The sequence below is a fragment of the Pimephales promelas genome, chromosome 4 (genome assembly GCF_988280905.1).
Source record: "Pimephales promelas chromosome 4, fPimPro1.hap1.1, whole genome shotgun sequence".
In the NCBI taxonomy this organism is placed as follows: Eukaryota; Metazoa; Chordata; class Actinopteri; order Cypriniformes; family Leuciscidae; genus Pimephales; species Pimephales promelas.
In genome coordinates this window covers 17,136,277-17,208,365 of record NC_142772.1, presented here as the reverse complement: position 1 = coordinate 17,208,365, position 72,089 = coordinate 17,136,277, and the positions used below count along the sequence as shown (strand labels likewise).

Genomic DNA, 72,089 nt, shown 5'->3' with positions numbered 1-72,089 from the left:
CGTTTACTCTCTGGAGAAGTCTTTCCGCTTGCAAATTCCCCCATGCAAATAGCGAATCCGCCATGGCGCGAGTGCAACTGGCTTTTAAAGGGAATGGGAAATTACACTCTGATTGGCTTTTTGCACATTATGCCCAAAACACACTCATTACTCATAAAAAAAATAGAGATAACCCTTTAAGACCATGGTCGCCCATTTGTGAAATGGATTTAAAATTTGTGTAATGTCTGTGATTTCTTTGTTTTGTTCCCATAAAGATGATGATTGCACAGATTCCTTCACGCTGAACCAAGTTGCTCGGATGCACTGTTACCTAGATCTGATCTACCAGTCTTGGAGACCTGGCAGTAAACCAGCTCCTGTTCCTCTACCTCCTCGAGTAACAGCGCAGGACCAAGACTCTCTTACCCTGGAATGGTTCCCTGCCCTCACTGGCCATTACTTTGACAGGTGAAAAGAACTATTAAACAAGTATTAAAATGTCAATACATAATTTTCCCCATAATGAAAAAAATAATAATAATTTCTTAAAATGAAACCCAAGAAGTAACTTTTTTTCTTTTTTTTTTTGGTGTAGGAACATATTGAGAAGTTATTATGAATGTATTGAAAAAAAAAAAATCCTACAAAAAATTTAGGAAAAGATTTGTTTTTACAACATTTAGTTCAAAAGAAGCTAACTACTACTGATTTATCTACTTCTAATATGTAGATTTATTAATTTGAAAAACATGTTACCCAGTCTGGTGTTTAAAAAAAAATTATTACTATTTAATTATGTTTTGTATTTAATTTTTTTTTTATTAGCCTAATTTTTAATATGAATGTGTATTTCTATAAAATCACAAAAAAGTTTTAAACTGTATATATAAAATGTCCCAACAAAAACATTCTCATATAAATCTCAAAGAAAATAAAAATCTATAACATTTAGTTATATTGACCACCTTAAAAATCAGCACTGTATGAAGGTTAAGCACCTCCTTCTGTGTACATTCAAGGGTAAAAAAAATAAATAAAAAATCCACGCCCTGTACAATAAAAAGTGCCTAATATTAAACAAATGATAATCACTGTAGAGAGGAGAAACCTGATAGAAAATAATGTACACTGAAATGAGATGTTTTGAATGTCCCCAAGACTTGTTTCAGTAGTTCATTTTAAGTTTCATTAGGTTTTATTAGTTCTTTTCAGAAATTAATATATTGTGTAAGTTCCCCAATAAAAATTGTTGGAGAGATGCTAAACATGTCAAGGTCAATCATGTCAATAACGGTTAAAGTTTATGTAGTGCAGTAATGTACTGTATGTGCCATCAATAGATTGAATTTTTAGTGGGCTGCTGGAGAGTCATGTAACAATTTCTCTCCCATGACCATAGCATTTCTTTCAACAGTTTTATTGATTTTTAGGGTGTGGTTACACTTGCTATGTTTGGTTCAATTAAAACTAACTTTGGTGTGATTGCTCTGTTAGTCTGGCTCATTTGAATAAGTGTGAATGCAGCCATCCGAACCCTGGTGCGCACCAAAGAAGTGGACCGAGACCACTGAAAAGATGGGTTTCGATTGAAATATGAATGCAAAGACATGTAAACAAACCAAAAACATGACATGGTGTCACAAGAAGTGACCCGAAAATGACACAATGCTAATGAATACATCACAGTTCGGTACAGGCATCAGAACCGCATCTCCTTGCAGCAGATCTTTATTTGTGTGTGTGACAGAGAGAATCCTGCCACTGTTTTGGCTCCTGAACACATTTTATGAGCTCTTCAGGAGTTGTCAGTTCCATCATACACAGTTGTGGTTAGAATTATTGGAACCCCTGGTAAATTCTAGGGGTGCCAATAATTGTGGCCAAGTCAAGGTGTTTTGGAGAAGAAAAAAAAATCATTTAATTTTTCATAATGTGATTTCACCCCCACTTTCAATTATTTCACTACAATGATGTTTTTGCGAATATCCTTTTATCTTTTTTTTTTTTTTTTTTTGCGAAGGGATAAAAATCTAGGGCTACATGTGTTATTTTCTTTTTTGGTCAAGAACAGAAGAACAAAGAGAACCAAACAACAAGTGTGAACACACCATTAAAGGCATCAAGAGGTTATAAAAAAGTTGTGGTGTTGCTGTGTCTAAGTTGCTACTTTGGCTCTCTGTTGATTTCCTAGAGAAGTGGGATCAGTTTGTGACAGATGTACTGAAGTTGGGGTGCTCCTTCAATATGCGTCGAACTCATCCTCTCCCAGACCCTGCGCCCCCTCTGGCCACTGGAGCCCCCGTGAAGCCGAAGGTAAGACTCAGTAACTCTACTGAATCTTTAGACTCAGGGCTCTGACTACAGTCCGACCATTTTGCTCGCATACACCCCTAAAAATCGATACGTACGAAAAAATGTGCTTACAATGTGCAAGTAACTACAACCTACCATAATCAAAAACGAGACGATAATTAAATAAAAACTAGTTTTGAATGACAAAAGCTATGACGAAAATCTATTGAACATTTTCGTCAACGAATAAAAACTAGACAAAAATGTTAGATACTTACTGACGATTTGGGAAGCGATCCAGTCAGAACTTGTGTCCTACGTTAGATGCGCACATTTGTACTGTAACGTGCTGATCTACCCAGCGGCATACGGGTTGACATGCACTGCATCTCATAAAACGTTAAAAAAATTTAAACGTCTGGGAGACCCAAACCGTGCAGCCGAGCACGGAGCTGAACTGAGCTCTCTTTCATGTCTGAATGGACTAAATACACTATTAAATACAACATTATGTCGAAATGTGCGTTTTGGAGAGTTTTCAGGTAAACTATGTTGGTTATGTCTTAAACAGTTTAGTGTATTGGATGTGCATCAGTGCAATTTGATCCGCATGTCATTGGACATGATCAGATGTCTTAAAGTACAGTAACCGTGGGTAATAAACTTAATGCAGTCTGTCATCAAGCAACAAAAGAAAAAGATAATAACATTCACTGCTCGTTAATAGCTATAATAAGGATTCATTATATTTAATTCATACAAATAAATATGTCTACTGCTTAAAAGAATAAAGAATGATTTATGCAAGTTGTTGTATCATTCATACATACAAGAATGCATGCATCATTCATTTAAAATAAAGCTACTTTAGTAAAAGTGGTTTTATTTAATACATTTAAAGACATTAATCACAGTATAGTTAAATCTGTATCTACATGTATATTGCTTGTTCAAACTTTAAAATCGTTCATATTAACTGTTTAATAGATGTTTTCTCCAGGAGTATTAATGGGTTTGGAAATTTTAGAGAAATTCTAAATTAATGCATTACAGTTGAACTAAACCCATTATATTTTAGTCATCTGAAATGTTTTAGTTTTAGTTGACAACAATACAATAAGAGTTTAGTAGACTAAATCTATAGTAGATACTAATACTATACTAATACATTCATTTAAACTAGTTTCTCCTTCATGTTGTGGAAAGAGCATCCACTGCAGATGTCCACTGCACAGGTGTGTCAATGTGCTCCTAGCCTCCTCCTGAGAGCAACACGTTCCCCTTGTTCTGTTTTATGAAGTGATTGTAAAGTGTGATTTATACTTCTGCATCAAATCGACGGCTTCACACCATAGTTGAACAAAGAGAAGGAGCACACACGTAGTGTATATATGTAATGCATTGTTTGTTAAACTTTCACTGCGCTCCAAAATGTATTTGTGTGCTCCTACATTTTTTTTTCATTTAGGAGCACATGTGCTCCTTGGGAAAAACCTTAGCGTAGAACCCTGAGACTAAAATATTGTCCAAAAGCCTTACAACAGATGCCTTCTTGGTTTGACTGATATGCATTTTAAAATAAGACTTTTTAAAAGCAGAAACCTTACAAAAAACTTCTTGAAGATAAAAGGTAATAATAGGATTTTAGTGGTTAAATTTAATATGACATTAAGCCATTCACATTGCATATGTTGAGACTTACAGACAATTTAATGGATTTGTTAGTGGCCTACTTGAATTATTTTAGGATGATTCCTGTTTGGATTTCAGCTGACTACTTTGGCAAAATGAAAGGAACCTGTTTCTATTGACACTTGGAAATTGTGTTTAATTGGTGAGTGCCGTTCAGAGCCATTAATGCTGCAGTTTTATTGAGTGGCATAAATGATTAAAGCATTGCACCCAATGCATAATGCCAAGTGAGGCCAATATTGGATGGAACAGCAAAGTAATCTATGAGGAGAAGAACTAAAAAGTGTGGAAAAAATTAGTCATAGGGGTTGTCATAAATTTTGATTTTCTCATGTGTTTATTTTAAGGCTAGAAAAATGTGGACATATGGAAGAATTGGTCCATAGAGCTTTGTGCACATAAATGAATGTTTTTTTACCACAGGGAATGAGTCATGTTTTCCTGTGCTGTATCAATGATCTTGCCCTCGTAGTTCAACCTTTGATCCGGTATCACATAACGAAGCCAAACTGCCATATTCAGTCTATTATTATCGGAATTCTGAGGATTCTTTTTTTCTTTGGTTGTTATTTTATTATAAGTATGAAATATCTGTATAACTTACCTAAGCAATCAGGAAAAGCTCTGGGGCCTAACAGCCATGACATATGCCCACTATTTTAGTGGAAACCGCAAAAGCTCTTGAAAAAGTGAATTGGTCTTGACATTGAAATGTTGAAAACAACTTCAGAGACCTACATTCCAGAGGGTGGCTGTTTTTCTGTTTAATTACTTAATCACTTTATTTAGGTTGCTTTTAAAAATGGGTGAGTCAGACTTGTGGCGTGTACGGCCATAAGTGCATGCTTGTATACCTCAAAGCCAAGTTGGCCTAGTAGTGGCTACACGCAGTCAGCTGAGAAGGCATGCCCAGGCTTGCCATGGCCACATCGCTTTAACTATGCTTTGCACTTGGATGGATTCCCTGATGTACTCTATTGCCCTTGCCATCCTTCCACTGTTTACAATCGGATAAAAAACCTGACTTTGACGTCCTGCAGCTGGCTCGAACCTCTGCCCATATACCACCCTCAGAAAATCGCTTGCCTGCATTACACACCTCATCTAATCCATGCCCCCTGTCCTCAATCATCTAGGTTAAAAAAGCCATTTTCCTCTGTTCAAGTGTCCTTAGTTGACTTTCTGGAAACAACCATTATGGCAGGGTTGCCCTTATTGTGTTGCTTGAATTCAAGAAAAGAACAACATTGGCACAATAAATAGATGGATGAGTGCTGTGCTAAGTCAGCTCGATTTGCTACATAAATTACTCTGTGGTTTCTAGTGCTCATGAGAAGGCTCATGAGTTGACTGAAAACATGAAGAAGACGAGAATGAAAGTGAGGCACAAAACCAAGGAATGCTAGGAATTACTTGTTTCTCTTTCCCACTCTTCCCTCAATGCTTCATTTGTCTCCATTGCTAAGATACTGATTATGTCAGTAAGCTTTAATGATCGGCAAATTTTTCCAGTATGTCTCATATCAATAATCTTCAAGTGGATTTTTTTTTTTTTTTCAGATGATGCAAATGTTTGGTTTGCTTGATGTGAGTTAATGCAAGGCTTGTGCTTATAACTTATTGGTTTGTTTTGGAAAGTCTAGTTCTGCTTGATGGCTTGCACTATTTCTAGCTTTGTCCTTTATCCCATTTCCATCTAATATTTCTTCTAATATTCCCTTGATCAGCAGCTGAGGTACATGGGGGACCTATGTGGGAGACATTTTGCAAAAATGTGTGCATTTGATACCATGAAAATGCATCTAGTTTCAGAACATTCCAGTTTGTTTTGGCCATCTAACTGAGCAACAAATATTCACCTTAGAAAAATGGGGATATCAGAGTCAGACGTGTGAGGGAGGTTACTTAGATGCTTGGCCGAGGTCAACCAAATAAACATTTACAAAACTTTTGCCCAACTATTTTTCCATTTGTCATGTAACTTGTAGTCAGACTACAAATGTTGCTTGACTGATGTCAACCAAAATAAACACTAAGGAAGCTTTTTCCTCTCCTTTTTTCCCATTCATCATGCAACCAGTAAAAATTCTAAAAGCAACATTGGCCCCAAAATGGGGCACATAATCCACATAATCCACAATCTATAATTGTCATGAAATTAAATACAATTATTAAAATATCAACGTGAAATCAAAAAACAAGTAAAAAAAAATGTTTGTAGTTTTGTAATTTAATTGTGTTTTTATAAATTTTTCTAATCACAAGATGCACAATGATAAAGATTACACAGAAACAGGCAATGGTTAAGCTGATTAACTTGTTATTTACTTAGTTATTTAGGTTTAGTTAATTAAACAATAAAAGTAAACAAATACAAATAAATAAATAATAAAAACTAGATGTGCTATTCAAATTTTGGGTAAAAAAGCATTTGGAAACTTTCTGGATGTGGTTATGTTATAGCCTAATATGCTTTATATAACATGTGAACTTCAGAAGAACTAACTTCACTAAACTCCACTAAAATCAATGTAACACCAGTTGGTCAAAAAGGATCCGGAAAGTCTAACATAATTTTTGGTTTAGTATTTTCATTTCCAATGCAACAAAATACTTTTTGAGTTTATTGCTGTTCGGATATTACACACCGCATAAAAGTTATTGAAAGTTACTAAAAGTTATTTTTTGCATCTTTTTAGTGGTGTTTAAAAAATCCATGGCTACATCTGAAAGCTTAAAAATGCTCCATTCAGATAATGCATAAAGGCACATCTGAATCCAATGTTAGCTAAATCCAATCTGAATCCAATGTTAACTTCCCGATATCTTCATTTGATACATTTTTGAAAACAGCATGTATCCTCTGCCTTTGATATCCCACAATCCTGTGCGTTTCCATTCTGTGACAGTTGAACTAGAAAAATAAAGCTGTGTTCTTTTTTTTTACCAATGTTTTCCACTTTTGATGTCATTTCTAGCGAGTAAGTGCTATTGTAGTAATTAAAGCTGCAGTACCTAGCTTTTTGGGGGGTTAAAAATGATCCAAAATACATATTTGAGAAAATACATAACTAGCTAGTGTTCAAAACTATCTGCTTGCCCTAACGCGATTCAGACACGGCACCAGACACAAATTCATGGATGGGCGATACATTTTTTCAGTAGGGGGGGGGGGGGGGGGGGGCATGTTCTGAGATAAACCTAATTCCCTAATTGCATAATAACATTAAATGATATGACCGATTATGAATTGAATATGTATGATATACAATGATAATGACCGTAGTAGTCTGTTACATAATGTACTGACACTATTTAAATTCATAACTTACGTTGGATTTGTGCCGTATAAGGCTCGCGCAACCTCTTGATGAAACAAATAGTAACTGCAGCAGCAGAGTCATAGAAAGAAACAGTTGCGACTCACTTTCGTGTCACCACGACGGCTGTCACAAGGTTTATGGAAGCCCCAATAGTTCCAAAACATACACAGGCTGTCATGTTCTTCCATGGACAGACAGCAGCGATTGCATTATTAAACGGTAAATATAAAATAAAAACCAAGTACTTTTTAAGCTTTTTAAGAAAGAGGAATAATTAATAAATATAATCATATATTTAACCACTTAACTGTCACCGTCCCACAGGTGGGACGTTTGCCACTATATTTTTAAAACAATAATATCTTAGTAAATACCTTAAATAATATTGACAAACTATATATCATTTGAAAGCTTACAATCTCTAGTTTCCAAATTTGGTGACTGATTTTCAAAATATATTACAGAGGAGCCATAATTTATCAATATAAAACAAGAATATTTTCATACTCATAAGGCGTGTTCAGACCTTTATTTTAAAATACCATTAAACATGAAAAATCATGAAAAAATGGTAGAAACCTCAGTTTGTTTTCATGCCAAAAGTTCAAAAGATAGAATCCATTCAATTATTTTGGAAAAAAAAGGTCTGAAAAATTTGAAATATCAAGAAAAAAATAATAAAATTCACCATTTGTGACGTGGCAGCTAGCTATGACTTACATGCGTGTTCTTTGTATGTGTTTCTTAGAGGTTCAATTCATATCAAAATCTGCCAAACTTCCCATGCTACTTCTGAATAGGATCTCTACTTCAGAAATTGTATGAAAATTGTGAAAATAATGGTTCATATCACTCAAAACACGAATGGAAATGCAGGCGCCCTTATATGGGCAGTAATGGAGTCTGATTGTGCCCTAGTGAAAAAGTTTGGTACTGCGCTCAAACAAAATCTTACTGAAAGCTCATTTTTTGAGATATCAACCTAAAATTTGAAACACAACTTGTTCAGATTTTTGGCTTTGATCTTTCTGACATTTTAGAGTAGCCCAGGTTTTGAAAATATATATTTTATGTAAAATATGAATAATTAATATTTTTACATTATACATTTCCATAAACTCAAACTTCTATAACTTTTTTTCTGTTTCACTTTCTTAATTTATTTCACTTCTACAAAAATCTGCCAAATGTCTTCTTTAAAACAAGACCAATCATATGTCTATATTCCAAAGCATTCTTGAATTACAACCATTTAAGTTCGAAATGTGCATTTTCATGTCTATTCAAAAAAGGGGGGGTGACAGTTAACAGGTTAATAAGATTGGGGGAAATGTCCTTTATAAAGGGGGTAAAAATATCACAAATATCCAGATTTAAATTTCAAAGCTGATTGAACTCTGATGTCTATACTAAATCATAATAAGTTATATACAACACAATTGTCACAATGTAACAGCTATCGTTATTAAGCGCTACTATGCTTAGGACACAAACAAACATTCCCGCGCTCAGTATCGACAAACCAATCAAGTCCATTTAAAAATAATATTTTTTAAATCAGACCAAACACATTTTTATTTTTATTCAGGAGTTTATTCATCATGTATATACAAAACGACAACTTACCAACTTTGCGGGAAAATAAAACGATTCGTGGGACTCCCAATCTAAATAAAACATCCCAAAACAAATACATTGTTATTAATCTATTGCACAAAAGCAGTAAGAACATCTAAACAAAATAACGATTTACAGTCGCAAGCATAAGTAGATGTTCTCATTTTAACGTGTTTTTGCAGCGTTGTGAAATGTAGCCAATCACAGATATACATGTTGATTTCTAAAACGCAATAGCCAATCAGATGCATTTCAGATAAAATCGACTCACATAACGTTGGAGATTTTGTTCCGTGCTGAATAGGGGATTATCACGCTGATACGTAGTACTTCTGGATTCTGTGATCTTTGTGCACTGCCACTTCCGTTGAATCACCGATCTCGCTGGCGAACTGATGACAGACTACACTAAGTTTATTTATACAGCATCCCTGGTAAATTAGTCTGATTCACTAAAGTTTGCAAACAAACGTGCTACCTTGTTTTATTTTAAAGTTTTAATCCACTTCTTCCTTATACTCAATTCAGTCGGGAATCCATGAAAACTTACGTAGGGTTGGCGTTGTTGGTTAGATTTACAAAGTGGAACAGAGCAGTGATATAAATAGCATTCGTCTCAGGCATTGTTGAACTGCGTCGGAAGTGGACATGCACAAAGTTGACAAATCCCACCCATGAAACCCGGAAGCGTGATAATCCCCTATTCTGCATGAGCTTGTGAGATCGCGATGAAATGAGATTAGACGTGACGTAGTGTTGATGAAGGGAGACAGGAATGTCCAGGGGTGCGTTTCCCGTACAACGACGTAGTTCACTGTTTCACTACCATAGTATGATGCATCGTTGGAAAAATCAACTAGCTAGTCACGACTGTTTCCCGAAACCCACTGTCGCAAAGTATCGTTCAACCACGTTGGTTTCACATGTGGTGGAGTAATAACTACTTTTAATGAAACTGTTTGAGATCCAATTAACGCTAGATTTGTTTTATATAAATTACAGACATGTCATCTGAGAACTATTTCTAATTGTTCTCAGTTGTTCTGCTTTATTCCCAGACTCAATATTTGGCTCGTTCTTACATAGTAGAGCACGTTCGCACATGCTTCAAATCTTTTGAAAAACTAAAAGATGTAAATTACATTTGTATGTATTCAAAATAAAAGGCACCGGTTGTACTGAATGTCAGCTTGCTTATTTTGCTCAAGATAAGGATTTATTACCTCCAAATGTTATGCAATATAGAAACGATGTCTTTAACCACACGCCGAGAGCTGTTTGCGATTGTTCTTTGGAACGATGGTTTTGGGAAACACTAACCTGTTAAACTATTCAGATAACGACGGAACTTGCGACCATAGTTGGCTAACGATGCTTTCGGGAAACGCACCCCAGGACGGGCACAAGTGACTTACAGGGCGGGCCAGACCCCCCAATACCCGTCCATGGTGCCGGGACTTGCTCGATTCAAAGCGGTAAGCTTGTAATAATGTTTTTAATTCCAGTGGCACTGGTGGATTTCCACGGGAGATTAGAGCATGCCTTTGCGTCATTACGTCACATCTGTACATATAAAGGAGTCTCGGCTAGTATATATTGCGTGTGAGGATGCTGGAGGTGGAGATTTATAGCCTTTTTTCACAGCACTTGATATAATTAAACCTATTAATTTGATGGTGGATCTTTGTAGCTAACGCTACCGGAAAAAAAAGAGATTGCAACTGGACCCATGCGGAAACAAGGATACATATTGGAAGAACATCACATGTAGTAACGCAATGCTGACATTGTTAAAGGGCACCTATTATGGCATTTAAAATGTAACTAATATTGTTCTGGGAGTCCCCAACAGCAGTTTTACATGAATGCAATGACAAAAAACACTTTTGTTGTCTTATAATATGCATTTATTTTTACCTGATTTGCTCACCGACTCCCAAATGACGACTCATTTTTCCAAACCACTCCTTTGTGTGACGCTAATCGGCGGTGATTGGTCAGATGACCCAGTCTGTTATTGTTTGTTAGTCCAACGCATAAACATATTGGTAAAACACTGCAGTACTACAAGACGCTTTATTCTTTATGACAACTCCAATAACAGCGACAAACTTTCGAATATATTTAAAAAAAATTGACATTGGAGACCTAGAAGCTGCGCTGAGCGTAACACACACACACACACACACACACACAGACACGCACACACATACACTTTCCCTCCTCGCGCCCGACGCTACAAAACCCATAAAAGCAACAATTATTAATAATACTTACAGGTTGTGATTCGGAAGAGGAAGCTGGTCCATATACACTGGGTACTGAGACCTCCTTCAGGAACAACCGGCTTGCGAATCCACATTTGAATTCATTTATGTTTTTGAATGATTCATCATTAAAATGATGAGAACACAATCGGGCTATACTGTTGTGGTATCGTTGCAAATATGAACTCTAACCATCGATTCTTCACATGCTCGTCCCTGGTAAATGAAAACAAAGTGGCTGAACTATCATTGCATTGTAGAACAGCGTCTTTTCGACATGATGCTATCATAGAAGATGCTATTTAGCTGAAGTATTTGTGTTCTATTATACTTCAAGTTTACACTTCCGTCTGCGCGCTCAGCAACTGGGCGCGGCCAATATGCATGTTTTGTATCTACATCACTACGAAACTGTCATGATTCTGCCATCATGTCCGTGGTTTCTCCTAGTATTGTGGCAGGATCATGACAGACCCATGTTTTGTGTGCAAGCGCATGGCCCGCTGTTTTGGCCATGTGCTTGTGTTGTCTCATTTCTTTACTCCGCCCCCTTGTTATCCTCGTCTCGTCATTATTGTCTAGTCAGTCTCACCTGTCCTTGTCATTAGTGTCTCCCTACATTATTCCCCTTGTGTTTGCTGTCCTTGGTCGGTTCATTGTTAATCCGTGTCAAGTTTGTGAGTACCTGTCAAGAGTATTTGTCCTGTTAATCTATTGCTCGTGTCAGTCGTTTATCTAGTTGTATTTTGTCAGTACCTTGTCTAGTAAGTCTTTATAGTCCTTGTCAGAGTCTTGTTTTGCCCCCTTGTGGGCTTTGTTTTCCCCTTTTTGTCTACAATAAACTATCTGTGATTGCATTCTGTCTGCGCCTGGGTTCATCCGTCATCCACATCATAACAGAATGAACCGACCAAAGCAGAACCCAGCAGACTGTTTGTCTTCACCTGGAGATCAGCAATTGGATCTTCTAGAAGATTGGTGGCTCAAGACCATTTCTGACTCGAGAGGGGGCAAGCTCCCAATTCCCCCTCAGGGTGAGCTGCTGTTGAAGGAGTACGCTGAAGTCGCTGAAAGGAGGAGGTTTTTCTTACCTGACATCCTCCTGAATCGCTACTTCATAGCTGGCCTCAACGTTTCCCCACCTCTGGCTGAACGTGAGAGACTGGTTCATCGCCCATTCCGGGACATGGTGGATTGTCTTTGTCTAGAGGAGCCGCAGGGTCCCTCCTTGTTGTCGCCACCAGCCAAGCTGCCTGTGATGCCTGAGGGTCGGGTCCTGGCTGTTGTTTCTCAAGGGGCACAGACCCACTCCACTTCTCCTGAGGTCGCATCTACTCCCGTTGATCTTCGTGGCAAACGAGGGAGATGTTCTTTGTGGGACTCTCCGTCGGAGTCATCCTCGACCGAATCGCCACTTCCTGACTGTCCTTCCGTCTCAGGTCACAGACCCCATTGAGCTTCTCCAACCAGTCAAAGGTCCGTCTATGATGTCCGTGCCACGGCCTAGGAAGAAGAGGAGGAGGAGGGGGGCCTCTCGTCTTTCATCTCCGCCGGTTCAGGACCCCGCTAATGACTCGTTTCAAAAACAATTCATTTCATAGACTCAGAGTTGACTCTCACTTTTGAAAGACAATAACTTTATATACGGTGCACTTTCAGATATAAATCTTTGCAGGATGTTTTCATTCCCTTAGAGCTTTATTCCACACTACATGAACAGTCATTTTCAAAAATCCATGATAGGGGCCCTTTAACATTAACAATTTGACAACTAAGTATAATTTGCATGGTTTTGCGTGATATGATAACATTGTTATCATATGTTAAGCGATTGTTAGATTTAATCAGCACAATTAACTGCAATGTCAGAGCCAGAACAAAGGTGAATGTTTCTTACTAGTTCAGAAAAAACAAAAAGTATAATCTGTGATTCTGATTGACAGTATCCACACCGGCGCGGTGACTGACAGCCGCACAGTCTCCTCAAACATTGTGTTCATCCACGCTGTGCCGTGTCGAGGGTGTTGAAGTACAACTCACGTAAAGATGATAATTTCACTAATGACTGCAATTGCAGATTTCGAACAGAGATGGCGACAAAGAGAAAAAAAACTGTATACTGCAGCTTTACTAAATATTCACATTTCTCACTGATACAGCAGTAAGACAACAAGCCAGCTGCCTAGGTTTTCTGACACAACCCATGTAGGATGAAGGACCATTCTCATGCCTGTTTGAGTATTTAACCTGTCCACAGTGACTGCATTGTTCTGCATGCCAACAAAGGTTGCTGGAATCAAATAAATAATGCTCCATAGAAACTCATCATTATAATATAAAATAATTATTATCTTTACTTAGTATAACAGCAAGCTGTAGTTCCTGTTTTAAGCACAATTTCCTTCAGAGCTTCAGTGGGGCCTCCCTGTTAAGCTCACCCCCTCTCTGGTCACCTCCCCCTTCAGATGCCTCACAATGACCTCTTGACAGTTTCTATAAAGGAAAAACTGGGCCCAGGGCCAGAATTCTCCCCATGACCTCCTGCCATCTCACCGAAGAACATCATTTGGCCGTCTAAGAAAATGTTTGTTTGTTTTGGGAATGCCATTCATTAATCCAAAAACCCAATAATCATATGTAATAACAGAATGCAATTGATATCATTCAGGATTGTTTCTACATTCTTTTATGTTCATCTGTAAATAATTAGTGGTGTTTGCTAAGGCAAACATCAGTATTACTATTGGTTATTCTTAGGTTTAAGGGTCTTTAACCCCATAGCAATTCCCTGGCAAGCATGCTAAATGTAAAAAAAAGAAAGAAAAAAAAAACAGTAAAATATTGTAAAAAAAAAAAATAAAATAAATGTTAAAGTTCCGTTCTGTCAAAGTTGCTTATATGGTAAACACTTTTAATAGATTTAACAGGACATTTTAGGTAGATTTACAGTGAAAAAAAAAATGTTTTTTGGAAAACTATTTTATTAAAACAAATAAACATCTTTTAATTTAGATTGGAAAAATCCATAACCGATTTAATAATTATGTTTATTTTTAATTTTTGTTATCAGTTATGAAACATTCTGGTTTTATGTCACATCTTATGTTATTTAATTAATATTTATTGCATTATTTTCGTGTCATGTGTTGTACTCTTTTGCATTTGTATGCATGACACTGTGCACATTAATAGTGAATTACAATTGTATGTGCCCATTTTACACAATCAGTTAAAATATTTTCATCCACAGATTTGACTTTGAGATGAAAATTACTTTAAAAATGGCCCCAATTGGGATCTTCACAACACAAAATACACTTTTTAAATAATATAAAAAATATACAATATACTCATCATGTGTTTATTTTACCACGTGTATTATTGAGTTGGTTTTCATCTTGGTTTCATTCATGGTTTTCAAAACAGAGTGGTATGGTGTAATTTTATAACAGTTAATGATATACAGGTTTTTTGTTTTGTTTTGTTTTGTTTTTACCATAAATTTAGGTTCAGTTCCCTAAAACCTAAAATGTTGCTACCATTTTTTTTATTTTATTTTTTACGGTAAAGTTCTGGCAACCACAGCTGGCATTTTTTATATTTGCTAAATTGTATTAAAGGGCAAAGAAAATGAAAACAATGTATGTGTGTGCTACCAAGTTTGAGACATGTTCTGGGTTTTCATCCTTTGCTTTTGTCCTTAGGTCCACCAGATGTAGAGCAGGCCTGCGAAGCGAGTGTCAGCACTTGGAGCCCAAATGCCGGCCTAGACTCGAGTAGTGTTGGCTCAGCGTCCTGCCCACCCCAAGGCTGTATGCTCCAGCTCGAGTTTGCCTATCCGCTAGCACCTGACTCCCTCATTGTTTGGGTCACCTTCTTCTCTCTGGAGGAGACTGGATTGCCTGCAATCCACGACATCCTTTTGCTGACCCTTAGTGGTAACAACATCTCGCTGGGTCCACAATATGCGTTCTGTGACACACCATTAACGCTGAAGCTAGATGTGAAGGAGGAGGTGTATGGGGTGCAGTTCTTCACCATGGAGCAGCACTTGGAAATCGACGCCACATTGCTCGCCTCAAAGCCAGACAATCCTTTGTGCCGGTCGTGTCATCCTCTAACCTATAGACTGATTCGCCAGCCACCGTTTACACACTCACCACATGGGCTGATCCTTCAGGAACCCACTCTGAAATACGTGGACAGGTAAGGAATAGGAGTGTGAATATGATACAGTGTTATTTTAGTAATAATTATATGCTATTATAGTTTTTATAAAACTTTTCAATTCAAGGTTCACCTTGGTTAACATGAACTAAGAATGAACAATTTTCCTTCAACATATTTTTTCATCTTAGTTAAAGTTTGGTGGTTGATTATGAATTCACTTTTCTAACTTTAGCTAGAGTGTAATGTTGCTGTTTGAGCATAAACAACATCTGCAAAGTTATGACGCTCAACGTTCAAAGCAAAGGGAGATATTTGCTTTTAAAGAAATTGCTTTATAAGGACTACACAAAACGGCTGGTATAGGGACTACACTACATTCCTCCCAGGTCGTGTTTTCATTTCAGTTTTCGATTTTATTTATTTAATTTCTAGTTAATCATTTTAGTGTTTCAACTTGAGCTGAACCAAAATTAGAAATGTTGCCTTGAAAACTAACTGAAATAAGTTTTTTATCCTTCAAGTTTTTCAACCCACAAATGCAACCCAAATATATTATGAACATTTTATTAAACTCTCTGAAAATTGTAAATAACTACCTGAAAACTGTAAATCCTACGTCACATATAGATAACATGCATCAAAAAAAAAATTACACCTTAGAAAAGTAAATTATAAAAAAACGATCAAGTGACACATTAGATCAACAATTGTTTGATGACCGCTCATCACTGGATTGTGCAATGAAAAACGCAATGACAACAGTCAAGAAACCCTTTCAGTCTTCTGTTCACAGAACAGAATAGATTGTCTTCATTTCTTTTGGCTGCTGTTTATGACAGTGCTGCTTTGTTGCTGCATCGTGATCATCTTCCGCTTGTAGAATATAAAAGAAAATGTGCGCCATGAAGTAAATATTTACAATGTAAATATCAAATAAAGGTCTATCGAAAGGTGTATAAAAATTTATATTTTATGCATTACATCGCTGCATATCATTAGTCATTTGATTGATGTATTGATACAATTGCAATGGCAATCTTGGATGCATGAACTCTTAAAGGGGCGCTAAAAATGTTTCCTTATTTGTGTCAACATGACTGGCAACATAAACAAAAGATGATCACTTTTCAAGACATTTCTTGGAGCACTACGCATGGTTGCTTGCCATGTGTTGATGTGCTATGCCCTTGTAATATGGACATCTTAGGTACTTTGTGTGAGGTCTTCAGGCATAGCCTTTACTCCTTGGGCTTGGGGTTCAGGTCAGCTCAAAGAATTTCACAGCTAGCTTGTTGTCTTCTGAGAGATACATGCCGATGTGCCCACAGGCAGTTTAACTTCATGGGATACTCATAAATTCGCAGTGACCTCAGAACAGTTGGAGAGCGTTTAAAGAGCCTCTGACTCTTTGATGACAGCAGAAACAGGTCAACAGTTTCACAGGCTTACAGATAGATAGATAGATAGATAGATAGATAGATAGATAGATAGATAGATAGATAGATAGATAGATAGATAGATAGATAGATAGATAGATAGATAGATAGATGATAGATAGATAGATAGATAGATAGATTAGATAGATAGATAGATAGATAGATAGATAGATAGATAGATAGATAGATAGATAGATAGATAGATAGATAGATAGATAGATAGATAGATAGATAGATAGATAGATAGATAGATAGATAGATAGATAGATAGATAGATAGATAGATAGATAGAAATGAATGGATGGATGCAGTATGCAATGGTATTTAACTGGAAAGACAGTTTGTTTGCTTTTCTCCAAACCTTTGTTGTGAATTAATTTGGGATACTTTCTTGAAATTTTTTAAATACTTGGCTTCTTAAAAGCTGTAAAAAATGCCTATTGAGCACCCATTATTTTTTTCTGGTAAACATGCCTCTTATTAACAATAATGAAGATTTTTGTCATTTAGTAGGCAGGCATTGTCTCTGTTCCCTTTCGTAGTCACTTCGAGTTACGTCAGAAGTGACGGAGATTGGGGGATTTCGCATAGAAAGCCAATCCTCTTCGAGTATTAAAACACGAGCCAATGGCATGCAATGCCTTGGGGCTGCGGAAATTTGCATAGCGTACTCCGCCCTACTCCGTGAGTATAAAAGGAGGAAGTGAACGCAACCGCAGTATGTTTTCGCTTCGGAGCCAAGAGAACCTCTTCACTCCTCAAAGCTGATTCAAGACTCTTCGAGACGAGCGTCCTCTTCAGTGTTGGTGTGACGGCGGTACCCAGCGAGATTCTGCATTGCCTGCGATCTGTGCAGTGGTTTGCCAGACTTTGCGCTTCTCCCTGGTAGCCTCAGCGCTGAAAGAGTGAATTTCTCTCCTCTCTGTAAAAGAGCTGCACGCGGCACGTCTTTTTAAAGATGGCTCGCCCGTGCCCTTCTGGATGTGGTAGATTTCTGTCGTCATCTGGTGGTCACGAACGCTGCTTTGTTTGCTTGGGCATTCAGCATGCAGCAGCAGCGTTCGTGGATGACTCATGTTCCTTCTGTGGGACCATGACCATCTCCACACTGAGGTCGCGGCTCAATGATCTCACTAGAGTGAGAGCCCCGGTCCCCCCTACTCGATCGGCTTCCTTCACGAGAGGGGGCCCGTCGACCCGGGGACCGGGCGATCTAACGGTGACGGTGTGGGATAAAGCCCCGACGATTCCTCGGGCCACACCTCCCGCCTCAGTGCGTGAGCCAGCGGGCGCTAGTTCGACTCGGTCGGTTGTCTCTTCGGCGGCACCGGCTGCTTCGAGCAGCGCCCCAGATGATGATGCGATGTCTATCACAGCATCACTAGGCGGGCTTGATTCCTCGGGAGAGGAAGATCCGGCTGCGTTGCCTCCTTCGGGAGTCCCAGCGTTGTCCGCGTCAGATCCCGAGATGACGGCCATGCTGTCTCGAGCCGCTGGGAGTATCGGGCTAGAATGGAAACCTCCATCCTGCCCCGACCTCTCACGGATGGATAATTGGTTTTTGGACAAGGCTGCCGCTGCAAAGCCACGGCCGACTCCAATACCTTTTTTCCCCGAGCTGCATGCGGAGTTATCGCGCTCTTGGGGGGCTCCTTTGTCCACTCGAGAGCGCGATCTCTCCCCCGCCTTTCCCCCCCTCGACGGCGGGGCCGCCCGTGGGTACACTGGGATGCCCCCGGTGGAGCGCTCTGTTGCGATGCAGCTGTGTCCACAGAGCGCCTCCACCCGTGGTCCTCCTAAGCACCCATCCAAAGCCTGTGGGTTCTCGTCTGCTATGGCGGCGCGATCCTACAGAGCGGCGGGACAGGCGGCCTCCGCTCTGCATGCTATGACCACTTTGCAGGTCTTCCAAGCGAAGTTGCTCAGAGACATGCACGAGGGCGGGACTGACACGACGGCATTCAAAGAACTGCGGTCCGCCACTGACCTTGCTCTCCGGGCAACGAAAGTGGCTGCTCGCGCCGTTGGTCAGGTGATGGCCACTAGCGTGGTTCAGGAGCGTCATCTGTGGCTCAACCTGTCGGATACGCGGAGCGCTGAGCGGACTCGTCTGCTTGACGCTCCGCTGTCCCAGGTTGGCCTTTTCGGCGGTGCGGTCGAGGACTTCGCCCAACAGTTCTCCACCGCCCAGAAGCAGACGGAGGCCATCAAACACATCCTGCCCCGACGACCAGCTGCTGCCTCCACCCAGTCGTCGGCACAGGCGCCTCCCCCTGCTCGCCGCCGAGGACGCCCCCCTGCGGCTCCCCTCCCTCCCGCCCGGCCCCAGCAGCAGCCTTCACCCGGGCCCCGGCGTCGAGGAGGCCGCAGGCCGGCGTCACAGCCCCCTCAGGCCGCTCGCCCCGCTAAACGCCAGGCCAAGCGAAGATCCTGACACGGGCCGCTCAGTGACGATCTCGAGTCTTTCACAGGAGGCGGTAGCAGGCCCCCTCCTTCCCCCGGTGGAGGGCCGGGGGAGAATCTTTTGTTCTCAGCTCCCCGCTGCTCACCCACGGGTGGGCAGCACTCTGAACTGGTTAAAGAAAGACTTGACATCCTCACTGAGCTCACAGACTGGAGTGAGTGCCCCCGATGCCCCAGGGTGTCGGCCCACTCACTCCTCTCTGTCTCGGAGGGCGCAGAAGGGTGCGTGTGTCGTCCCCGGGCTACACCAATCCCTTCCCCCTCTCTCGCCAGACCCCCGGCAGAACGGACCCCCGTGGAACGCTCCGCTTTCCCTGGTCCCTTCTGTCGGGGAGCGGGCTTCGACGCATCCGAGCGGGGTAACCCCTGCACGCGTGCCAGTCGACCCGCCACGCTGCCCCTCCGGGGGGACGTCTGTGGTTCACATGACCCCGTTGGCTCACTTCCTGGAAGCCTGGCTAGCGCTTCCCGGGGTATCCCGCTGGGTCATCAGAACGATCAGATTCGGCTACGCGATTCAGTTCGCACGGTCTCCTCCCCGCTTCAGGGGAGTTCGCTCCACGATAGTCGGTGGCAATGCCCCAGTCCTGAGAGCGGAGATTGCGACCCTGCTGGCGAAGGGTGCAATCGAGACGGTCCCTCCAGCCGAGGTGAGGTCCGGGTTTTACAGCCCCTACTTCATTGTCCCCAAGAAGACCGGTGGGTTACGACCGATCCTGGACCTGCGCATTTTGAACCGTTCTCTCCATCGACTACCGTTCAAGATGCTCACGGCCAAACGCATTTTCGAATGTGTTCGGTATCAGGATTGGTTTGCAGCGATCGACCTGAAGGACGCGTACTTCCATGTGTCCATCTTACCTCGACACAGACCGTTTCTTCGGTTTGCCTTCGAGGGCCAGGCATATCAGTACGCCGTTCTCCCATTCGGGTTAGCTCTGTCCCCTCGCGTCTTCACGAAGATCGTCGAGGCAGCCCTTGTTCCCCTTCGCGAACACGGGGTTCGCATCCTGAACTATCTCGACGACTGGCTGATACTAGCACACTCTCGAGCTCAGCTTTGCGAACAAAGAGACTTGGTGCTCCGGCACCTAGCCCGTCTGGGCCTTCGGGTCAACCGAGAAAAGAGCAAACTTTGCCCCGTGCAGAGGATCTCCTTTCTCGGCGTGGAGATAGACTCGGTCGCCATGTCCGCGCAGCTCACGATCGAGCGCGCGCACTCACTGCTGACTTGTCTTCGTCAGTTCGAGGGCAAGAGTGCGGTTCCACTGAAACTTTTTCAGAGGCTCCTGGGGCATATGGCATCCGCGGCCGCGGCAACGCCGCTCGGTTTGCTTCATATGAGACCGCTTCAGCTGTGGCTTCGCGATCGAGTCCCGAGGTGGGCATGGCATCGCGGCTCGCTCCGAGTCCCAGTGACTCCGACATGCCGGCGAACCTTCTTCCCGTGGTCGAACCTCAGCTTTTTACGGACGGGCGTCCCTATTCAGCGAGTTTCCAGGCATCTCATCGTCTCCACGGATGCATCTACCACGGGTTGGGGTGCCATGTGCAATGGGCATGCAGCCGCCGGCTCCTGGACGGGGGCCCAGCGCCTCATGCACATCAATTGCCTCGAGCTGCTGGCAGTACGGCTCGCCCTGCACCGCTTCAGAGCGTTGCTCAAGGGCCAGCATGTGCTTGTCCGCTCAGACAACACTACGGCTGTAGCGTACATCAACCACCAGGGGGGTCTACGCTCGCGCCGGTTGTCGCAGCTCGCCCGCCACCTCTTGATATGGAGTCAGAAGCACCTGAGGTCCCTTCGTGCAGTTCACATTCCTGGAGACCGGAACTGGGCAGCCGACGAGCTGTCTCGGGTCCGCCCTATCTCCGGCGAGTGGCGACTCCATCCCCAGTCGGTCCAGCTGATCTGGAAAGAGTTCGGGGAGGCACAGATAGATCTGTTCGCCTCCCGGGACTCAGCCCACTGCGCCCAGTTTTATTCTCTGACCTGGGGCACTCTCGGTTCGGATGCGCTGGCGCACAGCTGGCCACGGGGCCCACGCAAGTATGCGTTTCCCCCAGTGAGCCTCCTTGCACGGGTGTTGTGCAAGATCAAGGAGGACGAGGAGCAGGTCTTGCTGGTAGCCCCCTACTGGCCCACCAAGACGTGGTTCTCCGATCTCATGCTCCTCGCGACAGCACCTCCTTGGCCTATTCCTCTGAGACAAGACCTACTCTCTCAGAGACGGGGCACTCTGTGGCACCCTCGTCCCGATCTTTGGAGGCTGCACGTGTGGCTCCTGGACGGGACGAGGCAGGTTTGAGTTCGCTGCCACCTGCGGTGGCGGCAACCATCACTTCCGCAAGAGCGTTGTCCACGAGACACCTTTATGCGTTGAAGTGGAACCTCTTCGTCAATTGGTGCTCTTCTCGCGGAGAAGACCCCCGGAGATGTTCGATCAGTGTCGTGCTTTCCTTCCTGCAAGAAGGGTTGGAGCGCAGGCTGTCGCCCTCCACCCTTAAGGTTTACGTCGCGGCCATTGCCGCTTCTCATGAAGCAGTGGAAGGTAAGTCCTTAGGGAAGCACGACCTGGTCATCAGGTTCCTGAGGGGAGCGAGGAGGCTGCATCCGCCTCGTCCTCCCCTCGTACCCTCTTGGGACCTCTCGGTAGTTTTAAGTGCTCTGCAGAGGCATCCCTTTGAGCCTTTGCAATCAGTAGAGTTAAAGTTTCTGTCCATGAAGACAGCACTCCTGGTTGCATTGGCCTCCATCAAGAGGGTGGGGGACCTGCACGCATTCTCCGTTGACGAAGCGTGCCTGGAGTTCGGGCCGGCTTACTCTCACGTGATCCTGAGACCCCGGCCTGGATATGTGCCCAAGGTTCCCACCACTCCCTTCCGGGACCAGGTGGTGAACCTGCAAGCGCTGCCCCCGGAGGAGGCAGACCCAGCCTTGGCACTGCTCTGTCCGGTACGTGCTCTCCGCACCTATGTCGACAGAACGCAGTGTTTCAGGACCTCAGACCAGCTCTTTGTCTGTCATGGAGGGAGCCAGAAGGGAAGGGCTCTCTCAAAGCAACGGCTGTCCCACTGGATAGTGGATGCCATTGCTTTGTCTTACCAGCAGCAAGGCCTTCCGTGCCCCCTTGGTGTGACGGCCCATTCCACTCGGAGTTTAGCCTCCTCTTGGGCTTTAGCGCACGGCGCCTCGCTAACAGACATCTGCAGAGCTGCAGGCTGGGCGACACCCAACACCTTCGCCAGATTCTATAATCTGCGAATTGAGCCGGTATCCTCTCACGTACTCGTTTCGGCCAGTTCTGGATCCGCTCAGGTGTCTTCGCTTGCTCGCCACTCCACTCCCCGGACTGGATAAGTGCGATATTTCCTCAGTTCTTCCATTGAAGTCTTGAGTCCTCCAGCACCGACGATGCGGGCACCACTGCGTGGCTCTGGATGCTAGCTAGGTGCCTCCATGCGCACGGTTCCCCATGGTAACCGTCTCATGTGTATTATCCACTGTAAGCCTCTCTGAGCATGTGTCTTCCCTTGGCAAGCCATCTGCCACCCCTGGAGTTTAAATCAGTAGCCACCTGCGGTTGGTACTCCAGTGTTCCATATGCGTCCCTATGTGGCCATATGTGTATCCTTAAGTCCTCCCTTCGGTAGGCAGCTGGTAGCATGTCCCCTTCGGGATATGTTTCCCAGTGTACCTTGGTTATCCTGTGTCAAAGTCGGATCCCCAAAAAAAAAAAAAAAAGAGGTAAGGCTCGGGGGTTCAGTCTTTCGCAGGGCACTGGAAGACAGCTTGAAGATGGCGTGATGGCACAGACCCCCAATCTCCGTCACTTCTGACGTAACTCGAAGTGACTACGAAAGGGAACGTCTCGGTTACGTATGTAACCCTCGTTCCCTGAGTAGGGAACGGAGACGTTACGTCTCCCTGCCACTTCTGCTGTATCGCTGGGTAGAGGCCGAGTTCAGTCTTGGCTCCTCAGCGAAGACATACTGCGGTTGCGTTCACTTCCTCCTTTTATACTCACGGAGTAGGGCGGAGTACGCTATGCAAATTTCCGCAGCCCCAAGGCATTGCATGCCATTGGCTCGTGTTTTAATACTCGAAGAGGATTGGCTTTCTATGCGAAATCCCCCAATCTCCGTCACTTCTGACGTAACGTCTCCGTTCCCTACTCAGGGAACGAGGGTTACATACGTAACCGAGACGTTTTCTTTTGTGCATCAATTGTGTTGGCCTTTTTTTCTTCTTTGTTTCTGAAGTCTGGGGTCTCCAACAGAACAAGACCACACCTCAGTCGGCAGGCTGCCAATAATGTACATTAGCTTTCACAAAAAATCAAATCAGTGCATATAAACAAGACCCAACGTGAACCCGCTGAACTTCACTGTCCTAACTCTGGGCTGTTTTGGGTGTCTTTTCTTTTTCCAAAAAGTTGTCTGACAAGTGAAACTACAGTTAATACAGTGACAGCTGCTGCAGCAGTACATTAGGAAAAGACGTGAGGTCTTTTCATCTTAACAAATAAATATCTAGATATATAATATTTAGAATAGAAAAGAGTCTTAACAAAGCATTGCAGAATTAAAAAGTATTATTTATACTGACATATCGAAACATTAAAGCTGTTTAGATTGTAGTAGCACAGTCCAAGGTGTGTTAGATCAGATACTGTTTTTTTTTTTTTTGTTGTTGTTTTTTTTTGTGAAAAGGTTTGTTTTATATATTAATGCTGCACCAGATGGTGTATAATTCAGTCAGTGTATCAGCAGGCTTGTACCGCTTTGGGATCAGCTAAAAACTTCACTAATCTGAAATTCATTAACACAAAGCTAAAGTGCTGTTGAGAAAGCTGTTCTGAGGAGTAATACAGGATATTTCAGAAAGATATTTCCTATATTTCACTTCAGCTAAAAGCCAAATTCATTATTCAGTACCACCACAAGTGATTCCTCGAGTTCGTATAAATTTCCCTTATGGGTATGAGTTACTTTTTTTTTTTTTCTTGAGTACTGATATTTTATTTTTGGTGGCTAGTCTAAAGGAATTCACTGCAATAGTTGCATAGTATGAACATGTAATTCAGGGCTCAATAGTAAGTTCTGTGTGGACTGATGGCTTCGGGTCACTCTGAGTTGAAAAAACTTTGTTGTGCTGCTCCTAAATCTTACATTATTTGACCTTATACATGTGTTTGACTTGGTGACTTCAACTTGTCACCATGGGTGACATTTACTTTACATTTTTTTTTGTCAAAACAGTGAAATAATTTTCCAGAAAATGTGCCCAAAGTTTAAAATGTTTGCCCTGATTTATGTTTTTGCAGAAACTGTGCTGCATTATTTCCAGGATATTATGATGCATGGAAAGTTCAAAGAACAGCAGTTATTTGGAATAGAAACATACTTTTGTAACATTGTAAATGTGTCTTTGCTGAAGAAAACGTCTCGGTTACGTTTGTAACCCTCGTTCCCTGAGTAGGGAACGGAGACATTACGTCGGATGACGGAGAATGGGGGTTTCGCCTAGAAAGCCAATCCTCTTCGAGTATTAAAAAAACGAGCCAATGGCAAGAAAATGCCATGGGTCTGCAGAATTTGCATAGTGTAACTCCGCCTCACTTCGTGAGTATAAAAGGAGGAAGCAAACGCAACCGCAGTATGTCTTCGCTGAGGAGCCGAGACTGAACTCAGGCGTCTACCCAGCGGTACAGCGGAAGTGGCAGGGAGACGTAACGTCTCCGTTCCCTACTCAGGGAACGAGGGTTACATACGTAACCGTGACGTTCCCTTTCGTAATCACTCCGAGTTACGTCGGATGACGGAGAATGGGGTCCCCCGTGTAATCACGCCACCTTCACAGCTATCTTCCAGTGCCCTGTGAAAGTCTGATCCCCTGTCGTGAAAACTAGCACGGAGGAGGAGTCCTACTTAACACAGGAATACCAAGGTACACTGGGGAGCATATCCCATAGGAAATATGCCGCAGTACGCCTACCCATAGGGAGGACTTAGCAATACACATATGGCCCGGGGGGCTTCGTATGGAGGAACACTGGAGTCACCAACCCGTAGGGTGGCTAGAATCTTAACTCCAGGGGTGGCAAGGTGGCTTGCCGATGCTCAGAGAGGCTTACAGTGGAAATACACATGCAGGAACCATCTTACTAGCAGGAACTAGCAGGAACCATCTAAACGGAGGCACCTCGCCGACGCCCAGGCAACAGACACTGGCGTCAACATCAACAGTGCTGGAGGAATTCAGGGCTTCAATAGAAGGCTCAGCTGAGAAAAAATCACACTTACCCAGTCATGGAGGGGAATGGCGAGCAAGCGAAGACACCTGAGCGGGTCCAGTACTGGCCGGGTGAGCGAGGACAAGAGAGGACACAGGCTCCACTCGGAGATTATAGAATCTAGTGAATCTGTTGGGTGTCGCCCAGCCTGCAGCTCTGCCGCTAGAGCCCAAGAGGAAGCCACACTCCGGGTGGAGTGGGCTGTCACACCAAGGGGGCACGGTCGACCTTGCTGCTGGTAAGCCAAAGCAATGGTGTCCACTATCCAGTGAGACAACCTCTGCTTTGAGAGAGCCCTTCCCTTCAGGCTCCCACCATAACAGACAAAGAGCTGGTCTGAGGTCCTGAAACACCATGTTCTGTCTACGAAAGCACGGAGGGCGCGTACTGGACAGAGCAGTGCCAAGGCTGGGTCTGCCTCCTCCAGGGGCAGTGCTTGCAGGTTCACCACCTGGTCCCGGAAGGGAGTGGTAGGAACCTTGGGCACATATCCAGGCCAGGGTCTCAGGATCACGTGAGAGTAGGCCAGCCCGAATTCCAGGCACGCTTCGTCAACGGAGAATGCGTGCAGGTCCCCTACCCTCTTGATGGAGGCCAGTGCAACCAGGAACGCTGTCTTAACTGACAGGAACTTAATCTCGACTGATTGCAGAGGCTCAAAGGGAGGCTTCTGCAGGTTGCTTAAAACCACTGAGAGGTCCCAAGAGGGTACGAGATGAGGGCGAGGAGGATTCAATCTCCTCGCTCCTCTCAGGAACCTGATGATCAGGTCGTGCTTCCCCAGGGACTTACCTTCAACTGCTTCGTGATATGCGGCAATGGCAGCCACCTTCAGGGTGGAGGGAGACAGCCTTCGCTCCAACTCTTCTTGCAGGAAGGTAAACACGACACTGATCGAGCATCTCCGGGGGTCTTCTCGGCGAGAAGAACACCAGTTGACAAAGAGGTTCCACTTCAACACATAGACGTGTCTCGTGGACGACGCTCTAGCGGAAGTGATAGTTGCCGCCACAGCAGGTGGCAGGGTACTCAAACCTGCCTCGACCCGTCCAGGAGCCACACATGTAGCCTCCATAGATCGGGGTGAGGGTGCCACAGGTTGCCCCGTCCCTGAGAAAGGAGGTCCTTCCTCAGAGGAATTGGCCAAGGAGGTGCTGTCGCGAGGAGTATCAGTTCGGAGAACCAGGTCTTGGTGGGCCAGTATGGGGCGACCAAAATTACCTGCTCCTCGTCCTCCTTGATCTTGCACAGGGTACGTGTGACAAGGCTCACTGGGGGAAACGTATATTTGTGTAGGCCCCGCGGCCAGCTGTGCGCCAGTGCGTCTGTGCCGAGCGTGCCCTCGGTCAGAGAGTAATACAGGGCGCAATGGGATGAGTCGTGGGAGGCAAACAGATCTATCTGTGTGTCCCCGAACTGGTCCCATATCAGCTGGACCCACTGAGGATGGAGTCTCCATTCGCCAGAGACTGGACGAAGCCGTGACAGCTCGTTGGCTGCACAGTTCCACACTCCTGGAATGTGGATAGCATGAAGGGACCTCAGGTGCTTCTGGCTCCATAGGTGGCGTGCGAGTTGCGACATATGGCGAGAACGTAGACCCCCCTGGTGGTTGATGTACGCTACTGTCGTGGTATTGTCTAAATGGACTAGTGCGTGTTGACCCCTGAGCAACGTATGGAAGCGGTGCAGGGCAAGGCGTACTGCCAGCAACTCGAGGCAGTTGACATGCATGAGGCGCTGGGGTCCTGTCCAGGAGCCCGCGGCTGCATGCCCATTGCTCATGGTGCCCCAACCCGTGGCAGAGGCATCTGTAGAGACAACAACATGCCTGGAAACTCGCTCTGGGGAACACCGGCCCGTAGAAAGCTGAGGTTCCTCCACGGGGTGAAGGTCTGATGGCAGGTCGGAGTCACTGGAACTCTGAGCATACTGTGATGCCATGCCCACCTCGGGACTCGATCGCGAAGCCACAGCTGAAGGGGTCTCATATGAAGCAATCCGAGTGGCGTTGCCGCGGCTGCAGATGCCTTATGCCCCAGGTGCCTCTGAAAAAGTTTCAGTGGGACGTCACTCTTGCCCTCGAATTGTCTAAGACAAGTCAGCAGTGAGTGTACGCGCTCGCTCGTAAGCTGTGCGGACATGGCGACCGAGTCTATCTCCATACCGAGAAAAGAGATCCTCTGCACGGGGCAAAGTTTGCTCTTCTCCCAGTTGACCCGAAGGCCCAGACGGGCTAGGTGCCGGAGCACAAGGTCCCTGTGTTCGCAGACCTGATCTCGAGAGTGTGCTAGGATTAGCCAGTCATCGAGGTAATTCAGGACGCGAATCCCTTGTTCTCAAAGGGGAAGAGATCATGACGTGTCATGTTATATAGCTACTTGAATTGAAGGTTGGGATTTTACTAAATTGACAGTAATCATTTGATGAGGTTTGCTTGATCAGTAAACAGTTTGCTATACCTGAAATGAAAAGCATTACATGATTCTTGTCAGTCCCATTGTTGTTATCGTCCACTATCTGTTTTTCATCCTACTTCTTCCTTTTTCTGCCCTCTATGTGGGTGGCCTTTGCTGAGTCCACACAGTCCTGATCCTTCATTGCTATGTGACAATTAACTTGAGATCGTTTTCATATCGTCCAGGAAAACAAGGGCCGTAAAATGTTTTGTCTGCTCCAGAGTGGCTCAAAATTACATGGCCATTTCATCCTCCAGGTGCAAGCCTAGTTTGGCTCCAATAGAGGCAGGCAATCACTCATTGTGACCAGTGAAAGCAGCCCAAATCAAAGTGGTGTCTGGCTAAAAGAGGCAGCCTTCCTAATGGGAGCTCTTCAGTGTGGCAGGGGAATGTGCTGTAATATCTGTTCTCAGCCAAAGAACAGCCGCTATAGATCACCGCTGTTATAGTATGGAGAGTGATTAAACAGCATGGCCTCGGAGATCCCCCATACTGTTTTCGTTTTCAATTTTATCAATATGATTGTCACAAAGCAACAAGACAATGTGTTGTATAAGAACACATGACCTGCAAATGTATGCTGGATTCTCTCAGCATGTACAGGATATGCAAATGTAATTGTATCTTGTGCATAATTGATTTAAAAGCTGCTGCATGCATACATGAAGTTAGTTTTCATCAAGTATCTTCTCAAGCAAGACATTCTGTGTTTGACATCTGTTTTTGTGTGGTGTCTTGTTGTTTTCCTCTATTAATTTTATTTTGAATATTAATTCAATAAGAGATTGCGTCTTACCTACTTGGAGGTCAATATTGCAAGAATTTCACATTTTTATCTGTCTTGGATTCCAGCAGCATGTTTCTCTTTCATTGATACACAGCGTATAGTAAGCACCACTTGATGGATCTCTTAGGTTGAGTTGCGGCATGACCAAACAGCTGTGGTTTGGTAAATTATACGATTAAGGTTGTGTTGTTGTTTTATTTAGCCATGTGAACTCTGATTTTTATTTTGAATGACAAATTATTTCCACTCTTTTGAAGTAATTAAGTTTTTAGATCATCATTCTCCTCCTAAACACTTCCAGCAGTGAGCAGCTGCACAGAGGGCTTAGCATTAGGAGTTGCTCTCTTTGATTTCTTTTGAAGGTATACAGTGAATACTATAATATGATTTTTTCCAGCATCTGGGCTGAAAGAGTACCTTCAGGAAGAATGGTGTCACTGAGGAGTATGTGTGTGCCCTCCTCTATAGAGCTCAATTACAAGCACCAAAAAGACCCTCTGCACTGTTTCAAAGTCCAGCTGCATTGAAGTGCAGACCACATTGCACACAAAAAAAAATCATACCAGTTTTTAAGATGACATTTCTTTTATTAGTCCATGAAAAATCATTTTCGTAATTCACACTTCAGATTAGCATGTCGAAAACAACAACAACAATTGACTTTAAAGTCAGGATTTAATTTTGACTTTAAATAATATTAATACTCTACACTCTCCTGATATACATCTCCCATTTTTGGGAGAAATAAAGTCAGAATGTCAGGGTGATACAACTGCTCTAAAATTATGATATAGGTAAAAAGAAGAGTAATTTGGCATATATATATATATATTTTTTTTTTAGAATTACATTTGAAATGCTTTACTTATTACAGTTTTTCTCCATTGAGAAAATTACATTCTCAAAACAACATGGACAAATCTCCAAACTACTTGGCAATTGTTCACAACAGAATTGAATTTCTCGTTCAGTTCATCAAATTGCAAATGCCTAAGTACATGTCTCAATGTCTCAGTACATCTTTGCAAATTATTACGTACAGGTAGCCTACATTTAGCACAATTTCCAAGTGAATAGATCTTGTTGATCTAAACTGATTGTTCATTCTCAGTCTAATGGTTGTTCACTCCAAAACGTGTCAGCTTCATTTCATTGTATAAGTCATCACATGCACAATAGTCTGTTCAATCGTCAAAATTAGTCAAGAACATAATACCATGAATACCATATATGAATCCCTTGGAACATTTGATACATTTATTACAGCAATTGTCAGATCTTGACTAACGAAGGAGGAGTTTCAAACATCTCAGATGACTAATCAAACCGTATGTTTGGTCAAAGAGCTGCAATTAGTGCCTCCCATGTAAATCTGTCTACTGTAATATATATCTTTAGATAATATCTATCAAATCTATCTACTGTAATACTGTGGGTTTTACTGTAACATTTCAGTAAGTCTAGTCATTGATGATTTTCCCCCTCCCCTTTCTGTCAGATACCCCCTGTAGTACCTCTGCATGGGGGTCCATGTACCCCAGGTTTGGAACCACTGGAGTAGTGGCCAGCAGTATATTGAACTTATTTTGTTGTTTTGAGAATGTATTTTCTTTTACCTCTGATGTATGGAAGTTACTTTTTGTGTGTGAATGATAATGGTTACAATTCCTTGGCAGTATGAGTGCAATGTGTGATGTACTCTTACCCTAAAATCCCCCCCCCCCCCCCCCCCCGTATATACGTGTGTATATATATATATATATATATATATATATATATACACGTATATACTGTATAATAAGATAACTCTATGTCTGCAACTCTATGTCAACGGACTCTCATTAGAGTATTAGTAGACTATAGTTGACTGTTAGGTTAGAGTAACAATTGAAAGGTTACTTATAGTTAGTAGAATGTTTAAAGTGGAGCATTGAAATAGTGTTTCCTTAATTTTTACCTGATGATTACTCCACAGGAAACTTTTAAAGTGAAACTTTTCAGTTAAACTTTATTTTAAGGTGTCTTTGTTTTGCTGAAATCATTCATTTAAGTAGTGAGTAATATGGTAATTTGGTGTGAAAAACAAAAAACAAAAACAAAAGAACTCTGGACAGATGAAAACTTGCAAGGTTAGAAACTAACCCATTATGATTTCAGGAAGTGAAACTGGTCATATTTATACCCAGGTTTGAGATGCTTTAGTGTCTGGTTGCTGTCTTGTTTAACTGCCAGTGTGCTTCCTGATCATTGTCAGTGTTGCACGCTCCCACCCTATTGACTTAAGAGTGAAGGGCTCCCAGCTACAGTGTTTTCCCACACTACTGTGGAGTATCCCACATGGGAATAGTGATGATGTCATGAGCTACCACAAATTCCAGCACAGAGGCTTGAAAAATGTTGTTATCGTCCTTAAACACGACAACAGGAAGGTGCTGTGACAGATTGCAACATCGGAATTGTTACTCGCGTGACAATAAAATTTAATTTGAGCATTAATTTCATTTCCAACATCTCATGTACTCTCTCTTTGATATAAAACGAGATTATTTTTAAGAATGATCTCCTCTGAGTGTTTTAAGTGATGCACAAAAGCTCCAGTCGCTCAAATAAATGATTATGATTTCACAAACAAACAGCCTCGCCGCACGTTCGTAATGTAGCCACAAGATATTGATGGCTAAATTGATACTTACTCGATTTAACGGGAAAAATATCCTTTCCTCGTAGTGGAAGCCTAGCCAACGGTCTACCTCAGGAGTCACTGTGGCTGTTAAGGATAGCAGCAGTCCTCTTTTAGCTTTGCTCTGCCTCTCCACAACAAACATGTCTTAGAAAAACACAGCCACAAGACCACATTGCGGGCCAAGATCTTCCAGCTCCTGCCTTTGGGGGTTGGCTCAGTCTCCTCGTGCAGTTCTAGCAAAGTGTCCTCTGGCACTCGGCAGTTCTCACACCACTGCGGCTCTCTGACCCATATTTGACTGTTTGGGAAGTCTGCAGCTGGAGGAGCTTGTGGGGTTTTAGAGCCTCATGGTGGAGCTGATTGAGTCGAATATACCTGAACCAGCTGTGAGGCTTTCCGCACACTGCGCAATCCCTCCAAGTTTGTGTTCCTGCAGGCGGGAAGTTAAAGCGGTGTAAAGGATCTGAGAAGCATATGTGCATACAGAGGTTTAAGGGTTGATCTGAATCGCGATTAAAATTTTTTCGTTAACCCGAGCCCCATAAGCGGCTGGGTGTATAGCAGGAAGATTTAAGGACTGTTAATGCAGACAGATGGGCGTATTGTCTGTGAGAAAAGTACCGCACCACCCCCTCTGCCTCCCCAATTGATCGTGCGCTCCCTTAACCTCTATTCTCCGTTGCTCTATTCTTGGCATTTCATTGTGACGTGAAGAAGATAAATAGATTAAGAGAGGAAATGCATTTTATGGGATGAGGGGGTCTTGGGTTATTTGGGTGGTCTGTATGCCGAATCCTATGATGCTTTATGTTAAGCTTAGGCTACGCCTGCATTAATCTGTATAGATTTGAAAATTACATTTTCATTGTGTAAAACATAATAAAAACTCATTGAGAGGATTTCAAGCATATAATTCAAGCATGACCAAACATAATAAAGTTATCAACTAATTAGCTAAATATTAGCAATTAATTAAATATATAACTTACTGCTGCGTCCAGGTCACACTCAATGGCCGTTCCATGCATTGCTTAAAACGCAATTGCACTCTTGCTTTACAGCAGGACAGCAGTTGGGGAAATGTAATATGAAGATTGTACAAAGTAAACATAAACACACAGTAGACCTCTATCGTCACAAGACTATACCTGCTTCACGTTATACCTCCACAAATACCTCCATTTTCACAATCCATAAATGCAAAAACAGCATTTTATAATTTATCCACTTGAGAAAGCTTCTTCAAAACTCTCAGTATTTTCTGGAGTCTGGACTAAAATGCCATCTCTGTGTGTACAGAAGGGCAAATTGTAGAAAAAAGGATGTTTTTAAATGTACCCGGATCAGATGATGATCCCGGCACAGATGATGACTGGAGCTTCACTTTGCACTGTTTCAGCTGAGTCTTGCGCTTCATGTACCTGAAGGCTTGTATTACAGTCGTGACGAGTGCCGAGTACAGCACGCTTTGTACTCTACATAGGGTCACATTAAAATAGCCACATAATTGTTGGTGTTTGAGGATGAAAGGAGAGTTTGTTTTGCAAAAAAATCCCTTAAATTAAATGGACTGTGTGCTTATTGCCTTATATAAATGGCAAACACTAGAACTGTCCCATAAACACTCAAAAGTAATTTTCAATCTCTCAGCTGTAAATATTTATACATATGATAAAGTATGATTTATATGATAAAGTAATTTATTATTTATTACATTATAAATGTTTTACTGTCATTTTTTTATCAGTTTAATTTGTCCTCAACTAGAATAAAAGTGTTTCAAATTTGCATGCAAAAATGAATATGTTTTTATACATTTTTAGGAATGCAGGCTTCCATAAACCAGCCCATAATTTGCAAGTTAAAAACGTATTAATAGCTCTTGTTTATTTGTTCCAGGGACTTAACGAGAGATGAAACGTACACCTACCATGTGCTGACAGTATCTAGAAGAGCAGAGAGTGAACCATCTCCACCTCTCTCTCACCAACTGGGCTCACCCTACTGTGGAGATGGACTCATCCAAAAGTCAGTGCACTCTCTTGAACTTCAATGAACTTCAATGCAGTGCTTACAATGCACTGCAATGTAGCAGCGATGTTAATTGTGTAATGTAACTCTTTTAATGAATTAAATGTGTTTGCCTTTCAGATATCTTGGAGAGCAATGTGATGATATGAACTTCGCTAATGGAGATGGCTGCTCAATCCAGTGCAAGAAAGAGCCATTATTCAACTGTGTTGGTATGTGACCATCAACAATAGGTAGAAATGTTAAAGGAATAGTCCATAACTTGTCATTCCAATCCATATATGTATTTTTTTTCTAGGGAAAACAAATGGAAAATTTGTGAAAAGTCTTTGCACTGCTCTTTTCTATTCAGTGACGTTCAAAGACTTTTAGGTTTCAGTATGTATCTCAAACAAAGCTTTGTTAAGTCTTCAGACTTAGTTCACCCCCCCCCCCCCCCCCCCCCATTCCCATTTTGTTATGGGAACCTGACAGACCTGGTGGTTCCCTAACTGTCATTGTATGGAAAAGAGCTGTAAAATACTTTCTTTTGTGCAAGGCAAAAAAAAAAAAAAAAAAAAATGGGTTGAGAATGACAAGTCTGAGTAAGTAATGACAGAAATTTCTTTTTTAGGTTGAAATATTCTTTTAATGCTTATTTATTTATCACGATTTCAACAAGAAAGTACAATAAAGTAGATGTATAATAAGTATGTAAAGCATAGCATCAGATTGATTGATGTTTTTGCTCCGGCAGCATTTAGCTGTATTGCTCATTATACTTCTATAGCGCTCTACTGATGCCGGGTGTCCTGCCATCAATCTCATGGCTTCAGCCTGTCATCAGTGTCACATAGTGTCCTACACTGACAATGCGTGAAAGACCAAGAAGTTCTTTCGTACTACCTCTTTATAGCACAAAACTTTTTAGCTGGTTGTGATGTTAATGGAGTGCTCTAAGTTGTGAGCTAATCAGTTCTGTCAAAACAATTGGGCGCATAATTGGGACCCTCTTACAGACATTTAAGTCCCTTCACAAAAGACTTTACTCTTTGCTGTAGAGCTCTAAGATCTGCCTAACGAGCACTAGCGGACCTTTGTGGCACTTCCTGTTAGCAGTAATGCAACAATCCCCTTTTCTTCTAAACGTGTGGACAGAAAACTGGAGTGGAGTAAAAAAAGACAGAGAGAAGAAAAGAAGGACAGATAAGAAGGGCTTTTGAAGTTTGCTGTTGAATGTAGCCAACATTCATCTAGCTGAAGTCTTGTCTGACCTCTAGGACACCTCTAGAAGTCTGAGGTTGCACTAGTACCCGACAGTGCTTAATTGGCAGTTCCGGCTTTCTTTTTTCTTTTTTCTTTTTTTTTATGGGGAAGATCATGGGTGTAGGTTCAATGAGTTTGCATCTTTGGCTGCCTTAAAGAAACAGTTGACACAAATTCAATTTTGTCATTTACATCAACAATGCACAAAAGTAAAAATTCACAAAGACAAATTTTATGAGTTAAAATTGTTGTTGTTGTAATCTTCCAATTAATAATTTTATCCTGTTTACAAACATTGTCTGAATGATTTGTTTATAAATCAGACTGATCCAGTTCTTAAAGTCATCTCACTCACAACAGTTAACAGCTCACTGAATTAGAAAATATTCTGTGAATAACGAGAGCTGCGTTGTCTAACGCAATGGGAACGTTCTGCGTGATTGCTTCGTGAAGCGTCTGTACAATCAGTCCAATGAGAGAGTAGGACGTCAGGTGACGTCATTGACCAGGAAACTATAAACCACCCTTGAGATCAGACCGCGACAGCTTCTGGAAAGGCCTGAAGCAAGTCGATCAGGGCATGCAGGAAGTATGGCAGGCGAACGCAGCTCTTGTTCCCTCTCAGGGAACCAGGGTTACATACGTAACCTGAGACGTTCCTTTTCAAGGGAACTTCGAGCTGCGTTGTCAAACGCGATGGGAACCCCATACCCACTGCGCCATGCTGAGAAATGCCTGTTCTGTGTGAAGTCCTTGCACGCACTAAAAAGCAAGCAACCTAGCCCAGGAGTGGAGAGGCCAAGGTCATGAAATCTGAAAAATGTATCTAGGGACATCCTGCCGCATTATAAATATCAAGAAGGGAAACACTCGGAATAAAGGCCGTAGAGGCCGCCATACTTCTAGTAGAATGACTATCCTCGACTATCCATTTGCTCATAACCTGTTTAGATGCAGGGGACTCTTTCTTGAGTGACCCAAAGCATAGCGTAATTTGCATAGCGTAACTACGCCCCACCCCGTGGGTATAAAAGGAGGAAGTGAACACAACCGCAGTATGTCTTCGCTGAGGACCCAAGACTGAACTCAGGCGTCTACCCAGCGGTACAGCAGAAGTGGCAAGGAGACGTAACGTCTCCGTTCCCTACTCAGGGAACAAGGGTTACATCCGTAACTGAGACGCTCCCTTTCGTAGTCACTCCGAGTTACGTTGGAATGCTGGAGAATGGGGGTCCGTGCCATCACGCCATCTTCACAGCTGTCTTCCAGTGCCCTGCGAAAATGTGGACTCCTAGCTTAGCTTATAACAGGAGTTACCTACTTTAATGCAGGAATACCACGGTACACTGGGAAACATATCCCGGGAGGGACATGCTACCAAATGCCTACCGCAGGGAGGACTTACGAATACACATATGGCCTTATTAGGGACTTCATATGGAGATCACTGGAGCACCAACCTGAGGGTGGCTAAGAACTTAACTCCAGGAGTGGCAGATGGCTTGCCAAGGGAAGACAAAAGCTCAGAGAGGCTTACAGTGGATAATACACATGTGACAGTTACCATAGGGAACCGTGCACACGGAGGCACCTAGCCGGCATCCAGAGCAAGTGCAGTGGTGCCCGCATCAGAAGTGCTGGAGGACTCAGGGCTTCAACGGAAGACTCACTGAGGAATATCGCACTTATCCAGTCCGAGGAGTGGAATGGTGAGCAAGCGAAGACACCTAAGCGGGTCCAGTAGTAGCAGGAGCGAGTACGCGAGAGAACACCGGCTCTATTCGCAGATTATAGAATCTTGCGAAGGTGTTTGGTGTCGCCCAGCCTGCAGCTCTGCATATGTCTGTTAGCGAGGCGCCATGCGCTAGAGCCCAAGAGGAAGCCCCACTCCGAGTGGAGTGGGCCGTCACACCAAGGGGGCACGGTCGACCTAGCTGTTGGTAAGCCAAAGCGATGGCGTCCACTATCCAGTGAGACAGCCGTTGGTTTGAGAGAGCCCTTCCCTTCTGGCTCCCCCCATAACAGACAAAGAGCTGGTCTGAGGTCCTGAAACACCGCGTTCTGTCAACATAGGCGCGGAGAGCACGTACCGGACAGAGCAGTGCCAAGGCTGGGTCTGCCTCCTCCAGGGGCAGCGCTTGCAGGTTCACCACCTGGTCCCGGAAGGGAGTGGTAGGAACTTTGGGCACATATCCAGGCCGGGGTCTCAAGATCACGTGAGAGTAAGCCGGCCCGAACTCTAGGCACGCTTCGTCAACGGAGAATGCGTGTAGGTCCCCTACCCTCTTGATGGAGGCCAATGCAACCAGGAGTGCTGTCTTCATGGACAGAAACTTTAACTCTACCGATTGCAAAGGCTCAAAGGGAGGCCTCTGCAGAGCACTTAGAACTACTGAGAGGTCCCAAGAGGGCACGAGGGGAGGGCGAGGCGGATTTAGCCTCCTCACTCCCCTCAGGAACCTGATGACCAGGTCATGCTTTCCCACAGACTTACCTTCCACTGCATCATGAGACGCAGCAATGGCCGCGACGTAAACCTTAAGGGTGGAGGGCGACAGCCTACGCTCCAACCCTTTTTGCAGGAAGGAAAGCATGACACCGGTCGGACATCTCCGGGGATCTTCTCTGCGGGAAGAGCACCAGTTGACGAAGAGGTTCCACTTCAACGCGTAGAGGTGTCTCGTGGACGACGCTCTAGCGGAAGTGATGGTTGCCGCCACCGCAGGTGGCAGCGAACTCAAACCTGCCTCGTCCCGTCCAGGAGCCACACGTGTAGCCTCAAGAGTTCGGGACAAGGGTGCCACAGGGTGCCCCGTCTCTGAGTGAGTAGATCTTGCCTTGTAGATCTTGGAATAGGCCAAGGAGGTGCTGTCGCGAGGAGCATCAGTTCGGAGAACCACGTCTTGGTGGGCCAGTAAGGGGCTACCAGCAAGACCTGCTCCTCGTCCACCTTGATCTTGCACAACACCCGTGCAAGAAGGCTCACTGGGGGAAATGCATACTTGCGTGGGCCCCGCGGAGAGCTGTGCGCCAGTGCGTCTGTGCCGAGCGTGCCCTCGGACAGGGAATAAAACTGGGCGAAGTTGGATGAGTCCCGAGAGGCGAACAGGTCTATCTGTGCCTCCCCGAACTGGTCCCAAATCAGCTGGACCGTTTGGGGATGGAGTCGCCATTCGCCGGAAATAGGGCGGACCCGTGACAGCTCGTCGGCCGCCAGGTTCCGGTCTCCTGGAATGTAAACTGCACAAAGGGACCTCAGGTGCTTCTGACTCCATAACAGGAGGTGGCGAGCGAGCTGCGACAACCGACTTGAGCGTAGACCACCCTGATGGTTGATATACGCTACCGTAGCGGTATTGTCCGAACGGACAAGTACGTGTTGACCCCTGAGCAGTGCTCAATAGCGGTGCAGGGCCAGGCATACTGCCAGCAGCTCGAGGCAATTGATGTGCATGAGGCGCTGGGGTCCTGTCCAGGAACCCGCGGCTGTATGACCATTGCACATGGCACCCCAACCCGTGCTAGAGGCATCCGTGGAGATAACGACATGCCTGGAAACTCGCAGAAGAGGGACTCCGGCACATAAAAAGCTGAGGTTCGACCACGGAAAGAAGGTCTGGCGGCTTCTGAGAAATGCTGAGTTGCCTTACTTTATTTAGACAGAAAACAGAGAAGTATTACCGTGTAATCCATTGATTTCAACAATGTAACTGTATTCTAAATACCAACTATTTAAATTGTAACTGTAGCGGAATACAGTTACTCATAATTTGTATTCTGAATACGTAATGGCGGTACATGTATTCCGTTACTCCCCAACACATTACTTCATTCCGTTACTTCATTATTTATGATGGCTGGTGGGTAACGTCGGGGTTAATAACGATGACAGCGACTCGGGAGAGAGAAAGCTCGCAAGCGTCTCTTTAACCCGAGGCACTGAAATACCATAATAGCACTTAATACCCAAACATTGCTATAATTAGACATCTGGGGATTAAACACATAAAATATAAACCCTGACGAGGAGGCTGAGATACAGTTTTCTAGTTTTTAAGATAAATTGAATCTAAAAACATTTATTGTAATGTTCAGCTAGCCAGTAAAATTTTAACTGGCAAAAGCACAAATAAAACCTCCTTTTAAAAGCTCTTCTTTATTCAGCTGATATGAGCTGACTTATTTATTTATTCATTTAAAACTCAAACATCTGCCTTTCTCTTAACATTATTATTTGTTACTCTTTCTTGTTTTTGTACCAATTCCTCGGAACTGGAAATCGCAGTCACACTAGATCTGGCATGTGAAAGCTGAGATAGAGCTGAGCCCGTCCCAACCCCCGCTGTCAGATCCATTTGCGGACCCCGAAATGCGAGTCGTCTCCGTGCCTCGGCAACAGAGAGACCTGCGTGGGGAACGCGAACCGAACTGTCCTCCTCGGAGAACGCCCGGCGGGAGCGGAGCGTCCTCGCGGACAGCTTCTCGCAATGCCCACAGTCAGCTCCCTCAAGAACTGACTGCTGGCATGCTCCAATCCCAAACATTGCAACAAATAGCTGAGGTGTGTCCCCACCCGTGATGTAACGAGGGCAGGGAACCACACACACCGTCTATAATCTTGCTTGCCATAAATATAGATAGTGATATATATTTCTTTTCTTAGCTTTGACAAACAACAATAAATAGACAAGGACAGAGTACAGAGATCGCTTGCTGAAGGCTACAGAAGCTGTCGCAGTCTGATCTCAAGGGTGGTTTATAGTTTCCTGGTCAATGACGTCACCTGACGTCCTACTCTCTCATTGGACTGATTGTACGGAAGCTTCACGACGCAATCACGCAGAGCGTTCCCATCGCGTTTGACAACGCAGCTCGAAGTTCCCTTGAAAGGGAACAACTTTTCCGCCTGTCTGTTCGTCACATCACATTCGTTTTCTATCACATGGCTTCAGAAAACTTGAAATAAAGCTCATGAGTCACACCCCTCTCCCCACCCTACTCCAGGCTGCCTTTTAAAAGCAATTTAATCAATTATTGCTTTGATGAAAATTGATGCGAAATCGATAATCAGATGCATGAATCTGTGCACTCTGATTGTGGAGATAGATGCTTTGTGATTTTTGTTTTTTACATTACTCTACAGTCATTGTGCGGCTTTGCCCTGGAGCGCATATTGTTTTCAGTAAAACACGTGATCAACGTGTCGGATTGTTTGAACCCAGACCACTACTGGGTTTATGGAAGTTTAAGTCCATTTACTTAGATATTTTTATAAGCCTATATTACATTATCAGTAACAGTAAACAGTATAACAAATCCTCAAACAACTCTGTTGGTAAATAGTATTATTATAATTATCATTGCTGTCACATTTAATTTATTGCTACACTTTATTATGTGAATTATATTATCAAAAAACTTAACATTTAGCATTGTCAGGCTTTTTATTTGTGCTTAATGGATAAAACAACGGAGTTGAGCTCAAATGCACTGTTTTGGACACACTTGATGCTTTGAATCTTTTCCCGAAACAATCAGAGAAAAGATTTAAGAGGCTTAATTTCTCCATCCGTACTCAATAGTTTTAGGCCTCTTTGTAAATGTTTCAATCAAGTTCAGTTATTTTCGAGGGCATTTAGTCATTTTGAACCTGGTTTTAAACTGTTTTTAACTATCTATAATGTCATTTTTCACCAATGAAACCAAACTAAACTAGCCAATTAGATTTATTTCCACCCATCCCCCATCAACATTGCAAATGACTTAACAACACACAAACGCCCACATTAATTTTATCCTCATTCTCTCTTCCTTTCTCGGATCACAAGTATACAGTACACAGAAAGATTAACAATCAATTTAAAAAGAATCTAAAAAATAATACGCCATTAATTTCCATCCTCTTATGGTATGCCCAGTCGTATTGCTGCAGGTGTTGCTTAGAGCTGGTATCGTACTGCGGGAGGACTAGCATAATCGTGCTCAAGCAAAACTGAGCTGGCAAAATCCCATGCTGGTCCCAGTATGCAAAACAAATCTTCTGCTGGTGACCAGTGAAGCTGGATTTTTAGTAGGATACATGGATTAATTTTATGACACTTTGAAGCTTGAAATCTTCAGTCTATGAAATGTGTATTTTCTATGATATTGTCGAGTATCAGTCACTTTTCAAAAATTAAAACAACCAAACAGAATTCTTGATTTAATGACCCCATACATCCTGTCTGGATACTTTCACATACTTATTTTACTACAAAATTAACTGCTACAAAAGTACAGTATTAATATGTGTAGTATTATGAATGTGATTCAAACATACTAAATTATCCCTTTTGTCACTGTCATATGAATTAAAAGTTGCTCCATTACCATTCACAAATCCTCTCCCGTGGCCTCATGGGATAGTAAAGTGCCCATTGTATTTACACTTCACACTATCTTCACTGTTAGTAGTAGGTCAACCAGTGCATTGTTTAAAAAAAAATAAAAAAATTAGCTGTACATGTTTGGAACGGCATGACGGTGAGTCAATGTAGATTTTTTTGGTTTTGGCTGAACTATCACACTAAATAATAGCCACTGACTTTCAGCATATTCTACTTGCTTTTCTACATCTTTGTGTGGAAAGTTGGAGCTCTCTATGTCACTATCAACAACGTCTCAATTTTTGGTTGGTTGCTTTGTCCAAAATAGCTGAACACTTGACAGAAATAAAATATCTTATCACAGCTTCTCAGCTAATGCGACTTGCATTTATGTTGAACGAACCCCAAGACAAACCTCTGATCAGGCAGAAGGGCAAAGATCTTTGGTTACGTCAGCCATACGCTTATATTTTCCAGCATTGTTTTTAACGTGTCACGCGAACCATACGCAGTATCACATTGTTATTACAGTTCTTTCTTTTTTAGTACAGGAAGTGATGTGACAAGGTGCAGCATGGATCTTACTGCCCTTTACACATGGTAGCTTCCTTTGAATGATGTACTGTGGCTGCTGTGTGCCTGAGGATGCCTATAACTTTACATAGTCTGTCCTTGTTAATATTCTTTGGAGCCTCCTGGGGAAAGAGTGTTTGATTTGATAAGTGAACATCTTGCAACCATGTTTCCTGACTGCTGTTAGCATTCATTGACACCTAGTAGCTGTTGATTGCAAGAATGGCTGGACTGAACAGGTGACAAAACGGTGCAGTTAAAAGCGTGTTCCCTTAGTGTCAGCTATACTCGTTCAAATTTTGCTGACACCTCAGGGCCTGGGCGAAGGCAGGGATGGGACATATCAGTCCACAAAACAAAGAACAAACAACACAAAACAATATTTGGAAAGGGTGGACTTCTTATTAAAAAGACCTTCACCTGATAATGGCTGTGGGATTTTAATTGAGAGGATCAGTTTGCTGGAAATGTGTATAGGCTGCTGATACATGAAGTACAGTCATAAAAGATAATCAATCTGTCATCACAAATGATGATTTATGACTGTCCTTGTTTGAAAGATAGTAAAAAATAGAGCATTTATTAACACTGTGAAGTAATGCCAAGTAAAACAATGAGTGCTCTAAACAATCTTTATGACAATCTAAAAATAATGTCCATTACTTAAATCAGCTGTTTTTTAAGAGGAAAAGTTTTACTCCTGTTATATTGTCACTTCTTTAACGTTATTATTGTTATTGTTATTATTATCATTGCAATAATTGATTATTTTAAAAAATGATTTATTTATTTGCATTTTTTTCAGATTGCTAAAGTGTAATTTATTTAGCATTCCTTTTAAATTATTAAAATAGCTTGAAGCTCTTCTTGTTTTTACTTTTTTATGGCAGGCTACAGTAAGTGAGATCATTTTAAAACTGCACTTTTAACATCAATATTTTACACTGTTAAACTTAAAACGCAAACTAGTTATTACTTATTTACACAAGTATTTATTTATCAACATTTTGTAATTTTTATTTATTTATTTATTATTATTATTATTTGGATATTATTTCAGAACCTTTTTCTAAAACTTTTTCAAATGGGTATAAATCAAGATTTTTATTACAAATAAACTGTACATAACTGTTTTGAGGCAGATGAGTAGAGGGTTTTAGGTGGTCTGAAAATTTAGTTTCGCAAGTTGTCCGCCAACTGAACATGTCTGAGAACCACTGGGTTAAGGTTAAGGTTGAGGATTGGATTAACTGCTACCAACAGTCTGCTTATCTAAGCAGTTGAAATGTATTTCTGTATTGCTCTCAGACCCGTTCATCTCTGCCTCTTTCTCCTCTGAAGATGAGCCCAGCTTGTGTTACGTCTACGACGGTGATGGTGTGTGTGAGGACTTTGAGCGGGAGGTGAGTGTAAGGGACTGTGGTCTCTTTACCCCAAGCGGCTTCCTGGATCAATGGGCCACTGAGGTGCAGGTGTCCAATGAGGAGAAGATGCACTGTCCAGCACAGGTGGCTGTCGGATATCCTGCAGTGACGAAGGTGAGACCGCATATTACCACGTATGCTTAAAGAGACATTGGCCTGGTTTCACAGAACGGGTTTATATTAAACCAGAATGAGGCCTGGACATTTAAGAACATTTAAGTAGCTTACATAAACATGCCTTAGATATAAACATTACTGGTGTGCTTCTTGAGACAAAACAATGGCATTGACATAATTTAAGATGTGTCAGTGCAACTTGTCTGGGTCTAGGCCACATCTGTGAAACCGGGGGATGAACTTTTACAAGCATACCTTCACACGTGCACAGTGTTGAAGACTCATCCTACAGGATTAGTTTTTTTTTTCTTTGAATTATGTATAGTATGTATATTTTCTATACTACTGTAGTTGTTCTTAATATTTTGAATTGACTTATTTTGAATATTTTGATTTGACTTTCTTTTTAATTTGAGATTCATTTTAGAAATTTTGTTTTGTTCTTTTTAAACATTACTATTTGTTTTAATATGCATTTTAGTACAGATTTAGTTTTTAATGATTTTAAATTTGTATTATCTAATTGGTATTTTTAGGATTGAACAAAATTAACATTTTTTCATTTTTAAATCTAATATTATTAAGTTTTACATTTACATTTATTCATTTAGCTGACGCTTTTATCCAAAGCGACTTACAATTGCTATATATGTCAGAGGTCGCACCCCTCTGGAGCAACTAGGGGTTAAGTGTCTTGCTCAATCATCACCACCCCAAAAGAAAAAAGATTTTTTTTTTCTAGTTGTATTTCAATTAACAAAAGTTTTTTGTTTTAGTTTTAGTTAACTTATTAACTAAAAAAGCCTTAAAACCTTTTTTTTTTAAATCTGTACTAAAAGATATTAAATATTAAAACAAATATATATTTGTTTTAATATTTAATATCTTTTAGTACAGATTATACAGATACAGATATATATATATATATATATATATATATATATTAAATTAAATACATTTTAATTAATTAAATTAATTAAAACTAAATATTACGCATAATTTTCCACTAAAATAATGCTCTCTAGATTGAGAATGTCCCTCCCACTAATATCACTTGTAATCGACCAGCAAGAAGCAAATCATTATGCATGACTGCAATGAAACTAAAGGTCAATGGATATTTTAAAAAGTCCCATTCAAACTTACCATGAAGTAAGAAAAACACATAAACGTAGAAAAGGAAATCACTTTCTTAGCCATTTTATGTGGTCTTTCAAGGAGAAAGGGAAACGAGCAGCTATTATTTATGAACTGAAGTGAACAGAAAAATCTCAGATCTAAAATATTGTGTTTATATTGACGATGAAGTCAGATTGAAATGTGTAGTTTTTCACAATAAATGGCTGAGAAACACATTCTGTTAAGGAGAGATTTGAGAGATTGCTCTAACCCTTCACACATGGAAGTAGTAAAGAATTGGCTCTTTCTGAGGGACGTCTAAAAAACTGTGTTGTTTTACTCCCTGGATATTTCAACATGATACATTTGTAATTTTACAGTTTTATTGGCCACTTCTCCTCCTCTTCTCCCCCCTCTCATGATGTTTGTGGAGCGCGAGTCTCCTGCGCCCGAAATCGTGCAAGCACCTGAATTAATCATGTCACAAAACTATTCCTATCACGCTGTGCGCAACCTAAGGATTTATGGCACTGAGAAATGCCCATTTTTCACAGTTGAGCTTGAACCTCATTGTGGCTTGAAAATGCATATTGTGGCTCATAATGGGATATGGTGGCACACAGGTTACAATGACTTTGAATATTTAGTCTTGCCAATAAACCTTTGTGTTGAGTTTGTACTGTTACTTCATGGTCTTGCAAGTTTTTATTTTACATGAATTTAAATCTGTTCGAGTTTAAAACAGACTTGCCACTTAAGTGAATCAGTTGGTGATCAATGTTCTTCACTTGTTGTGTGGCACATCAGCCTACAGAGTTTCAGTACGGAATCGTCGGTCTGCGTACAGTAGTGTACTTGAATCAATGGAGGGGTGGTGGTGGAATGGGGAACAGTGTCACTGAGGTTACTGTGGAGTGCTGAGAGAGAGAGAGAGAGAGAGAGAGAGAGAGAGAGAGAGAGAGAGAGAGAGAGAGAGAGAGAGAGAAATCTCAGGAGACGGGAAGAGTGAATCTACGAGCGCAGAAACGAATATCCTCTCATTCTCTTTTTTCACCCCATTTCTCGCTTTCTAAGTCTCTTTTAAGCATTACATCAGAATTCTCTAGTTTTGCAGCTAATTTTGTAACGCTTCATTCAAATTTTATAAGGCATTTAGAGATGAAAAAGATGTTATGAATCCCCCTGCTCCAGTCAGCTCTCTCCCCACAGAGCTGTCTTAGAGTATTGAATGAAGTGAATTGCCGGTCTCTCAATCAAATTCATGTAGCCTAATATTACATCACCTCTAGATCTGTGAACTGCACAATGATTCCACTTTGAGAGACAAATTCATTTCTGTCTAGAATGATTATGTCCATAAGAAATGTAAGAATGGCTGGTGAAATGTTTTTAATTGTTTCAAAAATTAAACGATGATACTAACAAAGAATGACATGTATTAATATTGGTTTCCTGCAAAAATCTGCAAAAGTCTTCTCTTATTTTCAGTTAAAAAGAAAACAATCCATCAAATATATTTAAATAATTAAAATGTTGAGAAGTTGCTTAAAACAAGAAAAAAAATAGTTATGGGGAAAGAAAAATGAATTTCTCATTTAATGAAGCAAATCAGACAAATTAATCACAGAAAATCAAATTCAAATGTTTCTGTATAATTTGAGTCATAAATGTATGTGTAGAAGTTAAAATGAATAAAACAACCTGAAGTTTGAAGTTATTGTTGATGTTAAACAGGGTGATAAATGTTTGGAGGGGAAATGAGGTCAAGGTAAAGGCCAAAGTTACCAGCACAGCTTTACTGCTGAAAAAGCAGAAAATACCCTTTGGATATACCACCCCAAAAATCCTGGGGACGTCAAATTGTGCAGTTGTAGGAGACAACTTTAGCTTTACCACTGCTGCCCTGATCTGCTCCCACTGCTATTGCTCATACACATACATCGAACACATTATTCGTGCCATTTACTCTGTGAGGAAGCGTGCAGCTCACCAGTGTCACCTAGCGTTGCAACACTGTCACCCCACAGTTGGGTTCAAGGGGTTCAGTGAGGTTCTCTGTCACATTATTCTACAGTGAAATGAAATACACTCGACACATTTCACCGTGAAACAGGGGCGTAAAGTTTAGAAGACTTCAACTAGGAATTACAGTAGCTGTTCAATTACAGTTTTTCTCAATTGCTTTGGCTCAGTTCTCAAATGTTTTTTTATTTTTTTATTTCCCAAAACATTAAGTTCATATCTCTGAACAATTCGCTTCTTGTTCACATCAGATTGGAATTTCTTATTGATTTGAGAAAATTGCAAATGCTTTGACACATGTGTGCAAAGAGTACATACAACTGTCTGCAGTTTGGACAACAAATAATTGTATATGGCTTGTTAATCAAAACTGATGACTCGATTCTTACTTACACTGTCAAACACTTCAGAACTTCTCAGGCATTTTTTATTGTGTAAGCCATCACATTCAAAACGATCAATTCAATTATCATAATTAGTACACATGAATGTATATTCTAAAATATATCTGACATTGACATTGTTTGTAATGTTTGCTAAATTGGCACATGACTTCTAATTGCATTCGCAATCTAATTTCAAATTACCTCTAATATGAATCAACCATTTAACCATTTAACCAATCAACTTTGGGAATATATATATATATATATATATATATACAGTATATATATATATATATATATATATATATATATATATATATATATAGAGAGAGAGAGAGAGAGTATATATATGTATATATATATATATATATATATATATATATATATATATATAGAGAGAGAGAGAGAGAGAGAGAGAGAGAGAGAGAGAGAGAGAGAGAGAGAGAGAGAGAGAGAGAGAGAGAGAGAGAGAGAGAGAGAGTATATAGAGTATATATGGAATGGAGGACATTCACAACCCTGAACTGCAGCAACATGCTCATGGAAGAGCAATTGGAAGGCATGTAAGAATACGTGGTGGTGGTAGAGGAAGAAATAATCGAGGAAGAGGTGGAAATAGAAAAGTCAGAGACTCTGATGAAATCAGAGCCACACTTGTGGATCATGTCATAAATCTGACCATTGCAGGGGATGGGTGCGGCATTCAAGGAGATTTTTTCCACTGTGTGTGGCAATGGTAACATCAGATGTGAAGTTGATGAAAATCTTTGGCCTGACCAACGTGAGCGACAAGATGTCCACCAAGAATAATTTGTTTCTTTTTTTTTTTTTTTCCATGAATGTTATTTGTTGTTTGTCTATTTGTGGTAATACACAAATATGAAATGTAAAGTGAAATCTTGTTACTCTTGTCAGTTACTTTAGATGTACAGTAAATACACTTGTATTGTGTATAGACATGAAGTACAAAAATAAACACTGCAAAAATATAAATGTTCATAGATTTTTTTTTTTCTACATACTATTGACTTTTCTCAACAAATATGAAATTTGTTTACAGTAAACCCTTAATTTTCATGGTTGACTGTTGTGGTGAAAAAACAACTAAACATTTTGACCAGCTGGCTCACACAATGACAAAAATACATTAGATTTTGGTGGCCTTGGCCAAATTATTGACAAAATAACTAGGTTTTGAAGTATGAATTACATGTTTTGGGTGAGTAACTACATTTTGCAGACATGCTATAAAGTTTTGAAGTTCCTGAAAACTTTAATTTGGATCCAACATGACCCTCCCTGTAAGCTTGAATGATTGGTGAACTTCATTCTTATACAGAGAATTATAATTCAGAAACTCAACAGTCGTGAAACTATGGTGAGTACTGGCCAGTTCTAATCCTATTGCGGTGTGCTCACGATTCTCAGGAAAATATAGTAGGTCGGTTCACCTTTTCACCCGGATTTCACTGGCTTTCAGACTGATCTGGAGTGGCACTTTAATCTGGCCACTTGTGGGGCTAATTGTAAACTTAAAGATAATAATAATAATAATAATCAGGAGCATATAATTTCTGCCATGTCAACTCTCAGAAAATTGGTATGATAATAATAGAGGGTATGCGCTTGATGTCACCATCGGCCGGACAGTGAGTGGCAAAAGACTGAGCGGCTGTATTTGTTTTCAGAGTGAATGGCGTGAAAAACAACACATATAAAGTGGGAAAGAGCTTTGCGACTATACAACTAGATTTGACAAAAAATCGGAGGTATGTTTTTACAGACTGCTATGAAAGAGGAGCAAATTGATCGCTGCAATTCACAGAAACTACTGAAGTGGATTTGCAGTTATCATTTTGTGTCAATATGCTGAATTAAGATGTAAAACCATTCCCATATATTTTGTATTGTTATATATATATATATATATATTAGGGGTGTAACGGTACATGTATTCGTATTGAACCGTTTCGGTTCGAGGCTTCCGGTTCGGTACGCATACAAACCGAACGGTTGCTTGGACCATTTTTCTTGCCGGCAAAATTCGTGCTGACGCGGCCAACACAACGTTGCGCAACATCCAAATGGCAAGGGTAATGAAAGCAGAACGAAACTGCGCTCCTCGTTATGTGCTTCACGGATCGTTTATCAGTTCGGACCAGCAACATCTGTGCAGCGCGAGCCGTTCTCCATCAAGCAACACTGTTACCACACCGCGCTAAGAGATCCGGTAAAGAAAACATTTGAATTCGCCACTGAGGTAATAACATCGCTGCGAGATCTAGTGAGATGCATTCACATTTCTCCGTTATTAACCGTAGATCTCTATTAGATCAAACAGCGCTGTCATGGAAACCAGGAGAAACATTAAGCCGTGAATGAACTAGTACTTTACGTCCACAGACCAGCAACATTCACCATGGATTTAATATAGTAACACTAACTGGAACCAGTTTGGCTGGAATGGTGAAATGCTTTCAAGTACTTCACACATCTTTTTTCCAGCACTTCAAAATTCAAATATTATATAAATAAATATATATTTAAATGTTATTTTTAATGTGATGACCAAAACATTATTTGTTCATCCTTCAAAGATGACCCCTATTTATAAACCTGAAAGTTTCAAGATCTAGGAAAACTCACACTTATTTAAAAATATTTTTTCTTTAAACAAATAGGAAATTTCTCTGGCATTTCTTTCTTTTTGCTGTATCGAAAACGTACCGAACCGTGACTTTAAAACCGAGGTACGTACCGAACCGTGATTTCTGTGTACCGTTACACCCCTAATATATATATATTGCTTGTTGTAACTCTTCAAAAATAAACTTTATTTTTGATCTTTTTTCAACATTGAATCTAATACTACACATATTTAACTATTCAAAATTTTTATTGGTCAATCTCAGGCAACTTTATTTTATTTTTTTACAAGGTTTAAGCAGAATATGGACGCATGTTTTCTCAATCCTGTTACCAAAAATCATGTGGCATTTAAAAAGCAAGTTTAGAAGCATGTCAATTAATTCCTTTGTTTTCCCCACAAGAAAGTGTTTATTTTAAAGAAATTGTTGGTTATATGTTCAAAAAATTGATATTTGTGCCAATAAAATCACTAAAAAACACAAAGGCATTTTTTCATTTTAAAGACCACTGAAGCCTCAAGCTTATATATATATATATTTTTTTAGAATTAATTAATTAAATAATTGTATAAATTATGGGCCAAACAAAAATGATAAAAAAATAGTGGTTTAATTTTATTTTTTTTAGAAAAAGAAACAAATAGTAACAGGACTGAAGGTAACAGGATTGAGGTTTTAAGCAAAAAGTTATCAAATATATGGCATATGGCCACATAGTATTGATGCTAATAGCGTGAGGACACTGAGCCATTTCTAGTGCCTTACCAAAAGTTAATATTTTTAAAATAAAACAATTAAATCTAAGAAAAGGTTTAGGTAACAGGATGTTGAGACTGACCTTCTCATTCATAGTTACAATTTCATCAAATATACAGAAACGAAACTGAGAGGAGTGACTTATAGTCACCCCATTGTCTTCAGAAGGTCCAGATGATGAAACTTACTGTTGAAAATATGTCTTGTGGAATATTCTACGTTATTCAGCGGGGGGATGTAATAGTGTAACAGGACTGAGTGAAAACCTGGGGACATGACTAAAATGTGTATTTTATCTAAATTATTAGATCAAATGTTTTTTTTTTTTTGTTGTTGTTGTTGTTTTCATTTTAAAGCAGTTTGGATATAAAGTCACACAACAATGCAAGAAAAATCTGATTTCTGAAGGATTTTAATCATAATATTTCATGGTAAAGTTTAGAGATAGAGAGTTGGGACATGCAGAAAATGCTAATGCTATATAAAATGTATTTTAGAGATAATTTTCATGCAATTTTATACATATAATGTCCTGGGGACAGAAATGTCACCCTTTCGGTGGAATGGCTCATATATATATATATATATATATATATATATATACTGTATATTAACAACTCATCAAGTAAATATTTATCATTGCATATTCTGCATTATTGGATGTTTTTTTAATAAACACTGACCAAAAAAAAAAGTTTTAGGGCTGGACGATATGACGATATATATAAAGGCTATATAACACTGATAATGATCACCCGGATTTAGACCTACCTATTGTATTTATATAACGGGCAAATTTGCTTTATGTTTAGGTCTATAGTGTTGAAATCAGGCAAACATAAATGTCAGGCAACACGATTCCTGGCTGCATGTCAATATCCCTGGATCACTGGATCTTTAGTAAGTTGTAAGGAACACTATATTGAGTCCAACATTTAGTTTAAATTGATAAAGTTGTTCGTTTTAGTTGCAATTTCGCAGTTTCCCCATTTAAATCCATTCACGCAGCAGATCTTTTGCCACTCAGTCAGGCTGAGGGGGGTTGTTCCTGTGGGAAAGTGACGTCAATGCATTCCCTCTAAAGAGATTGGCATGGTGATGGATATGGCAATGTTAAAGCAAAGAATGTCTAATTGAAGAGAATTGACCTTTCGCCGGCCCCTCCCACAAAATGGCCATTGTCCAATCACACATCATAGCAACCGTTACTGTGTGAGCTGTTCCGTCAAACAGTAAGCGGTTTGTAAATCGGACACATGATACCCCGAGAGATTGTCTGGAGAAGTTGTGTTTTTTCCCTTTCCAAAGCCCAAAACACAACGCGAGCGGTGCCTAAGATGTATTAAACAGTGTGGACGCTCCAATTCCAGTTAAATGTGTCGGACATGGTTAACTCGTCTCGCGTGCAGCGTGCGTGCGACTGAGATTAGTCAAAGAAGCACGGAGAAAGCAGATCAAGAGGATCCACAAAGGACTTACTGTACATTTTCTAAAGGGTTGTTGTTAACATACCATGATATTCTCTGGGAAAATGAGCAGCAGTCAGCTAAGTTAGCAGTGCAGCACCGTAGACTACAGTTTAGAGGACGTTCGCAACGGGGAAAGCATGAAGCTTACATGACAACATCAGTTCATATATCAATATCATAACGAATAGAAATAACCTTAAATAACCTATGGTTCTCTGCCTCTTCCCGTCTCTTATGCATAACGTTAGTTACTTTTTAAACACGAAAATCGCATTCAGCATGAGCATGACACGCAATCGGTTGCTGTGGTAATGAACAACCTGCTTGTTAAAGCGAACGTGTACTCCTGTATCGGAGGCAAAATGAATCAATATGCAGCGCAAGTTATATATTTCGAACTCCAAACAATTAGCCACTGAACCAGTTTATAAAATCTTCAAGGCTGTGCTGGTTGCATTTGAGGTAACTTAGCATGGTCATGGGGTTTTTCTGATTTTTCTTGAGACTGGTAAATAGTAGTCGTGTCTCATTCATTTCTTAATTTTATATTTGGAATAAATCCCTCCACCGCATACCGTAACCCCTTTTGCTTCGATCTTGCTTGATATCGCGGAGGTATTGCTCCAAAAAAGGTCACTGACACGCACGGGAATACCCTTTGCCGCCATGGCAATCTGTCGCGCTGCCCGTGTTTGACCATTTGTTTGACGGAGGTATCAACAGTAACTAAGGGGGGCGGGGCTCGGCGAAAGGCTAATTGGGACTGGCTTTTTTTTTTTTTTTTTTTTTTTTTTTTTGAATTGGGACTGGCTGGTTACTTCCGGGTTCTGGACTGGCTGCAGTAAGGCGTCTCTGTCCATGCGGGGGCGCTCGCGGTCGAGTGCAGAATGAATGGGAGTCACCCCCAGAAATCCACTTTTCTCAGGATGTAATTTTTTGTCAAGTAATTTGAAAGTTGCATTCAAAAGGGAGGGCTAAGAAAATACAGTCAGCTGAAAATTGCCTTTTTAAGTTCACTTATCTGTTCTAAAAATCTGTTGAAAAATGTGATGACGTCACACAATAGCAGACTGCTAGCGTGTTCCGGCCAACAACAGCCTAACCTGTAAGAAGTCAAGAGGACATAAGTACTCGTTCATTCGACTTGTGGCCTATGATCTATTGTTGAACTTGCGGAATCAACAATAAAATCTATTTTGATTTAACGACAAGCAGGTGAGAGAGACACATTTAGCCGTTTAGCCCCATAGACTCCCATTCATTCTGCACTCGCCCGCGATCGCCTCCAGTGGAATTCTAATGGAACTGCAACCAAGATAATACACAACGGGGCTAATAGGAAGTGCCAAGGCTCTCCGTTAGAAGGGCTCTGGTTAAAGTCCCCGTGAACCGGAAGTTACAAACAACTTTTCTCCAGTGTTGTGACGTATTTAGAAGTGAAACGGAATATTGAATAGAGGGCTGGGGTTTACTTTACTGCTCCTCCTCTCCATCTCTAGCTCAGACTAACGGTTTGAGGGGAGTTGCCATGCCCTCGCGCCATAGCACATGACAGCAAGAGCAGATAAGTTGTTTCGAGGGGGTAGGGAAGGATAACGTATTTGTTTAAAGATTATAAGGGTACATGAATTTTTACAAATGTATGAAGTGCACAGAAAAATCATTTATAATAAACATTACAATATTACATATAAAAATACGAATTGTATTTTAATTTTTTTAAACTTAAATTTATTTGGCTGAGCAAGTACAGAAGCTTGCTACTGCCAATACATTCACAGACATGCTGCTACTGCACTTGTAACACATGAATTAACACCCGTAGCAGATCTGGTGAAAGGTGAAGGGTTTCTGAAAGCGTGCTGCAGACTGCTAACAGCAACACTACCTGTATCTGTTTGAATGTTGAGCCACAGCTTACTGCTCAGTGATCCAACAACAACCAATCATATCAATGTTGAAAACAGTTTGTACTGATAATATTTTTGTGGAAACTGTTATACATTTTTACAGGATTCCTCTTTGAAACATGCAATTTGGACACTAACTTCTCCTCAGTTATTTGCCAAATGTAGAATATTCAACTATTTAAATGCTGCATTCAGAAAGATAAAAACAGTAAAAATATATTGTCTTTTGTTCACTCAGAGCTGTCAGTCGAAGGTGTTTGACCTGTCACATGGTGTGTCTCAGTATGCTTGGTTTCCTTGTGAGCAGTCTCAGCAGCACCGCTGGACCTCACAATATTGGCTAAAGGTAAGAGATGACTAATTTTGGTGTAATTCTGTTTTTACTTTCAGCTGAACAGACTTATGTCATATCACATCAAGTGCATAAATCAGTATAATGATTTGATCTTCCTATATTTCACCAATTAATATATATTCCTGAAACAATAATCATATAAACCAAAGATTTTAAGGTTAGAGTATGAAACTAATACAGTACACTACACAGTGCCCCTGGTAGCCATTTTGGTGCCCTAAGCATAATTCCTTTATGATGCCCCAATCCCCCCCCCCCCCCTCCCTCCCCCCTCCCAAAAAAAAAAAAAAACAATCATTTAGGATTTTCATTTAGGGGGTATGATTTATTACAAAAAAAAAATAATAAAAAATGAAAAAGTTACACTTTAGTTTAGGGTCTAATGCTTACAATTAACTAGTTCCCTATCGAGGGAACTCAACACTGCGTCGATAAAATCGACTCTTTGGGGACGCTCCCTAAGCGTGCGCCTCTGAAGTATGAATGAAACTAATCCAATCCTGATTGGTGTTGCGTCGTGACGTAACATGTGACGGCATACCCGGAAGTATAAAAGTGACGCTGTCACAACACACACTAGCTTTCGCTCTTCAGCAAGCGCTTTATGTTGAAACTGTCTGTCTTATTTGGTGTTGTTTGTCTTATTATTGAAAGAAAGTATGGCCAGTGAACAATTCAAGAGGTGTGTGCATCCCTGTCCTCGTTACATCACGGGTGGGGACGCACACTCTCTCTGTGTGTATTGTTTGGGAGTGCAGCACGCACGGGCAGCTCTCGAGGGGGCTGCTTGTAAAATGTGTGAGGCTTTGCCTATTAGAGTGCTGCGCTCCCGGCTGGCGTGCTTTGACGAGCACGGTCAGGCTCGCGTTCCCCAGGGTTCCGGTCCCGCATATGTCGAGGCGATGCGGCGACTGAGATCCTGGGGTTCGCAGCGGGATCTGGCGGAGGAGAGTGAGAATGCTGAGGCATTTTCTCGCTCGCCATCGGCTGATCCCGCAGCCTCTGAGAGTGGTGTGGGAGCCCGCGCTGCGGTTTCTCCTACCCGCGATCAGGTCCCGGTGCTTGAGCTGTCTACTTCTGAGGAAGGGGACGTGCTCAGCATCGATGCGGACGACCGTGATCTCAGCACGCCATCACGCGGCCTGGGTTATGAGGAGCTGGTGGAGGTTGTGACACGCGCTGTGGCCAGACTAAACATCAGCTGGCCACAACATGAGCAGGAAACGCAAGTCACCAGTAAAATGGACGAGCGTTACCTGCAGCGCAGGTCACAGCCTCACCGCCGGGGTCTGCCGTTTTTCCCTGATCTCCATAAAGAGATCTCGAGAACGTGGGAAAGACCGCATTCGTCCCGTATTTCGAGTCCCAATGTAATAGATTACAGCAATGTTATGGGGGCTCGAGATATGGGATATGGGAAGATGCCGAAGGTGGAGGAGGCTTTAGCGAGCTATCTCTCTCCCGAATCGGCGTCTTCCCTAAAGACCCCGGTGTTGCCTAGTAAGCCCTGCAGAGAGACATCTGCATTGGTGGGCAGGGCTTACATGGCGGCGGGTCGGGCTGGTTCGTGTCTGCACTCAATGGCGATTTTGCAGGCATACCAGGCCGACCTCCTGAAAGATTTGGATGAGGGGGAGGGGCCTACTCCTGAAGATGTCGCAGAGTTGAGGAAGGCCGCAGATTTGTCTCTCCGGGCCACTAGGGAAGCGGCCAGCGCTATTGGCCGCTCTATGGCGGCCATGGTGGCCACGGAGAGGCATCTGTGGCTGAACTTATCCGGTATTAAAGAAAAGGATAGGTCCTTCCTGCTGGATGCGCCGCTTTCGGCTTCTGGCCTGTTCGGCGACGCCGTTAATTCGGTTGTCGACAGGTTTCAGGAGTCGAGAAAACAATCTGCGGCGTTCCAGCAGTACCTCCCCCGGAAAGCGAAGGCCAAATCTAGTAGGGGGGGGCAAAGCAATCAGCCCCAGCCATCAGCCAGCTCCTCCCACAGGGCAGAGCAGAAGGAGAGCGTTTCCTCTAGAGCCCCCCCTCCGGGGTCTTGGCAACAGAGGAAACGCTCCCAAAAACCGAAGTCCTCCAGCCAGAGGGGCGACCTGAGGGACGTCATTCAGGCTAAGAGGACTTCGGAAAAGAGGTCCTAGCCAAGGCAGGACTTCAGAGGGCTGCCCCCTCCGCAGTGAGACAACCGAGGTTGTTCTCACAACGGGGCCCTCTAGGAAAAGATGCAGGTCCGCCGTTAACAGCGCTTCGGGCCGCATCAATTTCCAGCGAAAAGACACCAGAGGCCAGCCTCGAGAGGCTGGTACCCTTAGCAGATTTTGTAGAGGGATGGTATCATCTTCCCAGCATATCTCCATGGGTCCTGCAGATAATACGAGTTGGGTACAGACTGCAGTTCGCGCACCGCCCCCCCAAGTTCTCTGGGGTGGTGCTCACTGCGGTGGTCCCAGAGCAGGCTCAGGTGCTGGAACAAGAAGTACAGACTCTGCTGTCGAAAGGAGCCATAGAACGTGTTCTTCCGGTAGACAGGGAGTCCGGGTTTTACAGCCGGTACTTTATAGTTCCAAAGAAGGATGGGGGGTTAAGGCCAATTTTGGATCTCAGAGTGTCGAACCGGTCTCTGAGAAAGTTCAAATTCAGAATGTTGACCATTCCAACAATCGTGAGTCAAATCAGATCCGAGGACTGGTTTGTCACGATAGATCTGAAAGACGCCTATTTTCACATCTCCATCCTTCCTTGTCACAGGAGGTACCTGAGGTTCGCTTTCGGGGGCGAAGCATACCAATATCGGGTTCTTCCGTTCGGCCTAGCACTCTCTCCCCGCACATTTACCAAGTGTATGGACGTGGCCCTTGCTCCACTGAGACTTCAGGGGATTCGCGTATTGAGTTATCTCGACGACTGGCTTATTTTGGCCCAGTCTCGGGAGATGGCAGTTCGGCATCGAGATGTCGTTCTTGGCCATATTCAAAAATTGGGGTTAAGACTCAATTTGAAGAAGAGTGTGCTAGAACCGTCCCAGGGCACGACCTTTTTGGGAGTCGTGTGGAACTCGATTACAATGCAGGCACGTATGTCTCCCGCACGTATCGAGTCAATCCTGGCGATGGTGTCCATGGTGAGGCTAGGTCAGGCCGTCACTGTGAAACACTTTCAAAGGATGCTGGGCCTCATGGCAGCGGCATCCAACATTATTCCTCTGGGCCTCCTTCACATGAGGCCCCTCCAGTGGTGGTTGAAGACCAAGGGGTTCTCACCCAAAGGAAATCCGTTCCGTATGATCAGAGTAACGCGCAAGTGCCTTCAGTCTCTGCAAATATGGAAGAAGCCTTGGTTCCTATCCCAAGGGCCAGTGTTGGGGGTGTCATGTCGCCGGGAAACCGTTTCGACAGACGCCTCCCTTACGGGCTGGGGCGCGGTCATGGACGGCCGCTTTACCAGGGGTCTGTGGCAGGACCATCATCGCACTTGGCATATAAATTGCCTGGAGATGATGGCGGTATTCAAGGCTTTGAGGAGCTTCCTCCCAGACATCGAGGGTCGCCACGTCCTTATACGGACGGACAATACGTCAGTGGTGGCCTATCTGAACCGACAGGGGGGACTCAGATCGCGCCCTCTGTGCGGACTGGCGCATCAGATTATCCTTTGGTCCCAGGGGAAGATATTGTCAATAAGGGCAATATATATCCCAGGGGTTCAGAATCGGGGAGCAGACATCCTGTCGAGGCAGGGGCTGAGGCCCGGGGAATGGAGACTTCATCCGGATGTGGTGAAGTCGATATGGGAGAGGTTCGGACCGATGGAAGTGGATCGGTTTGCGTCTCGAGAGACGTCCCACTGTCCACTTTGGTTCTCCCTCTCACATCCAGCCCCGCTAAAAAAGGGGTTGGATGCCATGGTACAGGCTTGGCCGAGGCTTCGCCTGTATGCTTTCCCCCCGATCGCTCTGCTCCCAGGGGTCCTGGAGAGGGTCCGTCAAGAGGGCATCAGTCTACTTCTGGTTGCCCCGAGATGGCCGACACGAGTATGGTTCTCGGATATAATATCACTCCTCATAGCTCCGCCATGGCCGATTCCTCTGAGGAGGGATCTATTGTCTCAGGCGGAGGGCACAATCTTCCACCCTCGCCCAGAGTTGTGGAAGCTGTGGGTCTGGCCTCTGAGGGGGTTCAGTACCTAAATGCTGGCTTATCAGCTGAGGTGGTTGAAACCATACTTAGCTCTAGGGCCCCATCTACCAGGAGATTATATGGCCTCAAGTGGAAGGTGTTTCACACTTGGTGTGGAGAACGAAGGTTGGATCCAGTAAACTGCCCAGTGGCTTCAGTTCTGGAATTCCTTCAGGATCGTTTCTCTGCGGGTCTCTCCCCGTCCACTCTTAAGGTGTACGTGGCTGCCGTTTCGGCTTTCCACGCGCCAGTAGATGGTGGACCTCTGGGGAGGCACCAATTGGTCATTAGGTTTCTCCGTGGTGCTTGGAGGATGAGGCCGGCGATCAGGTCCAGGGTGCCTGCCTGGGATCTGGCAATAGTTCTGGAAGGGTTGTCCCTCGCTCCCTTCGAACCTTTAGAGTCGGCTTCGCCTAAGGACTTAACGCTGAAAATGGTCTTTCTCTTAGCGATTACCTCTCTTAAGAGGGTGGGAGATCTCCAGGCCCTGGCGGTAACGCCAGCTTGCTTGGAGTTTGCCCCTGGCAAAGTAAAGGCCTTTTTGCACCCGAGTCCGGGCTACGTGCCTAAAGTTCCTTCGAGTACGGCTCGCTCTGTAGTCCTTCAGGCATTCCATCCTCCACCTCATGTGTCGGCGGGAGAAGAGAGGCTTCACTTGCTCTGCCCCGTCAGAGCTTTGAGTGTATACTTGGAAAAGTCTGCTTCTTGGAGAAGATCTGACCAGTTGTTAGTATGCTTTGGGTCACCTAAGAGGGGGCTCCCGGCGACCAAACAAACTATAAGTAACTGGATTGTCCAGGCTATTACTGAGGCTTACAAGGTGCGTGGGGTTCCTTCACCTTTGGCCTTAAGGGCTCACTCGACTAGAGGCATGGCTTCCTCTAGGGCCCTTCTGTCGGGAGTACCTCTGCAGGAGATTTGTGAGGCAGCCGGCTGGGCTACCCCGCATACTTTCATCAGGTTTTACAGTCTCAGCCTTCCCAGTACGCCCGGTGCACACGTACTCGGCCCTTGCTGAGTGCCTAATCAGTTTCACTCTGGGGCGGGTCTGTTCGGTGCGTGGCCTAGTGGGTACTCGTTCCCCAAAGAGTCGATTTTATCGACGCAGTGTTGAGTTCCCTCGATAGGGAACGTCTCGGGTTATGACTATAACCCTTGTTCCCTGAGAAGGGAACGAGACACTGCGTCGTGTTGCCACGCCCCCTTTTCAGACCCTTGAGCGTCTTGCTTCATCGCGAGGCTAGTGTGTGTTGTGACAGCGTCACTTTTATACTTCCGGGTATGCCGTCACATGTTACGTCACGACGCAACACCAATCAGGATTGGATTAGTTTCATTCATACTTCAGAGGCGCACGCTTAGGGAGCGTCCCCAAAGAGTCGATTTTATCGACGCAGTGTCTCGTTCCCTTCTCAGGGAACAAGGGTTATAGTCATAACCCGAGACGTTTCATTACCTGGTTAGGATTTTGGATTTCTCTGAACAGGTTGTACAGATGTGCATTTTAAGATGTTGTGAAGGCAAAAATTAAAAAAAAAATCGATAACAACAGCTTTAAAACCATGTCAGTGGGCAGCTGTTTAGTTTTCTCTCCTCATCAGCATCACACTCGTTTTCTCTTTGTTTTTCTCTTGCCCTGTCTCTTCCCCTCCTAAAGTTGGCTTTTTTAATTTACTAACAGGCTACAATTTGTATTTTATTCTCAATATGTACACACACATTCATTATTAATCCTGTGCCTAACATGATGAAAAAATCTTTGTTCATGTTGCTTGTCCCCTCACAATGACAGTAGCCTAAACTATTACACTAGGCTACATGTTACATAGGCCTATTCCCAGTTCAAAATGGTGAAATTAGACAAAACTATATTAGTTTGCCTAATTATTTTTTGTCATTCATTTAACATTTATGACCAAAAAAACTGTCAAATATATACTTACATCTTATCTCACACTTGAACGTACACTGAAGCGTCGAGTTGCACTGTTAAAATTCGCGCTCAGCGTCTGTGAACATAAAGCCCGCCTACTTTGATTGGTCATCTCAAATATTCTGACATTGATGAGCGGTGACAGACCAATGAGGCTCTGAACACACACACACACACCCTGTCAGCTGTTTCTGACGTGCTCTCTGCTCGGCGCCGCTGCGGATTGAAGATGAAGAAAGCGCTGAATCTGATTATAACAAGAAGTTTGAAGATTGATTGGTCATTAGGATATTTTTGGTGCCCCCTCAGCACTTGGTGCCCTACGCACAGCGCGTGATGCGCGTGATGGGAGCGGTGGCACTGATACAACATTATTATCAATCTACAGGTTTCCAATAGGAATCATGGAAAACGTCTCAGGTTACGTATGTAACCCTGGTTCCCTGAGAGGGAACGAGAGCTGCGTTGTCAAACGCGATGGAAACGCTCTGCGTGATCGCGTCGTGAAGCATCTGTACAATCAGTCCAATGAGAGAGTAGGACGTCAGGTGACGTCATTGACCAGGAAACTATAAACCACCCTTGAGATCAGACCGCGACAGCTTCTGGATACAGGAAGTATGGCAGACCATTTGTATGAAGCAGGGCAAGCAGGAAGTATGGCAGACGAACGCAGCTCTCGTTCCCTCTCAGGGAACCAGGGTTACATACGTAATCTGAGACGTTCCCTTTCAAGGGAACTTCGAGCTGCGTTGTCAAACGCGATGGGAACCCCATACCCACTACGCCATGCTGACAAATGCCCATTCTGTGTGAAGTCCTTGCGCACACTAAGAAGCAAGCAACCTAGCCCCAGGAGTGGAGAGGCCAAGGTCATAAAATCTGACAAATGTATGCGGAGAGGACATCCTGCCGCATTACAAATATCAAGAAGGGAAACACTCGGAATAAAGGCCGTAGAGACCGCCATACTTCTAGTAGAATGGGCCCCAACAGCCAAAGGTGAAAGCTGTTCAGCCGCTTCATAAGCCAATGATATAGCCTCGACTATCCATTTGCTCATGACCTGTTTAGATGCAGGGGACTCTTTCTTGAGTGACCCAAAGCAGACAAACAATTGTTCAGACTTACGCCACAGGGCTTACGCCACAGCTCTGTGAACGTAGGCATCTAATGCCCGAACTGGACATAACAGGTTCAGTCGTTCCTGATCTGGGGTATTAAAAGGTGGAGGATAAAAGGCCTGCAGCACTAAGGCCCCCAAAAATTAACTGGGACCTAAGGAGTATAACCCGGTCTAGGGTATTGAAATGCTTTCACCATACCCGGTGCAGATTCCAGGCATAAAGGAGCAACCGACAGGGCATGCAAATCAATGGGCAAAAAGGGAGCCAAAGCCAGACCCTCAAGTACAATGGCCAAATACCAAGCCGGTGCTCTGAGTGCAGTGCAGGTCTCAACCTCATGTACCACTGAGAGAAACTATTAATTAGAGGATCTCTCCCGGTAGAAGTACCCCCCAGAGGGGTGTGGTAGGCCGATATAGCCGCCACGTAAACCTTTAAGGTAGAAGGAGATAATCCAGCAGAGAAACGGCATTGCAAGAAATCAAGAACTGTACCAACAGGGCAGTTAACAGGATCTTAGTGACGTTCACCACACCAGATGGAGAATAATTTCCATTTCAATGCATATAGTTTCTCTCGTGGTAGGAGCTCTGGATTGGAGAATGGTCTCAATGACCTCAGTCGAGAGACAGGATTCTATGAGCCAGGCCCCCTCAGAGGCCAAGCCACAGTATCCAAACTCCAAATGAGGGTGAACTCCCGGGAGCAAAGATATCGGGAAATGCGCATCGGTGCAGTGTTAACCACACCTAATACATCACATCCAGTCCAAGCAGAGCTGGATGTGTGAGGGAGAACCAAATAGAGCAATGCGTTGTACCAACTATGTGAAATGTCGACTGACTTTAGTTTGACCAACGTTCTCCCTAAGAAGCTCCACCACCTCGGGGGTGAGTCTCCATTCCCTGGGCCTCAGCCCATGCCTCAACAGGATATCTGCTCCGATATATGAGACCATCAGTGTTTTATCCGAAAGGACAAACACATAGTGACCTCTAGGGTCTGGCAGGAAGTATTGAGATTTTCTGGAATACCGCCATCACTTTTAGCCAATTATGTGCTAAAAGGTAGATGGTCCTGCCAAGTACCATTTGCCGAGCGACCACTCATGATCACCAACTTGTGAGGGAAGCATCCGTCGATAGAATTATGCGTCGACAAGAAGCCCCCAAAAACTGGGCTTGGGCGAGGGACCAAGGTTCTTCGACATGACCGAAGCACGAAGACAAAGTGACCTTGATCATGCGAAACGTTTTTCTCCTCGGAGAAAACCCCTTGGTCCTGAGCCATCATTGCATGGGTCTCATGTACAAAAGGCCAAAAGTAACTACGTTGGACACAGCTGCCATGAGAGACACCAGTCTAAAAAATTCTTGACAGTGAGTAACTGGCCTAGATATACCCCCCAACTTGTGAGGGAAGCATCCGTCGGTAACATTATGCGTCGACAAGAAGCCCCCAACAGTGGGCCTGTGCGAGGAACCAAGGTTCTTCCACAAGACGAAGCACGAAGGCAAAGCCGCGTGACCATGATCATGCGAAAAACGTTTTTCTCCTCAGAGAAAACCCCTTGGTCCTGAGCCATCACTGCATGGGTCTCATGTACAGAAGGCCAAAGGTAATTACGTTGGACGCAGCTGCCATAATATATACCCCATTTACTGCTGTAAAAGGCCACACCTAAAAAAGTGGTCCTCAGAGCACACTCTTCTTGGCGTTGAGCAACAACCCCCAACATCTTAAAATGAGACAGAACGACATCTCAATGCCGAACTGCCACATGCTCAGATTGAGCTAGGATCAATCAATCATTGATAGTATAATACGAAAATGCCCTGGAGTCCAGATGAGCCAGAGCTGCATCCACGCATATTGAAAACTAAGGTGTGGGGTGAGAAACCTTGGCTGAATGGGAGAACCTGATATTGGTATGCTTCGCCTCCGAAAGCAAACCTCAGGAACCTCCTGTGATGAGGATGGAAAGATAAGTAAGCATCCCTGAAGTTTATTGAGAGAAACCAGTCCTCGGACTGAATCTGTGACACAATCATATTTAGCGTAAGCATATTGAACTTAAGATTCTGAAACCTGCTTTTTAATTGACACAGGTTCAGAGTAGGACGCAACACCTCATCCTCTTTCAGAAACAATGAAGTAATGGCTGTCTGCTGGGAGGAGGAATCCCTTCTACAGCTCCTTTTACAGAAGTGTCAATACTTCCTGCTCCATAACCAAAGCCTGCTCGGGTCCACCACTACGAGGAGGACCCCTAGAAATCTGGGCGGACGAGAACCGAACTGAATTCTGAAACCCTTTTCTATAGTGTGCAGGACCCACTGAGAAATGTGTGACAGTAGTTTCCACGCTGCCAGAAATTCTACTAGGGGAACCAGTCTCTCAAGACTGGCCTCTGGATTTGCTTGAACAAATCATTTCGGTGCCCTGAAGCAGCGAACCGACAGGGAGCAACCGAACTGACCGCTCTACGACCCTCCTCGGAGGATCGTATGGGGACGCCGACACCTCGGTGTCCTGAACGGCAAACCGCCAGGAAACAACCGAACTGGCAGCGCTGCGACCCTCCTCAGAGAGTCGCACCCCAGAGGTTACCAAGGAGAAACGATTTCCCAAAACCGTCCCTGCCCCAGAGGAGCCCTCAGAAGCCTGATAGCCTCATTTTTGCGACAGGACTTCTTGTCTAAGCTTTATTAGAGATGATGACAGTCCTCAGATCTTGCCTACCTCTTAGTTTAATTAAATTTAATTTAAAAGCTTAGTTCCTACGACCCTCCTCGGAGGACCGTTGGATAAAGCAGGCACCTCGGCACCCTGAAACGGCAAACCGGCAGGGAAACCGAACTGACTGCCCTTTTTTAAGGCTCGTTTGGGGATACTGAGACCTTGGTGCCCTGAAACGGCAAACCCGGCCGGGAAACCGAACCGTCAGTGCTGCGACCCTCCTCAGAGAGTCGCACCCCAAAGGGCACTGAGGAGAAACGATTTCTCAAAACCGTCCCTACCCCAGAGGGGACCACCCTTAGAAGCCTGACTGCCTCGGCGTCAGGGCTTCTCCTTTGTCCAAGCTTTTTTTAGAGATAAAACAGTCCTCAGATCATGCATCTCTCTAACTGGCTAGACTGTTCTGTTTTGCACCTTGTGCTGCAAGGAGCTTAATAGGCCGAGACTGCTCTCGTCCAGCAGTCTCAGGAACATTGGTGAGGAAGAAACCTCTGGAACACCGCTGAATGGATTATTTCATAGTTTTCTTGAAAGCGGAGCGTCCAGAAGAACAGACATATTTATATCTTTATTTTCCCATTATTTTTATATCGGAAAAACATATATATACATATAATTCTGTGGCCACCAGCGGGAACAACCGAACTGGCAGCGCTGCGACCCTCCTCACACTCATTCCATACCCACCAGGGCTGCCTAATAAAAATGTATTCATTATTTATAATGGCTGGTGGGTAACGTCGGGGTTAATAACGATGACACCGACTCGGGAGAGAGAAAGCTTGCAAGCGTCTCTTTAACCCAAAGCACTGAAATACCATAATAGCCTACTTAATACCCAAAAATTGCTGTAATTAGACATCTGGGGAGTAAACACATAAAATACAAACCCCGGTGAGGAGGCTGAGATACAGAGTTTTCTAGTTTTTAAGATAAATTTATTTATTTATTTTCAATCTCATAATGTTCAGCTAGCCAGTAAAATTTTAACTGGCAAGAGCACAAATAAAACCTCCTTTTAAAAGCTCCTCTTTATTCAGCAGATATGAGCGGACTTCTTTATTTATTCATTTAAAACTCAAACATCTGCCTTTCTCTTAACATTTTTATTTGTTTTGTGCTCTTTCTTTTTAAAACAAAACACTAACGATACCAATTCCTCGGAACTGGAAATCACAGTCACACTAGATCTGGCATGTGAAAGCTGAGATAGAGCTGAGCCCGTCCCAACTCCCGCTGTCAGATCCATTTGCGAACCCGAAATGCGATTCGTCTCCGTGCCTCGGCAACAGAGAGACCCGCGCGGGGACCACAAACCGAACCGTCCTCCTCTGAGAACGCCCGGTGGGAGCGGAACGTCCTCGCAGACAGCATCTCGCAATGCACAGTCAGCTCCCTCGAGAACTGACTGCTGGCATGCTCCACTCCCACACATTGCAACAAATAGCTGATGTGTGTCCCCACCCGTGATGTAACGAGGACAGAGAACCACACACCGTCTATAATCTTGCTTGCCATAAATATAGATAGTGATATATATATTTATTTTCTTGGCTTTGACAAACAACAATAAATAGACAAGGACAGAGTACAGAGATCGCTTGCTGAAGGCTACAGAAGCTGTCGCGGTCTGATCTCAAGGGTGGTTTATAGTTTCCTGGTCAATGACGTTACCTGACGTTCTACTCTCTCATTGGACTGATTGTACAGACGCTTCACGACGCAATCACGCAGAGCGTTCCCATAGTCCCATAGTTCCCTTGAAAGGGAACTATAAAAATAACGATAAGCGTATTAGTGTTCATACCAGCAAATAATATCATTCTGTTTATTCTAAGCATGTGCTGCAGTCCTCTTTCAAGGGAACTCGTGTCTGAAGTTAAGGTAATCAGTCCAATGGCATGGTGTGACGTCATCCCATAGTGCGTGATGTCATGACCAGGAAGCTATATAGCACCCGGAACCAAACAATGTCAGCTTCTGTGCCTTCAACAAGCTATCTGTGTTCAAAATTGCCTGTCTATTTGGTGTTTTTTGTCCCATAGTAATTGACATAATTGTTTACGTCAATGCAGCACTACAGAGGACCACTTTTCTCGTCTGCTGCTTGTATCGAATTGATCCTTTTAGCCATAACCAAGATAAAGCTAACCAACTCAATCACAGACTGTTAGGTTTGATTCCAGCTCCATCCAACATGATGCCTTTTGTCCTGCTGTGCAGCAGTTGTGGCTCAAGACCACCATGGGGTGTTAACACATTTTCGCATGATCAAGGTTACATGCAAGGGCCTTCATACCTTGGTGATGAGGAAGAAGCCTTGTTTTTTTTATCCCAGGGTCCCATGCAAGTACCTTTTTCATTGCAAGATTCTTATGACAGATGCTTCCCTCACAAATTGTGGAACAATTCTAGAGGATTGCAATCTCTCGTGGCACATAAATTGCCTGGAGATGATGGCTGTTTTTCTGGCTTTGAAATATTTTCTTCCAGACCTCAGTGGGAATCATATGCTTATCTGGACAGACAACACAACAGTGATTGCCTATGTCTGTGGTCATGCCCCCTTTGCAAATTGGTGCACCACATCCTATTGTGGTCCTAGGGCAAGCTGCTCTCACTAAGGTGAGTGTACATCCCTGGGTGCCTGAATCAGGGACCAGACATCCTGGCATGGAAGGGGTTTTGGAGGGAGTTTGGCCGGGCGGACGTGGATCTGTTTGTGTCTCAAGAAGAAACCCACTATCCGCAACCCACTTCTCCCTCATGCATCCAGCCCCACTAGGGTTGGATGCCATGGTGTAGACGAACTTGGCCAAGGCTAAGGCTGCTCTACCTTCTGTCTCAGGCAGGAGCACAATCTTATAAGCCCAGCCAGAATTGTTAAAACTGTGGGTTTGCCACTTAACTTTAGAGCTCCCTACACAAGGAAACTGTTCACATTGAAGTGAACTTGATTGGTCTTCCATTTCCTTCATGGTCTTTTGAGACTTGGGCCTGCAAGCCACAGGAGGGCTCTGATTTGTATCTGCCCATTGTTGTGGAAGGCCTGTCAATGGCTCCCTTTGAGCCCATTAAAGCCACTGTAGAGAAATGTTTAACCTTGAAACATTTGGCTATTACAGTATGTCTCTAAAGAGTGTAGGAGACCTTCAGGCCCGGTTGGTTGCCCGTTCGTGTTTGGAGTTTGCACCTGGCATGGTGAAAGCTTTTCTACACTCTAGACCAGGGTACGTGCCAGGGTGCCACGTGTGACCAGGGTAAGGTCCCCACCGATGTGGCGTGATCTATAGTGTTGCAGTTCTTTTGCCCTCCTTCCTTTCAGATGTCAGACCAGGAGAAGCAAAACTTGTTATGCCCAGGCAGGGCATTGGATGTTTGTATCCACAGAGCTTCCCTGTAACGAAAGTCTGATCAATTGTTTGTGTGCTTCTGGTTACCTAGACGAGGCTCCCAGAAACAGATAAGTGGTGATAAGTGGATAGTCAAGGCTATTTCTTTTGTATATGAGGCATGTGGATAGCCTTTACTTATAGCTGTCAGAGCTCATTCAAACTAAATTATGGCAGCTTCCGAAGCCTTGTTGTCAGGGGTATCTCTACAATAAGTTTGTGATATGGTAGGCTGGGTCATAGCAGTGTAACATCTCGTCACAACATCTTGTTTCCTTACAGTTACAGTTGTTACCTGAGACGTTTTGTCATCTGCCAATTTAAATGCTTGAGCTCTTTGAAGCAGGATTGATTCTGATTGTTCATCAATTTTTATTTTGTTCACCAGCTGGAAAAAAATAATTCTAAAAGTGATTCCAATGATATTGTTCCTCTATGATGTTATCATTATAGTTGTGGTGCTTACTCTGATATTCTTTTATATTTCTAAAAAATGTTTAGAACTTCATTGTTATCATTCTTGGTGTGAACTGGCCTTAAGACTAAAGTTAAGAATAGGCTTATAACTATTTAGACAAGAAAGGATGTTGATCCAGGAGCAAATGCTACTTGAAGTCACAGTCACCAATAAAGCAATAGAAATGACTGTCAGTGAGCATATTTTCATCTCTCAAAAGGCCAATTACGCCCATCCTATGGTGGCTGCTGCTGTCATTATCCATCTGGCCGCTGATGGAACAGCTGATATCGACCAGAGACAACACAACATTACTGTTCAGCTGGTGGACACTAAGGAGCAAACCCACCCTCTTGGTCAGTCTCACCCCATCTCAATAAAATGTTAACACTCTTTTTACTCCAAGCTGTGTGTTTCTAGAAAACAAAAGTGGAAGGTGAATTTTGTTTTGTATATTGTGAACTGGCTGGATGGTTGTAGGGGACTGGAGGCTGACCTGCCGGAACAATCCAATGGTGATTCCTGTGAGTCACGACCTAAGCGTTGCCTTCTACCGGACAAAAGCGATTATAGTGAGCTTCGGCTCTCCTTTGGTGGCCATCTCAGGTGTTGGGCTGCGCTCCTTTCAATATTTTGACCCCATCACTATCAGCGGCTGCCAGAGCAATGAAATCTATAACCCCATGGGCCAAAGGTGAGTAGATAATCTACTATTGCTCCCTCTCCTGTCAGTGTAGAGGGTAAATGTTTTCCCAGACCTCAGCATATCTAACTAGCGCTTAGATGTGGTCTAAGATCAGATATTACAATATTAAATGTCTAATGTAATAGTGACAGTTTCTGAAGATTTGTTGATGAAATAAATTTTTAATCCTCTATTGCACAATGTTTGTTAATAAATAAAATTTATTCACTTTGCAAGCACATGATGAATGAAAGATGGCAATAAAATGACTAATAATGAAGGGATGACTTTGAAAAATAAAAAGCTTTTTCTTGGTCACGCTTTTTGTTTTTCCCCCATTAAAAATATGATTCACATTTGTTAGTGAGCAAAATTTATTGAAACATTAATAGTGGTATAAATTATTTGTTTGGTATGCGAGATTGCAAAATGTGTTTCTTGTTAAATATTTTTAATTTTCTTCTTGTTTTTTTTAATATTGTTTCTTTTTTTAATTTATATAGTTTTATTAGTTGTAATCACAGTTAAATGCTTTATCTATTTAATATTTAAGTCAAATTTAAAAACAAAATAGTTTAAGATAGGGGCCAATTTATGTGATACAGTATTTTATTAAAGGGTTGGTTGATTATGATTTCAGTTTTCTAACTAGTTTGAGTGTAATTTTGCTGTTTGAGCATAAACAACGTCTGCAAAGTTACAATGCTCAAAGTTCAAAGCAAAGGAAGATATTTTCTTTTAAAGAAATTGCTTTTTAAGGACTACAACAAACGGCTGGTGGGGACAACATGACATTCCTCTTGGGTTAACATTGAATTTACCCTAGAATTTACGTAAACCCCACCCCCGGGAATGCGATTTATAGATTATCATGAAAGAATATGTTAACCAATGACTTGAAGATAGTTAACTCAACATCAGCTACATAAGTTCATTAACTAACCATTCAGAAATGTCCTGTCGCTATATGTTGTCAATTTTACTTGAGTCTCTCCATCATTTTCTCCAGTTTGAATATTAAAGGCTAAAAGTTTTTGAAATTTTCAGTGCATGTCATTGCTGCTAACACACACAAGCTCTTGTAACTCTGCCTTCTGTGCCGGGAGCAGCAGCTCATTTGCATTTAAAGGGACAGACACACAAACTGCGTTTTTTTTTTCTCATCCTCAAAAAGGGACAATTTTAACATGCTATATAAAAAATATATGTTAGTATTTTGAGCTAAAACTTCACATAAACACTTATTTTACATCTTGTGAAAAAGGCATTAGTGTGGTACCCTTTAAAGCCTGTTCCAGTGTATTCTCTGATTCATTAATACAACCTGCCTGTCAAGCTTTCTGTTTGTCATGTGACCAGCTTGTACAATTCCTTTTTGACAGGAAAATCCAATTGAGAGGGGGGAATCCAATTGATCCAGATTTCCCAGATGAAAATTTGCAGAATAATGTTAAATGTTGCCACAACATAATAGAAGCAACATAGAGGGTTAAATTAAAATGTATAAATGCTGTGTAAAAGGACATTTTACCCAGTATAATTGAAGGTCATTGAACTTTATATCATCATAATACATGGTAATTTCTGTAATCCCTCAGTTGCATTCATTACTCGTGTGATGCCATTGAATGTCAGAAGCCGATGGTCAGTAATGCAGAGATGAAGTGTAACAGTCCTGGATACTTCAATGGAGCTCACTGCACCATCACCTGCAACCGAGGATATATGCTGAAAATACACCGTGATGATGATATCATCAAAACACAGGTAATACAGTTTCATTAATTCCTTTGTGTATTTTTTTTTTTTTAACGTTATGGTACACTGTGTGTGTACGTGTGTCCCTACTCGGTGTTTTATAAATAAAATGTCTTAGAGTATTTTGACCAGGTTTCTTAGAGAAGCAAACAACACAAACATACACAGCCACACTCGCACACACACACAGCGGTTTATATTAATTTAAACAATAATCATTGACTCATGCCCTGACCACATACAGAGAAAGTAGCAGTAAAGATTTATGGCTCACGTAGGGTTTGCTAACCAAACTGTGAGACAGTAAGTGAATGGTCACAATAGCTGGCACTCAGGCCAGTGGGCTCTGTTATTGGCTTGATGTTGTTTTTATGTCTTTTTCTCTGCCTGGAACTGCTGGATGTGTTCCCCATGTGGTTCAAATAAAAAAGAAGCTGTAGATTTTTCATAAACATTACTCTCACTCTCTCCCTTCCCTTTGACTGGAAGTTTTTTTGTTGTTGTTGCTGTTGTTATTGTAATAGGCTAGAAAAACAATTTGACTGAACAGAAACCTCAAAAGTCATCTGTGAGTGATGGAAAGGAAGTTTCCTTCCAGAAATCACTGTCTGGCTAACACAGACACACTTTTTTTTTTCTTCAGCATATGGCTGCATCCTTTTGTACTCACATCCAGTGAGTTTATCTTGCTTTTGGAAATGTCCTAACAAATTTGATTCTTCTGTTTGGTTCTTTGTAATATTACCTTCACAAATAATTGTGACATTTACAAAATATACAGTATATATATATTTAGAATTGGTAAGATTGTTTAATGGCTGTACTTATTTGCAATTTATCTGTGAAACCATGATACTGTACATTCAGGATTTTTTGATAAATAGAAGTTGCAAAAGAATTGAATTGAATTTAACATAAAAAAATTGTAACATAAATATATTTACTAGTATATAGTCACTTTTGATCAATTTAATGTGTTATGTTTGAATAAAATTATTGATGTCTCTTAAATATATCTTAATGACCTTAAACTTTTGAACACTTGTGTACTGTAAGACCAGTCAGAAAATCCTTGTTAAACAGAACTCTCAGCTCTGTTAGTCAGAAAGTGTAATTCATTGAGTTGCAGACAATTAGTTTAACCAATTCAGTTTAAATTCTCCCATTGAATTCAGCCATTTAATTAGGTATATTTTGCCAGACCAGATGCAGTAGAACAGTTTACTATTTAATTATTTTTGTGTTCTGATGTCATAAAAATGTTTAGCAAATCATTGGTGTCCATTCACAAGTCCCATAAGGCTCTGTCTTGTCTTGTTTGTGCGTACCTGTTCATGAGGGTCTGCTTGTGTCTTGCGTGCTTGCGTGCTTGCGTGTGTGCCTTGGATATCTGTTAATTGAGCTTACATTTTCTGGTTCACCGCTGTTTGAACGTGTGAAGAAAGTGTCAGGGTGTAGTCAGTCAGGATGCAATTTTTTGAGTCTATTTGACACCAAACCGCCACCACACTCCCCGAGGACTTTAAGGCACAGCCACGGATCAGTGGCACTGCAGATCTGCCAGCCCAGTACGCTCTTGTTAAGCAACGGGCAGCGATTACTGCAACCCGTTGACCTCGGCCCTCCACACAAAAGGCCAGTGGTGGCAATGGCAATCCTTTACCCCACTCCACCTGGCCAAGTGTTTCGCACTGTACTAACTCCACAAGCCCCCAGCCATCCTTCACCCCATCCATTCACAAAGAACGTTTTGGGCCATTTGTTGCTCAAGCAACTCTGTTCTGTTTTCCAGCGCTTGTTCTCTTGTGATATTGACAGAAGGAGAACAAGGGGAAGAAAGAAAGGGGAAAATACTAACTTAAAAAAAAGACGAGAAAGTGCTGTGTGTTCTTTGTAAGCACTTGGGCTCTACTGTATGTTGGGTGGGTTTCTG

At 42.7% G+C, this 72,089-nt stretch overlaps 1 protein-coding gene across 1 annotated transcript; it reads left to right on the top strand.

Annotated features, from left to right (window-relative positions):
* Window positions 1-14,591: 14,591 nt before the first annotated feature.
* pappab (pregnancy-associated plasma protein A, pappalysin 1b) lies at window positions 14,592-68,153 on the top strand. The gene is made up of 7 exons (XM_089130690.1): window positions 14,592-15,379; window positions 33,367-33,495; window positions 33,619-33,710; window positions 43,023-43,219; window positions 53,771-53,878; window positions 67,934-68,069; window positions 68,134-68,153. Exons 1-7 carry the CDS (start codon window positions 14,817-14,819, stop codon window positions 68,151-68,153), a joined length of 1,245 nt encoding a protein of 414 aa, XP_088986816.1. The 5' UTR covers window positions 14,592-14,816.
* Window positions 68,154-72,089: the final 3,936 nt, after the last annotated feature.

Excerpts from the sequence above, each read along its gene's own strand:
- pappab (XM_089130690.1), top strand. The coding sequence starts at position 14,817 with ATGTGTGTGCTACCAAGTTTGAGACATGTTCTGGGTTTTCATCCTTTG. Across the intron at positions 43,220-53,770 it reads GATATCCTGCAGTGACGAAG|AGCTGTCAGTCGAAGGTGTT; the intron begins GTGAGACCGCAT and ends TTGTTCACTCAG. Across the intron at positions 68,070-68,133 it reads GGAGCAAACCCACCCTCTTG|AAAACAAAAGTGGAAGGTGA; the intron begins GTCAGTCTCACC and ends GTGTGTTTCTAG.